The sequence below is a fragment of the Nipponia nippon genome, unplaced genomic scaffold (assembly GCF_047370975.1).
Source record: "Nipponia nippon isolate SJK-2023a ecotype South Korea unplaced genomic scaffold, ASM4737097v1 scaffold_4, whole genome shotgun sequence".
Lineage (NCBI taxonomy): Eukaryota > Metazoa > Chordata > Aves > Pelecaniformes > Threskiornithidae > Nipponia > Nipponia nippon.
The window spans coordinates 89,816,930-89,889,018 of record NW_028262358.1 but is presented as its reverse complement, the minus strand read 5'-3'; the positions used below and the strand labels follow the sequence as shown (position 1 = coordinate 89,889,018).

General features: G+C 39.1%; 1 protein-coding gene across 8 annotated transcripts; it reads left to right on the top strand.

Annotated features, from left to right (window-relative positions):
• Positions 1 to 19,015: 19,015 nt before the first annotated feature.
• Positions 19,016 to 65,094, top strand: TTK (TTK protein kinase). Of its 8 annotated transcripts, none has more exons than XM_087775375.1 (24): positions 19,016 to 19,132; positions 22,677 to 22,853; positions 28,316 to 28,460; positions 28,760 to 28,985; positions 33,552 to 33,658; positions 37,276 to 37,419; positions 42,080 to 42,188; positions 42,292 to 42,367; positions 42,451 to 42,548; positions 43,592 to 43,691; positions 44,442 to 44,532; positions 47,358 to 47,536; positions 47,661 to 47,797; positions 49,358 to 49,484; positions 50,556 to 50,648; positions 54,844 to 55,001; positions 55,092 to 55,243; positions 56,510 to 56,634; positions 56,956 to 57,036; positions 58,560 to 58,736; positions 59,470 to 59,560; positions 59,829 to 59,926; positions 61,133 to 61,256; positions 64,685 to 65,094. In XM_087775375.1, exons 3-23 carry the CDS (start codon positions 28,316 to 28,318, stop codon positions 61,220 to 61,222), a joined length of 2,604 nt encoding a protein of 867 aa, XP_087631501.1. In that variant the 5' UTR covers positions 19,016 to 19,132; positions 22,677 to 22,853; the 3' UTR covers positions 61,223 to 61,256; positions 64,685 to 65,094. The 8 variants fall into 8 exon arrangements, with proteins under 8 accessions (XP_087631501.1, XP_087631500.1, XP_087631496.1 ...); XM_087775374.1 differs by having other exon boundaries at positions 44,436 to 44,532; XM_087775370.1 differs by having other exon boundaries at positions 44,409 to 44,532; positions 64,689 to 65,094.
• The last annotated feature ends 6,995 nt before the right edge of the window (positions 65,095 to 72,089 follow it).

Genomic DNA, 72,089 nt, shown 5'->3' with positions numbered 1-72,089 from the left:
GTGGCTTGGTGGATGAGGGGAGAGCAGTGGATATTGTTTATCTTTACTTTAGTAAGGCTTTCAACACCATCTTGCGTAATATCCTCATTGACCAACCGATGAAGTGAGGTGGATTGAAAGTGATCTGAACTACTGGGCTCAGAGAGTTGTAATCAGTGGCATGAAATCCAGCTGAGGCCAATCACTAATGGTACCCCGGGGGTTGATACTGTGGTCAATACTGTTTAACATCTTCATTAATGATCTGGCTGATGGGACAGAGTGTACTCTCAGCAAGTCTGCAGACAGTGCAAAACTGGGAGGAGTGACTGATACACCAGACAGTTTTGCTGCCATTCAGAGGGACCTTGACAGGCTAGAGAAATGGGCCACTAGGAATCTCTTGAAATTCAACAAAGGGAAATGCAGAGTCCTGCCCTGGGAAGGAATAACCCCATGTACCAGTACACACTGAGGACCAACCAGCTGGAAAGCACCTTTACAGGAAAGGACCTGGGAGGCCTGGTGGACAAGCTGACCATGAGCCAGCAAAGTGCCCTTGCAACCAAGGCCAACAGCATCCTGGGCTGCATGAGGAGAAGCATTGCCTGCAGGTCAAGGAAGGTGATTCTTATCCTCTACTCAGTCCTATGGTGAGACACAGCTGGAGTGCTGGGTCCAGTTCTGGGCTCCCAGTACAAGAGAGATATGGACATACTGGAGCAAGTCCAGAGAAGGGACACAAAGACGATTAAGGGATTGGAGCATCCCTGATGCAAGCAGAGGCTAAGAGAGCTGGAATTGCTTAGCCTTGAGAAGAGAAAGCTCAGGTTCCTGGCAGGAGCCGCGGCCTGTGGAGACGAGCCCACACAGGAGCAGGTTTTCTGGCAGGAACTGTGGCCTGTGGGGGACCCACACTGGAGCAGTCCGTTCCTGAAGGACTGCACCCCGTGGGAAGGACCCACATTGGAGAAGTTGATGAAGGACTGAAGATTCAGCTCCTGATTGGCTTTGGCTTTCCTAATTCCATGCCTGCATGCTCAGGTCATGCCTCTATAGTTCTCCTGAGTCACCTGTCTTTGTTTCCATGTCTTACACACTTCCTTTTTGTGTTTGAGTTTTGTTAGGAGCTCCCTGCTCATGCATGCAGGCCTCCTGCCATCTTTGCTTGACTGCCTGCCTGTCAGGTTCTACCGTTCTTGAGCTTGTAGGAGGTGATCCTTGAATTTCAAACAGGTCTCCTGGACCCCTTTTCTTTCCAGGACTGTATACCATGGGATTTCTCCAAGCAGGTCTTTGCAGCCAAGACTGCCCTCGACCTTCATATGCCCAAACAGTTCTTCCTTGTTTGTAACTATCAGATCCAGTGAGCATCTCCCTTCGTTGGCTCTTGAATCACCTGTGCCAGGAAGCTGACATCAGTACACTCCAGAAACCTCCCAGATTGCTTGTGCCCTGCTATGTTGCTCCTCCAGCAGGTATTGTGGTGGTTCAAATCCCCCATGAGGATCAGGTCTTGTGAATGTGAAGCTTCTTCCAGTTGTCCAAAGCAGGCCTCATCTACTTCTTCTCACCGAGCAGCCTGTAGCAGACACCCACCCCAATGTCACCCATGTTGGTCTGCCCTTTAGCCAACCCATGAGCTCCCAGCTGTCCCCAGGCAGAGCTCCATGCATTCCCGCCGCTCTCTCACATAAAGGGCAACTCGCAACTCTCCCTCTGCTCTCCTGGCCTGCCCCTCCTGAAGACCCTGTATCCATCCACAGCAGCACCCCAGTCCTGTGAGCTACCCACCACATCTCTGTGATCCCAGCAACATCCCAGCCCTGCAACTGTACTTTTCATGCATTATGCAGAGAAGATTATAATGTCAGTGTGTAAATGTCTTGTTGCCATTTCTTTGTTTAATATTAATAGGCCTTTCATTCATATTTGATGGCTTTAAAAATGGCATGGGGATGGGAGAATGTGGTGAACTTCCATATAAAAATGGATGACCATCCTGTAGCTTCATTTACAGGTGGAGTCTTTGCAACTGTACTTTTAATCTTATTTTTAATTGAAGAAATTTGCCCATATGAATCACTTAGGAGACAAAAGATATTCGGTAAAGATTGCTTCAGCCATTCTTCTTGTCCTTCACCCTATTGAGGACAGCAGATTATTGTTGACATGTCAGTAAGACACTGCAGCTTCACAATAATGTTGTGAGGCATTAGCTACATTATTTATAAACTGCACACCTCGGTTATATTTAAAATTCACAGAGAACCAGATTTTAAAATAAAAATGTGAAAGATCCTCCCTATTTCAGACTTGCCTGACTTCCCAGTGGGAAGATGTGGGCAAACAAATGAAGTGATGCACTGTAACTGGGTTGTAAAGGGGGATACAAACAGTGCCAGGGCCAAGTGATTCTGCTGCTACTGCGTTCGTTAGTACAGCTCCAAGTTAGTGTGGGTGCCTCTCTACAGTGCAATAAAGCAGTGCTCCCTGGAGTCTCGTGAAACAAATATCTCATTAATCTAGTTCTTTTCTCTGTTCTTAGGTATGCCACTACTTCAGTAACTTTAAATACTTGCTTTTGGATTTTCTCCATATACTGCCATTTAATTTCTTGGCTTTGTTTTCCATTTTTTGTCCAGATCAAGCCAATAGATTGGCCACGTCAGGGCAGAAATCTTAAGAGACCCCTGTATTCTCTTGTTTTTTACATCTATGTCCCTGGCTTGGCAGTGAAAAAAATTGGCAAAATCTTAATCCTGCTTCCAAGTTGCAAAACTACTTATAGAATAGGCTTTCTGGTAGATTTGATGCATTAAGGAAGTTTTGTATTGCCAAAAAAAAGAGAAAATGGAATGGTTATCTCTTCAAACATCCAAGCACTCAAAGAAAATGATTTTTCTGCTTGCTGGCTTTTCCAGGGTATTCTGTAACACATTTTCTCAGAAAAGGTGGACTTTATATAAAAACTCAACCTGAAAATCTTTCTGTAGATAGTATTAGAAAGTATTTAATGTAAAGTCATCTGATCCTGCAATCTTTAATATGTAGCAGCATTCCCAAAATCACAGGTTAATATGCTATCTCTGTAAATAAACAGGGGAGGATTTTGCTTTGTGGAGGAGTCTTGAAATACATCTTCCTGTTTCAAGCTAGATACTGCAGGTTCCCTGAATTAAAATAATTACTATTCTCAAATGCAATTACTGTCCCTGACCCATAAGCAATCAAACATAGGAGAACAGCAAGTGGACAGACTGCCAGGCAGTAATCTAGGGATCTGAAGTCCCCACATCTCAGCTACTCATCGGTATCTAACTAGGTGCCTGCTCTCATCTTGTGGTAAAAGTGAGTTCACTGAGGGGTGATCTATTTGCCACATTCTTCAGAGATTAAACCAGACAGTAATGCATGGTAACATGGGCAATTAAGGGACAGCTGATGCATTCTAAATTCATACCCTACCTTAGCCCGCAGTAACTGGCTGATACGTTCATCTCCTCAATTTACCTTCCTGGTATTAATATGAGACCACACATGGTTTCTTCTCAGAAGACGTGTAAGATAAAGACTAGGGCAAAACCAGATGTGATCTTATTGGTTGCTCTGCCAGTTATCTGGCCAGCTAGTTTAAAACATTGTGGGATTTTTACACATGGGAATTCAGATTCCAATGAAACAGTCAATGTTGAGCGTAATGGTTTGGGACATGAGAAAATTTTGCTACATCTGTCTAATTTTGGGTGAGAACTCAGCAGATTTTTTTAAGGTGCTTTGTGGGTTTTGTGAAGAAATGCAATAAATCAGGCACTCAGCTGCCATGCACTTCAGAAAGACAGCAGGCACTTTTTTGGGGAAAAATGGGACTCAATATTTCATAGAACGCTCACAGAATAATATAAGCTATAAGGCACTGGATTTGTTCAACCATGAATGCTTGATTCTTTCAGTTTAATGTGGAGAAAAAAGTCTTCCTCCTTATCCACTTAGATTATGTTGGATTTGCATGCTACAGTGAATAATTCACTATTCCTGCTCTGATAAGTTTTTAAAATTTATCTTCTATTACCTTAAGTTATCATTTATTTTTGGACGGAATAACACTGGTGAATAAGACAACTTTTACTTGTAGTCTGTTTTTCTAAGGCATCTTATATTTTTGTATGAAAGAGCTGGTACTGAGGCATGAGACATGCCTGTATTGGTTAGTGGCTGGGTAAGTAGGAGTACCTGTAAGCACTCAGGATGTAAGCTTTATCTCTGTTCTCTTTACAGAAGACCATCTGCTGAAACCACTTTCAACCTCTGTAGGGTAGTTTTCCTTTACATCACTCATTGATAGGTCAGATTAATTGCTAATTCAAACATATCCCAGTCCCTCTGCGCACTCTTCCTCTGTGTTAGCTCAGTCCTTGATCTTTGCTGCTACCTTGTTTAACACTCAGGCCATCTTCAACGGGTTCAGTACTTTCTAAACATCCACTGGGATTTCAAATATTAATGGCTTAAAGTTTCCAACATAATTCTTCAAACAGTGTTAAGCTTGAAGGGTTCCTAACAGGTTTCTCTGTTTGCAAGACAGTCCTCACAGTGCTTTCTTGGTCGTACAGGGTCTTCCTTTTTGACAATCAAGATATTTCATTCGGTCATAAATAAATTCCCTTCTTGCTACTGCAAACAGGCACAAGCTTTTCAAACTAGTTTTCATGCAGAGTCTACATAAGCATACATTGGAGCATACCTTGGCTGCATCAGCGTAAGGAACTATTCACTGAGAATGAGGCTAAATGCCAATGTCCTACTAAGTGATTACTTAGTAATAATAAGTAATAATCAAGTTGTCCTAGTATATATGAACTGGCCGGCATAGGTAAGGTCAAAATGTCAACTTTACCTACTTGTGACTGTCCTTTAGTTCTGAAGGATTTAATATCAGCAGTTTTGAGATCATTTGCTCACTTAAAACAATGGTCTTAAGGTCCTCTAAGGTGTCATACTCTGAATTTCAACCTTCCCAGGGCATAAGGTAATAAACTGGACAACTGCAGTGGTTTCTCCCCTAGACAGCATCAGAAATGTTCACTGCCATGATGACTCCCCTTCCTTTGTTCTTGTATTTTCTCCCTCAGGACAAGTCCTCTCGTGATGCACTCTAAGTATCGAATAACTCGTTATTCTCATGTCTTTGCTTTTAAAAAGAAGTTTTGTTTTGTCTTACCTCTGGGTACCTATTTCACACACAGGGAAAACAAGTGTTACTGCAAGACTACAGCAAGTAGATCAGCCCTTCCAATGAACCTGGAGTTGTCTTGGCAAGTTTAGCCCTCTGGGTAGAGGACCCTGCTGACTCCACTGGCCTCTCCACATGTTCACCTACAAATGGGATGCACAGCAGCAGCATTGGCAAATACCACTATGTGGGCTGTAATCTGGCTAGTTCAGTTAACCACAGCATTGATAACAGTAACAGCAACAGTAGCCGGGGCTATACAATGAATACAGAATACATTGGTTACTGGCCCACACCGTGCTGCCATGTCTTCACTGCTATGTTACCTCTGCTTACTGGATTAAAGCTGACTTGCGCTTGTCTATTCATGCTGCTCACACACCCAATGGGTAGACAAAGCCCTCTAATCTCTTTTTATCAGTATTGTGTGTCTGGACATTTGCTAATTGCTAATTTCAACTCTCACACCTTTGATTAAATCACTCTTGGTGATAGGTTCCTTTGTGCCATTAAGCTATGGGTTCCTTTTTGAGTAACCTCCTTCCTTGAGAAACCTTGGGAGGGTCTGTTGCTGCAGTGAGGTAACACGAGTACAGTTTGCTACCCAAGCCATGGTTCCTTTCCTAATTTTCTGTTGCTTTCATACCCCATCAATTAAAGGAGTGTGCAGCTCGTCATGCAAGATCTGATTCCCAAGGAAGTAACCTGATTTTTCATTATCAACCGTCTTGCAAACCTGTCAGGACAGAATAGCAGTACTGGCTCTGTACAAAATCACGATCGTCTCTTAAGTTACAGTCAGATTCTTGCAGATCAAGCAAAACTTGCTAGTCTGTACTGTGCTATATATTATGGGTATTCCTTAAAAAATGTTATTTGGGTACCAGAAGCAACAGTGACAGCATGGAGAACCATGCAGGATAGAGCACGGCTTCTCAGCTCAACAGTTCTCAGCAGCGTATGGGAGCCCACGTTGCTCTCTATTGCTGCCCTTGGACTGCTTTCAATAACCAGGTTAGCTTATTTAAGATGAGCTAAAATTAAGAGCTCTAACGAGGGTGTCCTGAGGTGGATCTTTTGGCTCTCATGCTGCTATTTACAGCTGTGATAAAAATCAGTTACATATTTATTCCTAGTAGTAAGATCTTAAAATGCACCTCATGTTTGGCAGGCTTAGATCAATTTTTTCTTCTGCATATCTCCTGAGGCTCTGTTCTGGGCAATCTGCCTACTAACAGCTTCCACTAGCTTTGCTTCATTGTGTCATCTTGAATTGCATTTTCAGCTGGAAAAGTCAGTTCTTTTTGTGGGAAAACATCATCCGGTACCATTATTTTAGGTCTTTTTAATAATTTAGTATTGGGGACCAGACTTTTTCCTTCAGCTTCAATTTTAATTTCCTTCATGCTTTATGAAAACAGCATTTCAGTCAATTTTGTATCTATGGTAAAATTTCAGTTTGCTTCTCTTTTGCTGAAGTTTAAAATCTATTTTTCAATTCCAGCAATGGCAACAATCCCTGATATTTCCAATCTTACCATTCTTGACTGTTTACATGGTCTCATATTATTAAAAAAAAAAGGCTCGTTATTTCCATTTACTGAGAGGTATCCCAAAAATAGCCAAATAGAATCATAGAATGGCTTCGGCTGGAAGGGACCTTAAAGATCATCTAACTACAACCCCCCTGCCATGGGCAGGGACAAATAAACATTCAGTTCCCTTAAATACTTATTCTTCAGTTGACCAAAGTTTTCTTTTTTCATTAAAAAAGATATAGGAAAATAAGCCTTAATTTAAAATCTATCATCACAGTTTAAAAACTTGCAGATAAAATATTTACTCATTTTCTTGATACATTAAAAATCAAACCACAAACTTCAACTCAAGGGAACTACTGACTATTTTGAAGAAAATAAATTGAGAAAAATAATTTCACAGCAGAGAAAATGAAAGAAAACAGTTTCTACACTCTGTGCATTTTGTGGAGAGTGTTGATGGCATTATTTGGCTGTATTGGCAATTAAACAACAAGCTACGTAACTTCAGCTGAAGCAGTATCCACAAGCAGGTATTTTTCTGAGACTGTAACAAACAGTTTGTATCTCAGGTTCTATCTTCCTCTCTGGCAAGGTCTGATTAATCCCTGTTTCCTATATGATTAGAAATAACAGGGTCCACTTTCTCAACAATACTGATGAATAGTAATTACAATGTACCTCCAAAGAGTGCTCAAGACATTAACATCAAGATGATGCAACACAAAGCTGACCTATCTGTATGGTACTAGAATCTGTTGCTTCTGTGTGTAATTTTAATTATCAGTCCAACTGAATATTATAGCATGATGCATTGTTACTGCTTGTCCGGCTTCACAAATAAAATTCATTCAATTTTGTCCCCATGTCATTTTTTACCAACTGCCTGAATTTTTTATTATTTTTCCAAACTCTTTCCAATTTGTAAATAACTTTGTGATAACGTAATAACTTTGTGATAATGTGATAACTGGGAGCCTCAGTGATGCTTTTGATGCAGTCTGTCCAAAGCTGTTAAGAAAAAGAAGATAGGAAACTCTAAATCTGATCTCTCTGCTAATTCTGGCAACAAAGGTATTTGAATTCATGTCCCTGCCATCCTGGTTGAAATGACAGGCTTCCTTGTTAGCAGGTCATTAATTTGTTGTAGAGTTGTGGTTTGTGCATGCTCATGGTTCATCTACCACACCAAAATCTCCTGTTGAAATGAGCAGATGAATACCTAGTGTCGCTGGAGTCTTCCACTAATGCTAAGTGTGAGACAAACGTCAAGCATTGCATGTTGTTAACATTTGAGTTGTTTTCTCATTATGATCGGCAAAAACAGTGAGAACTTTCAAGGTAGAAATGAATTTCTCAATTTCCAGGGGTAAGAGATGATTTAGAGAGTAATTGGCCTGAATGTTTTGATCATACTGCTGAGAAAAGAGGTGAACCAGTTTGGGAGACTCCCTTCATCCCACTGCCTGAGGTTACTTTCCCTGTAGCAGAATGCAGCAAAAGAAATGCGTATTTGAGCTGCATCAATTCAGTCGAGCATCCTGCTTTTGCTGGGATTAAAGAAGTATGCTGCATTCTTTATTTGCATTATGGAAGTAGTGACCTCAACAAAAGAGGGAGAAAACAGGTAAGGGGTGAAAAGCAAGATTCATGAGAACTCTGTCAGAGTCCTTAATTGCTTAAAATGGCAATTGCTTTTGGGGGCAGTTATGACATACTTATGTCCTTGTGTAACATCATCTATACTTCCCTTGCAGCATTACTGATTGCCCACTTAGTCATTCTTTTTGAATGTTTGTGGGGTTTTTTTATATAATTTTGTTTTCTGTTCTGGTTCTATTTTGTATTCTCCTAAGGCTGTTACATGTTACTCACTTCTATTCCAATTCTTGCCATTCACTTATCAATTTCACTAATATTTTATTTACTTCTTGTTATGGTCATTAATAAAGGTGGGTCAGAAGTGCAATCTCTGTGGCATAATAATACATTGTCTGAATGCACTGATAATTCAGAGGGTGGAATATTAATGATTGGCTACTTAAATAAATGTTGAACCCTACTTCTTCTAGTCATGAGGGGACACTTCATTCCAGTACAAATATATTATTATTTATGCAATAATAACAATAACTGCATTTACATACTTATAATATACTTCCACATATACAATATACTTCCACATAAGGAACTGCAATGATTACAAATCCATTATTATCATCACTTTTCATAGATAAGGAAGAAGAAAAAAACCAAAGCCTTAAGCCTTAGCCAAAGGAAAAAAAGAAGAGTTTATGACCTTCAGAAGAAGGGACAAGCAAGGACTACAAGGATGCAGGGAGAAAATTAGAAGGGCCAAAGCCCAGCTAGAACTTAATCTGGCTACTGCCGTAAAAGACAATAAAAGACGTTTCTAGAAATAGCAACAAAAGGAGGGCTAAGGAGAATCTCCATCCTTTATTGGATGTGGAGGAAACATAGTGACAAGTAAAAGGCTGAGGTCCTTAATGCCTTCTTTGCCTGTCTTTAATAGTAAGACCAGTTGTTCTCCAGGTACCCAGCCCCCTGAGCTGGAAGACAGGGATGGGGAGCAGAATGAAGCCCCTATAATCCAAGGGGAAATGGTTAGCGACCTGCTACACCACATAGACATACACAAGTCTATGGGGCCAGATGGGACCCACCCAAGGGTACTGACAGAGCTGGCGGAAGTGCTCACCAAGCCACTTTCCATCATCTATCATCAGTAGTCCTGGCTAACCAGGGAGGTCCCAGTTGGGTTAGCAAATGTGATACCCATGTACAAGAAGGGCCAGAAGGAGGATCTGGGGAACTACAAGCCTGTCAGTCTGACCTCGGTGCCAGGGAAGGTTCTGGAGCAGATCATCCTGAGTGCCATCATGCAGCACATACGGGACAACCAGAGGATCAGACCCAGTCAGCATGGGTTTATGAAATACTGGTCTTGCTTGACTAACCTGATCTCCTTCTATGACAACGTGACCTGCTTAGTGGACAAGGGAAAGGCTGTGGATGTTGTCTACCTGGACTTTAGTAAAGCCTTTGACACCATTTCCTACAGCGTTCTCCTGGAGAAACTGGCTGCTCATGGCTTGGATGGGAGTACTCTTTGCTGGGTAAAAAACTGGCTGGATGGCCAGGCCCAAAGAGTGGTGGTGAATGGAGTTAAATCCAGTTGGCGGCCAGTCACAAGTGGTGTTCCCCGGGGCTCAGTATTCGGGTCAGTTCTGTTTAATATCTTTATCAATGATCTGGACGAGGGGATAGAGTGCGCCCTCACTAAGTTTGCAGATGACACCAAGTTGGGCAGGAGAGTAGATCTGCTGGAGGGTAACAAGGCCCTACAGAGGGATCTGGACAGGCTGGATTGATGGGCCAAGGTCAACTGTATGAGGTTCAACAAGGCTCAGTGCCAGGTCTTGCACTTGGGTCACAACAACCCCATGTAACGCTACAGGCTTGGGGAGGAGTGGCTGGAAAGCTGCCTGGCAGAAAAGGACCTGGGGATGTTGGTCGACAGCTGCCGGAATATGAGCCAGCAGTGTGCTCAGGTGGCCAAGAAGGCCAACAGCATCCTGGCTTATGTCAGAAATAGTGTGGCCAGTAGGACTGGGAGGTGATAATGCCCCTATACTTGGCACTGGTGAGGCCGCACCTCGAGTACTGTGTTCAGTTTTGGGCCCCTTACTACAAGAAAGACATTGAGGTGCTGGAGCGAGTCCAAAGAAGGGCAACGAAGCTGGTGAAGGGTCTAGAGGACAAGTCTTCTGAGGAGTGGCTGAGGGAACTGGGGTTGTTTAGCCTGGAGAAAAGGAGGCTGAGGGGAGACCTTATCGCTCTCTACAACTACCTGAAGGAGGTTGTAGTGAGGTGGGGGTCAGTCTCTTCTCCCAAGTAACAAGCGATAGGACAAGAGGAAATGGCCTCAAGTTGCACCAGAGGAGGTTTAGATTGGATATTAGGAAAAACTTTGTCACTGAAAGTGTTGTCAAGCATTGGAAGAGGCTGCCCAAGGAAGTGGTTGAGTCCCTGTCCCTGGCGGTATTTAAAGGACGGGTAGATGTGGTGTTTACGGACATGGTGGCCTTGGCAGTGTTAGGTTAACGATTGGCCTTGATGATCTTAAAGGTCTTTTCCAACCTAAATGGTTCTATGATTCTATAAATGTCAGTAAGATGGTAGAAGACTCATAAAGAAAACACAAGTCTTTTCCCTATTACCTTTTTGTCAGCTCAGTTTTTATAAAATTGTTGAAAACGGATGCTGGGAAAAGAAGTAGCTGGCAAGTAAGAGGTGGCATAGATATGGGGTTGCCAGCCGGTCGAGGGAGGTGATTGTCCCACTCTACTCTGCACTGGTGCGGCCTCATCTTGAGTGCTGTGTGCAGTTTTGGGCACCACAGTACAAAAAGGATACAAAGCTACTAGAGAGTGTCCAGAGGAGAGCCACAAAGATGGTGAAGGGTTTAGAGGAGAAGCTGTATGAGGAGTGGCTGACATCACTTGGTCTGTTCAGCCTGGAGAAGAGGAGACTCATCGCAGCCTACAGCTTCCTCATGAGGGAAGGAGGAGAGGCAGGCGCTGATCTCTTCTCCCTGACGACCAATGATAGGACCCGAGGGAATGGCAGGAGGATATGCCAGGGGAGGTTTAGGTTGGACATTAGGAAAAGATTCTTCACCCAAAGGGTAGTGGAGCACTGGAACAAGCTCCCCCGGGAGGTAGTCATGGCGCCAAACCTGACAACATTCAAGAAGCATTTGGACAACGCCCTCCAACATATGGTGTGATTTTTGGGGTTGTCCTATGCAGGGACAGGAGTTGGACTCGATGATCCTTGTGGGTCCCTTCCAACTCAGGATATTCTATATTCTATGAAAATTGTAGAAGCTGCATGTGAAATGAGTCTGATAAGAACTGACATCTTGGTTAAATATTTAGAAGTCACTTCATGTTCTTCTGGTTGAGTATCATTTAGATTACCCAAATCTAGATCTTGCCATCACTTTTTTCAGGACTGAATTCACAATTATATATGGTATCTTTTCTCGCTTTCACTGCTTGTGGTAAAGGAGTCATTGAAGGAGACTTTTAACAATTGCAGTGGTCTCAACAGCTATACAGTCTGTGGAGCAGCATGCCCAACATTTTATAGATCTCCCAACCTTCTAAAGACCCAGTTACATGGACTGGTGAATTAGCAGAAACAAATCTGTATCTTATTTTCTCTGCAGGGTCCTATGATCTGACAATAAACAAATGTGGATCAGTATTTATCTTTCTTTTTTTGACACTGAAACAAGAATTGTCTGATACCATAGCTGTATGTCATATTACAGCTATAATGGCGATTGCTGTTTAGATGTCTGTTACACCTCTTTTAAAAGGTATATGTTAAAATGACTGATGCAGATTATTGCGTTATGGCCACCTACTCTTTGAAATACTCTAACAATGCAGTGAACAATGGTAACATGTTGTAATAACTTTAGGCCTTGATCTAGCATTGTGAACAAGTGCATCTTTCGCTCATGCACATTCTTAAATTTGCTACTTTGAGCTGCCCAAGTAAAACTACTTTTACTTGCTTCTTTCTGATAGTCTACGTATTTTCTTCAAAACCTAACAATAGCAAAGTCTCAAGTCAGTCATTTATGAGGAAAGATGTCAAGAATAGATGTTGAGGAAAGTCAAGTCTCAGATTTTTTAAACTGGAAGGCATTCACAGGTGATGTCCCTCTGCCCACACCCCTTATTTTCATTAAAAAGTAAATTGCAGTCTCTCAGGACTTTTTAACGGAAAGGTGAAAATAGATTCAAGTTTCTCCATCCAAGCTTAAGCTAGTCACATAGAAATCACGTGCAGTCTAAGGGCTGTACAGAGGAATGCTATGCACAAACAATCATGTGCTGCTTCTCAGGCAGGTTTCAGAGGACCATTCTGGTTCAATTGTGTCTCTTCTGAACTGGGCCTGGTCCATGTTCAGCTGGACCAGAATGTGGGCAGAAAAGACTGTAGCTTGTAGCTATGTGACTAATTGTCCTTAACTGACCACTTCTGCCAAAGCTTTAATCACAGAAGTATTATCTACAGTTTTACAGGTCAAAACTCAGATTTCAAATTTCACTAAGGAACTGAGTAGCAGCCAGTGTAACAAGTTTGATAGATGTCCTGGTTTCAGCTGGGATAGAGTTAATTTTCTTCTTAGTAGCTGGTATAGTGCTGCGTTCTGGATTTAGTATGAGAATAATGATAACACACTGATGTTTTAGTTGTTGCTAAGTAGTGCTTACACTAGTCATGGACTGTTCAGCTTCCCATGCTCTGCCCGGTGCACAAGAAGCTGGGAGGGGGCACAGCCAGGACAGCTGACCCAGACTGGCCAAAGGGCGATGCCATACCATATGGCATCATGCTCAGTATATAAACTGAGGGAGTTGGTTGGGGGGCAGCGATCGCTGCTTGGGGATGTGCTGGGCATCAGTTGGTGGGTAGTGAGCAATTGTATAGTGTATCACTTGCTTTATATATTATTATTGTATTATTATATTATTATTATTACTACTACTATTTTATTTTACTTCAATTATTAAACTGTTCTTATCTCAACCCACGAATTTTCTCACTTTCACCCTTCCAATTCTCTCCCCCATCCCAACAGGGCGGGGGGAGTGAGCATGCGGCTGCGTGGTGCTTAGTTGCTGGCTGGGGTTAAACCACGACAATAGGTTTTATTGCAGTTAATATATATTACCTGACATTTTTAGAAATATTCAAGAATGCATTTATAAAATGTACTGCAGTAAACACGGCAACTGTACCATGCTTAGCTGCTATAAGATGGTCAATCAAAAGGAAATTTCTGACAGATACATATACAAAATATATTTTCTTCTGTTATTTTTACATGGACATACAACAGAACCTATGGATCCAGCATGACCTGAAGTTGTGAAACTGCACAACAGACTGTTCACATGATTTCTCAACTCTGTTCTTTTCTAATTATTTCCAGCCCATGTGAATCTGTAACTCTGTTTGGCCATATACAAAGTAAGCTGCTGAACAGCACCAGCTGGATCTGATGAAATCGGTATGTACAACGGGGTATTATCCTCCTACTGAAGGTACCACAACTCTCATATCATCACAGATTTCCTATGTGGCCTCGTACATACATTGTACTGGCCAGATAACAGAACAAAACACAGGAGAACTCCAGTTGAAAAGTCATCCACGGCAGATTAGTAATTATCCAGTATGCGGGTGAGCAATCACCTACTATTTGTTGTACTCAGTGCCAACCTGTAGAGGCTGAGACTATAATAGGTCTACAGTTATCACCATTTGAAGTGGGTATATATAATAATATACTTTTCCTCAACGATTACTGCAGCTATTGAGTGCTAAACAAATACTCAAATGAGAAGGTTCTTAATGTGCTGGAATTGACATTGGGACCTCTGGGGCTGATATCTAGATCTGTTTTGGGCATCCTGTATGACTTAAGGTATGCCATTCACTTTCCCGTGCCTTAGTTTTCCAATATAAGATGTGAATAATATTTCTCAGTCTTACATAGGTGCTGAAAACAAAATTCTCAGATATTGTCAATGTATTCTGATGAGATGATGATGCACAGAAAAGCATCTGAAAAGGAAAAGGAACTGACAGGATGAAAATGGGTATTTGAACCGTGCAGCAATTCATGAAGATACACAGGCTGCCCTGTTATTTCCAAGGGGAATAAGTTAAAATCTTTAATAATTAATATTTAATTGACTGTGAGTTATGCATTTAGACTAAGATAGCTGCAGACATACCCTCAACAATTTTACCTCAGAGGAAGTAAAATTAACCCTACCCTCCTGTTTTGATTTTTTTCAATAGTAGCCAAAAGCTTAATGCTAGCAGTTATTTCAAAGTGTAATAATGAACAATCAGACATTGCACCACCACATGAGTAAAGACATGTCCTTATTATAAAAGAAGTATAATTAACCCTATCTTCTCTATAGCTCTCTCTTGCACAACTGCTAGCTGTTTTTTGGCAAGTAGCAGAGGTTTGTATCAACTTTGTAAGCAACTCTTGTTTGATAGATTTTTAATATTATTTGAGACCAGTATTCCTTAAGCAGTAAAGGGAGAAAAAGAAGAACAAAGAAAGAAAAGCAGAAAGTTGGAGAACAAGACACATATAGATTTATATAAGTGGTAAGAAGATTCATCAGAAATTATTTCTCTGATTCCCTGGCAAGCAGATGCTGTGAAGAAACAAATCTGAAGGAAAGAAAATTCGGAAGGTGAGATCTATACTTCCCAAGTGATAAAGAATGCTCATCAATTCTTGAACACCAAGGATACATCTCTCCCAAGTCTTGTGGATTCACGGAGTTCAAGGTGGAAAGGATCATTGGATTATTCAGCCTGATCTCTTCTTAGCACAGTTCAGAAATTTTCATGTAGTAGCCCTACTATTGGTCAGAGTAAATTATGCTTAAACATAACATATTTTACTACAAGCTTTATCTTAACGGCCAAAAGCAGGAAAATGTATGCATTTCTTTCCGGAGTTTATCACCTCTTTTCCCATTTCTCAGCTCTTTTTCACCAACCTTGTGCCTCCCTTTCTCTGTCCCAGTCTCCTCCCAAATACAGGACCTGCCTCTAATTCCTTTTTCTCCGTTAGTCCCAGTTCTGATAAATTGATATTCAAATCTGGTATGTCCAGTACCATTACCTAAGTGATCTCATATTTATGATGTGGTTACGTAGGTGCTTTTGGTGTTGTAAGATTGTACTCCACAAAAGATGCCCCTTCCAAAATATTCCCCTTCAAATACCTGGGAAGTCTGGCTGTTCCTCACGCAACTCCCCCAATAACCACATGTGAGATCCAGCCACCTATCACAGCATGATCTGTAGCTTTCATCAGCTTATCACAAAGTTATTAATGCTCAGCAATTTCTCATGTCACGTTCACTAGATTTCCACATCCCCGCAGCTGGGTTAACCTCAGGCCAGGACCTAGTCAACAGCCCAGTCATTTGCCTGCAGCCTCAACACCACCTTTGTATCAAGTTTATCGGCAGCCATTTTATATTAACCTCTGTATCACCGATACAATACTCAAAATCCATCATGGTTAGAGCCAATCTGTGAGGTACCCTTCTGAAATGAACAGCTCGAACATTTCTTAGTGATACTTCCTTTTTGGGATCTGTTGATTAGCCAGTTTATAAATCAGTATTTTCTTTGTGTGTGTATATATCTGTGCATTTTACAGCAAAAAATCGTATCTATCAGACAACACAAAGAAGCCCAGGTACAATGGTTCTCATTATTTTTGTGATCGAATGCAATCATTCGAAAAAAAAGTTGGTTCCTTAGAAAAAAAGTTTCCAAGTCCAGTCAAAAAGCATGCACCAGATCTGTAAATGAAGAAACGCCATGGGACAAGATCCACTGATACTTTAACTATCGTTCTCTCTTTCTCTTCATCAAAAAACTAAAAAAAAATACACACAAGTCTCAAAGTCGTCAGTAGTGACAAACAATTAGTATGTCATGGAAACATAACAGCTAGAAAGAGTGGGAATACTAGGTGTCTGGTGATTACTCTTACTGCTGAAAATCTTAATAGTTTGTTAATTACCCACTTACTATTTTTAGAAAAACTTCCCAGTCGTTGAGGTGACTCCGCCATCTAGAGCGTTTGTTTGCTTCTTCTTGTGGACATCCGTAGGTTGTAGCAATGCATCAGCAGTCAGGAACAGTCCGGATACTCTCAGTAAATGGAGTCCATGAAATATTCCGCAGAGCTTTCTCCAAATGCACTTTCCGCCGAATCAGCTACACTGAATCTCTGTCATTGGTTGTAACCAATGAGCTACCACCTCTTTTCTTTTAGATCAACCCTTTGTATCAGAGGCATTAAACCTCAAATACCAACTTGAGAGGATGGGTTAGTGGCTGCCAAATTTTCAACTCGAAGAGGAAGGCCTTTCTCTTATATCCATTTACAGAAAACACCACAGTGTGGTATAAAGATTTTATCAACACTTGAAAAATCCTTCATGACTCACCTGTGCCTTTGCTACACTTGGGTTTGCAATACCATCATCCAAACCGGTACAAAATCTTACCATATGATCAGGTATTTAAAATAATAAACAGGATTCTCCTGATGGTAACTCATTACAAAAGATTGACCTCTCTTTCCTTCTGTTTGTCATCCAATCTTGTCCTTGTTTTTTGTGATTCACATGTCACTTTTGTCATTCAAACTGGAATCACCTTTAGGTGGAGACTTCAGTTGGTATACTTCTTAAATTCCCTATAGATCTATGACTTTATAATGAATAACAAGCATAAGCAAGTAGATGAAGGTTCTACCAACAATCCAAACACCACACATATTTTATATTTTGTTGAAGAATACTAAATGAAGGCTCCTTTATTTTTTGTAAGCGTATTACAGCCTTTCTTTCTCTGACCCTTTTCTCTCTTTGCTGCTTCTTTCAGAGGTCTACCCTGCTTTCTTCCTCCCGTTCATTTTGGTTTTGCTAGGATTCTACAGGGTATCCCGATTTGTCACAGCTACAGAAATCAAATGACAACCCCTTACAGCCCTATTCACTCACTACAACAATCCAACTCTCATCTCCTTTGACCCAATCAAAACTCCTCCTAATAAAATAATCTATGACTATGTACCTCAAGCGAAGACAGATGCAGAGCAGATCTACGCAACTTGTGCTGTATCTTTAATTTTTCACTAGATCTGGATTCTAGTGGAGCACGAGAGCTCCAACACAACAACAAAATCATCAAAACCATCAAAAATGTGTATATGCAAGGAGGAGCAAGGCAATATAGAAAAAAATATAATCTCACTTAATCTTAGACACCTAAAAGTTAGAATTGCTTTATACTTAGCAGAGAAAAAATGAGACCTCCCTCCATAGGATGACCCATTACATTCTAAAATAGGTGTTTGAACTGAATTTTTCTCTTGAAATGCCTCTTTTCCTTGACTGTAGACCGAGTTTGTATCACTAGATTAGACAAGATACTTAAATTCTAGATGAATAAAGATGAGTAAGATAAATTGCAATGATAGGCCACTTTAGGTATATTATTAAGATATCATGCATGATGTCTATGGAAAGCTAGTGATTAGTAACTTATCAAATTAATAAGGCATGTATATACACATCTCACTGTTTTTTACAGCATGTTAACAATCTTGAAAATATTATAAGCAACAGAAGAACCATACCTGCTATACAGAACACTAATTAATACGTACAGCCAGAATGTAAATTGAGAGAGGCTGAACTGTTCTTAGTGCGTTTGCATTACTATAATCCAACTCCAAGAAGAAAGGGACCGCTTGGAGAAAGAGCTGCCTTTAGCAGCCGTAGGCACACTGCAGATATGGGACCCTCTTTATGAAGAATCTGTCTGAGAAAAATGGTAGAGGTAAGATGCAATCTTAAGGAGCTGGTCCCACAGTTCTGTTACGGCTAAATGAAGCTTCAAAAAAAAATAAACCAGTTAGCCCTTGAAGTGGAAAATATTTTCAGCTTTATTTTAAGTAAGTTTGCATTATCTTGTTTGCGTGCTCCGCACTTTGTCATCAAGAACTGAATCCGGGCAGCCCACACTTCCCTTTCCCTCTTTGCGGGAACCGGGAGTAACGCCTGGAGCCATGCCAGCGCCCCGGGCGGAGAGGAGCCTACTTCGACCGCCCCTGGCCAGCGCTCGGGCGGGAGCCTTCCCGCACCGCTCCCCAGAGCCCGTGAGGGAAGAGAGGCGCACGGCGGGCCGCCGGCAACAACCCGCCACCGCCGCTGAGGGAAGTCCTTCCCGCCCTCCCCTCACTCCAGCTTCTCCCTGCAGGGCAGCGCGGCGGACCCTTCCTCTCCGCTCTAGGGGGAAGGGGGTACCGGAGGGTGGCAGCCCCAGCGCCCCCTCAGCGGCCGGAATGGTCAACGGCCCCACCGCCGGCCCCACCGCCCGCCCCTCCGCAGCGCGCCTGCGCACAAGCGCCCGCCCGCTCCGGGGTAGCGGGGCGCGGCGCGAGCACCTAGGACCCCCACGAGGCGCTGGGGGCGGGAAGGAGCCGTGACTGTTATGGACCGCGCGGCCGCCGCCACGGCTCCCCTCCAATAGGCAGGCGGGCTCCGCTGTTTTTCCTTCCCCCGGCCAATCAGCGCTCGCTTCCTCCCCTGCCCCATCAGCCGTTCTGGCCAATGGGAGGCGGGCTCTTTGGGCGTCAGTGATATTCAAACCGAGAGCGGCGCGGGCGCCGGGCTGGAGCCTCCTCCCGGCGCTGAAGCAGAAGCCCGCGGCGGGGGTGAGTGCGGCCGGGCGGGGGATGGCGGGGTGCGCGTCTAGCGGTGGAGCCGCTGAGCGGCGGCGGAGCCCGCGCTCCCTGGGCTGTGTGTGGCGGCGGCGGCGGCGGCGCCCGCGGGGCTCGCATCGCATCGCCTCGCCTCGCCTCGCCTCCTGCCGGCCCCGCCCTCCGCTCCCCGCCGCGGCCCGGCGCAGGCCTGCGGGAAGCGGGGGTGTGTGAGGCGGGCTCCTCGGCTGCCCCGGCCCGGCGGGGTGGGCTCCGGCGGGGCGCTGGGCGGAGAACGGGGCCTGCGGCTCCGCTGGGCCGCCGTCCCCGCCGGTGAGAAAACCCGGTGTCTCTCGCCTCATCTGCCGCACCACCTTCTCTCCCTGCCTTCCTCTTCTGCGATTTTGTTTTTTAACCTGAATTTGATGAGGCATCTCGAGAGTGGTGGGGTGTTGTTTGTTTGTTTTTCTTCTTGTTTAAGTTTTGCACATTATGAAACTAAAGGGAAAAGAAATTCTGGCTGCAGACTTGGCAACATGTAGTAAGATGTAATTGGGTGAGGATATCAATCCATCGTGCAAGTTATCTTCAGTTAGGCTGAGGAGTAGTACTTTCTAGAAATAGACACAAAGCAGACCTGTGCTTGCTACTAATTTACACAAATTGTTTTGGAAATGGGAAGGTGTATGTGGGCAAGGAGAGGGAAAAGGAGAGAAAGGTCTTGGAACGTGTTATCCATTCATCTCTCGCTAGTGCAGGTAATAAAGCAATAGCTATTCCTGAAATGATACCCTGAATTAAAACTACTCTCTGTTATGTCCCTTGTCCCTGCTTGGCTACATCCTTAAGCCTTCAGAACTTCCAGTTGTGTCTCAGTGGGTTTGTGTGCTGCTCTGTTCTTCCCTGCCTCTTGGTAACTTTTACATGCCCTACAGCATCTAGTTTGTTTATGCTACAGTAGCTCACCTGCTTCTCTGCTGTTGAGCCTTTTTCTGATTAGCCCTGTTTTGTATCTTTAAGTCTTTTTTTGTAGCTAACACTAGAATTTCTATTTTTTTCTATTTATATTCATAGTTAATGTTGCTAACTGTTTAAAATTATATTTGTTTGGTTTTTTTAATGTTGAGTGTTTTTGTTTCCCTTTAAGGAAATTCTGATTTAGGCTTTAGGACTTGTAAACAAAATCAAACAAAGATTATGCACACATATAGTTTCTTTAAAGCCTGGGTAGTGGCTTCAAAGACACCATGTTTCCATGTATTTTGGGAAATAGTGGCTGTGTAAAGGAGAGACTTGTACTAGTGGCTGCATTAGGGAGCAGGTTAGAAGTGAGTTAACAAATCTGTCTAGTTGGACAGCTCATTAATAATTGTTTAACCCAGTCTTGTAATCAGGATGTCATATGGGACATGAAGGGAGTTGAAGTTGGAGAGTATTTGGAGGACTTTGCCACTCATCTGAATTCAGGTTTTGGTGACTGCTTTTGGAACAATTTAGCTTGATGCTTTCTAGCAACAGCATTTTTTTAACATCTGTCTGGAGCAAGCAAAAGTTGCAGGATTTCTTTCACGTTCCTACCATTGCAATTTACTCTTTAGACTTTAACCTAAAAGCTTGTATTGTTTAGCAAGCAGATCTGCTTTCTGCTTTCCCATGGGTTTTAAACTCATGGGACATGGTTTAGTGGTGGATGTGGCAGTGTTAGGTTAATGGTTGGACTTGATGATCTTAAAGGTCCTTTCCAACCTAAATGATTCCATGAAAGCTGGTATCTGTTCCTTCAAAGGAGTAACAAAGACTAGTTTCTGCTGTAATACCTACAGAATGATAATTGATAACTGGATGAATGAAAGAGAATGCCATGTGTTTCTGAAGATGGTTGTGTGTTACTGCATGTTTCCATTCTTATTTGCCTTGAACCGCGGTGGCAAGATCTCGGAGGCAGGAACTTCTAAGCACTTAAATGTCTGTGTAATAGATCCAATGTTCAGGAAGGGTCTTTGGTAGTACTGTAGCGTATTTTGGCAATGTTGATGTAACTGCACTTGGAGATAGTTCTACTTCCTGTAACTGACAGCATTTGCTGTACTATCAGCAAGCATGTGTATCTTTGCTTAAATGGTGAGTGCTATTAAATAATGAATGGAATACATCTGCAGAATAATGCAAATACTGCAGAAGATGAAGGCTACAGTTAGTTTTCCCCTCTTGTTGGTGTGTGATCTTCCTGCATAGGAAAGGAAGGCACCAGAAGACATATGCATGGATGAAGTTCCTGATTTAGAGGTGGCATTTTTACCTCTTCTACACACAGTAGAGGACTTAACTCAAAGTTCTTCAACGTATAGTCTTTTGACACTAGTAGACACTTGAATCAGACCATAGGAACAGATCTAAACACATATTTAATGTAACAGTTGTAGCCACAATGGTCTGGGGGTATAAGGAAAGTATAATAATAATACAATAATATATAATAATAATACATAATAAATATAATAATGGGATAATATAAATATATTTTACTAGGCTGATCAATTCACTTGGAGGTAAAAAGCCAGGCAAGCTCCTGGGTGCTTGCTTAAATTTTTTGCTGCGATCTACACCTCCTTTGATAAACAGTTGCAATATTTCAGCAGATTCCAGGGATAGGAAGAAGGTACCTTTTTGGTCAATAATTAAAAAGTATTTTCATACTTTCTTAAAGTTTGCATTTGAGGAAAAACTGCATCTGGCTCTATTCAGAAACTGAACAAATAATGTAACGTAGCAAGACTGGATGCTATTATTTCTCTTTAGTATCAATAAATATTTTTGGGTGTAGTACACGTGAAACCCTATGGATAACTGGTACTGCCACTTCATGCATTTACAACATATACTGCTCTTTTAGTTTCTGTCCCTTGGCTGCTTATTTAGTGGGTCTGTATGAGGGGTTGAAGTTACTTTACTATGCCTTTTTTTAAAGGTTGTTCCATTATCTTCTTGATCTCTGCATACATGTTCTCCTTGTTCTTTGCTTCCCTGTCTCTAACCTCCTCTCTTGTATGACTTTTCTAGATCTCAAATGTGTTGCCATGTAGCCATTGCAATTAGAAGCTCAGTTCCTATTGAATGCATATATAAGAGCATGTTGCTATTTTAGATCTTTGCTGTCTTGTCAGATTTTGAACATGCTGCACACAGAGAATTAAATGGCAAATGCTTTCTTTAAAAGTAATCATGCAGCAGATTAAGCCAAAATGAGACTCTGAATATTACTTACTTTGGCATGAGTAGAAAGATTAGTTGCAAATCATGGCAATACACAGGTGATTATGCCCTCAGTGTATTTTTTATCTGTAAATGTTATAACAAGCTGACATATTTGGAAGTGCTTGCCCTTAGTGCAAAAGCAATCTTTGAGCTTTTTTGTACTGGTTTATTACTAACTAGGAATAGTTTTATTGATTTAATGAAAACTATATTTCTGGGATGTCATGAAGATGAGACAAACTTACAGGGTATACTGATACTCATTTACTTTTCAATGCCTAACCATTCAATTTTTGATACGTAGGAACTTCTTCAGGATGGAGAGCTACGTTTCTTGCCTTTGCTGGATTCTTGGGATCATCTGAGATAGTCTGACCCTCATCCACATTATCTTTTTGACAAGGCATATCCTTTCTTCAGGAGAGGTTTTCTCCATATAGTACACGTTGAACCTTGAACAGTTGAGCGACACATCAGCAATGTAAGTTTGACATCTATTGATGAGAGTTAAGACCAAATTTATGCAAAAAAATGATTTTTTTTTTTTTTTTGGTCTGCTACATTTGGCAGGCTATCAGTGTAAAAAGAATAATGAACCTTTTACATTGGTGAGGAAAATATAAATATTGTGTTTAAAAAAAAAAATGCATCTGGGAATTGTTAGCAATTACAGTTGTAATGAGAGATCGCAGTATTCCTAAACCTGAGGTAAATGTCTTTTGATCTTCTTGGTGCTTCAAGTTTTGGAGAAGCTGACTTCATCCATACTTTGAGGGAATGGGTACAGTTCAAGGACAGATCTTTAAGGATATCCTTATATCCCATAAAGAGGAGATGTAGAGTATTGAGTTCCTGTAGCCCCCTCTACTGTATTTATCGAAGGTAAAACTGCAATATGTACCAAAATCTTCCTTATGAAGAGATGGATGGTTTTTTTTTTCCCCTGTGAAGTTAATAAGTATCATCTTTAGAATGGCACGTGAATGGTCTTTGCTACAGTAATCACCTTTGTAATTTTTAGCAACATAATCTCCAAAAGATGGGATAGTTTACAGAGCCAGTCTCACAACAGCCTAAGATTTTTCCCAATGCGCTTTAGGGAGAAACCAATATTAAAGGAAGTTCCAAATGAGCACTGAAATTAGAATTTATTCAATGGACTTCTTTTTTTAATAAAAATGGAGGGTTCTTTCTTATTTAGTCTTGGCTCAATGAAAGAAAAATTGTTTTTCAGATAACGCTGATTTAGCGTGCTGTCTCTAGCTTTCATGGTTTTTCTTCTGTATAGGTCTTACAGCCCTGTTTGGGGTATGCTTGCTTCTCCTTTTCTTAGACAGCTGGAAATATTTCATTTTGTAAATGAAAGAAGGAACCAGTTTCAGAACTTAGTGCTTTTGCTTTTCTGCAAAGATATTATGAAGTCATGTGTAGAATGTCTCACCAGACTCCAACAGTTGTTAAAGTGATGCTGAGACCTTTTGATAGTGGTAATGTACATGGTGCTTTTGCCAGACTAAATCTTGGTGTTTACACAAAAAACCCTGTGTTTTGAACCTACTAAAACAACATCTCTATATAGACAAGAGCAGACTTAATATTCTTGGTGGGACATTTCTAATACAGGAAGAACATGAAATGTGCCTGCTTCTGCTGTATAAGCAAGCTCGTAAACATGAAAATCTTTCTGATTTATGGTCTCTGCTTCATGAAAGCCGAGAGTCTGCCGCTTTCAAAGAAGCGCAAACTTGTGACAACTAGTACTCTAAAAATTAATTGTGAGGCTTCTTGAAAGTGGTGCCAGATTTAGTTTTTAGATAGTGGGATTAGAGGTGGATGAACTTACTTTATCCCATTCAATTACATCTCTTTCAATAATTAATCTAAAATAGATCTAATCTCTCTGGGCCTTCCAGCAACTTTTTATTGACTTGTTATACCTGAGTACAAAAGGATCAAAGACCAACAATTCACTATAAAAATAAACTTAGTCTTTTTTTGAACCTATTTAATCTGTCCAGACTCCGTTACCTTCCCTGTTTCTGGGCCCAACTTTACAATAATCGGGAAGTCAAATCCCCTTGATATGCACTTAATTCACCAGAGTTTTTAATATTAAAATTTTCCTGTTCATTAGATGCATGGAGCATTGATCACAGCTTTTCCCATGTTAATCTATGTTTCAGGAAAATGTAAAAGATTTTTGTTGTAGGCGAGAAAAGAATTGCCTCGATTCTTAGATTGCCTAGATTCTTCTCTCAGCTAGATCCATGTATTATATTTCAGTTGATAATAAACTGATATAGCATTGAGGATTTGGCATGAGTTCCTTAAAAAAAAGTCTTTAAACCTGTAAATCCATGTGCTTTTAGAAACTTACAAATAGATGTCACTTGTCTTTGGCAATACCCCTTTGAACACAACAGCATGTGCATTCTTTTTCCCTTACCCGCTGTGACAACTAATTGCTGTAGTCTGTGGCAAGGAGCTTAGATTAACATTGCATGCTAAACTTTTAGACAGAATAAATGAAGGTTGGTAACGGGATCGTAGCTTGTGTTGACTTCATGGAGATATACATGCAGAACACTTCTGGTTTTAGGTCTTTCTCCTTTTTGTGAATTGCCTATAGTAACTCCTGTGGAGGAACAGGGGCTGTGAAGAGGAAGAGAAGACTAATTTTGTCAGAGATAAAGCCTGTGAGGGTGTCTCTTTCTGTGAGGCTTTATGTCCTGGAGCTGTTAGAATTTGAGCCCCTGGCTTTTGTTGTAGTCTGAACTTTGGCTACTAGATGTGTATTGGGCACATACCACTTGTTAAAGCAGTAGGGGAATCTGGAGGAAGGGGATCATCAGGATGGGATAAGCTTGTGCTAAACGGAGAGGATATAGAAGTCTGTTTGCTCTTGGTGTACAGATTTGGCTACATAATTTAGGAAGTAACTACAGCTCTGTGATAGATTGCCAGATGTGCACATACAGTAAGGAATATGGAAACTTGTGTTAATGGGTTTTAGAATATTAATTGATTATTGTGATGCGAAGGGGGTGTGAGCTGGGAAGGTGGATGAAGAGTGAAAGTATCAAATAAGAGGAAAAAATGCCATTTTTCTCACAAGCGCTTGCCTGTTCTAGGTCTGTTGAAATTGCTGAATGTGTTTATTAGCTCTGCTGGAAAAACCTCCAAGCTTTCTGTGTATCCCCAACAGACATTTTACTATAGCAGTGGTTTTCACCATTTATTGATTGGTGAAGCTCTTAAGTCTTCTAATGAAGTGTTGGACAGTTATAATTTCACTATAGTTTAATTTGCTGTCTTTGCTAGTCTGTGTTGATCTGAAAGTTAGACCCTTACAGTCAACAGATCAGTTTTGAGTACCATTGTGTGGAGACTTGAGGGTGAGGGGCATAATGCTTCTTACATTTATTTAGACATGTTAACCAACTGAAAACCTAGATTTAAATTAACAGCTTAATAAATGATTGCAAACACTTACGTATAGCATTTAACAGCTAAGCTACTGTTATGAAAGATTAAAAAAAGTCTTTCAAGTTTCCCAAAATACCAAGTTCAGTGATACTCACTTTTACCTTAACTTTGTTTTTACATTTTTCCCTACATTCGTTTGTTCTTCTCTTTCAGTGCACTCTAACAAACCTGTGTGCACTCTACCTTGATTTGTACTTAGGTAGGATCTTGTAAGCTTTTACCTAGTTAGCTTGTTTTTTAGGAAGAATCCTAGCTCTGCTGGACCTCCCTTTTCACCCAGAATATCTTTTTTTATGTGTCTATTAAACTTGCAAGGCTGTGCCTGATCTTTTCCTTGTGGTGAGCAGATCCCTCGGTCCTCTTACTGTCACACACTGTGCAAAATAATGCTGTAGATGCATAGTGTATCTTTTTTTATGTTTGGTATATATTTGTTTTCTTACTGATACTGTTTATTTCTCCTGAACTCTTTTCAGGCAGAGATGCATAGTTCATCCCTGTCTCATCACAGCCTTAATTCCGCTAAGGCTTACCCAGAATTATTCATTGTTTGGTTTAGTTTATGTGTAAAAGCAGTGGTAATTTTGAAATATTTCTCTGTCTTCACTGCTAACTGTGAGAGCAGAGGTTTGGAGTTAGATATTTATCTATGACTTTGCCCACTTCTAGCCAATTTTTTTGATGCTTCTCCAAGACAATGTTGATTGGAATGAAGCTTTATAATTTAGTTTTCACATTGAATTATAGTGAATGAATTTGCAAGGTGTTAGAGTCAAATGTAGGCATACAGAGACAGGTTTGTATAGCATACCTCTGAGTAAAGAAAACTCTTTTTTGTTAGTAAGCTGCCACCCACATCAGTGATGATATCATATCCTTTGAAAAAATAATATGGCTTGTTCTTTGGAAATACGTACAAGGGTTTGCCCTTCCTGAACAGAGAGAATATAGAAAGGTTAAACATACATAGTTCTGTCTTACAAAAGTAAATATTAGGAACATTATTAAGCCTCAAATTACTCCAGTTATGTGGAGATAATTCTTAGTAGCTGACAAAGTACACGAATTTGCTTTAGAGTTCTCCCAGCCTGCACATAGGCTGTGAAACTCTGTGTAGGTATGTCTTTGGTGTTTCCTGTGTGAACTTTCCTCATCTTATTAGTGTCTCCTGGCTAGCCCTCCCCTCCCTTCCCTCCGTCATCAGTTTTTAGTTTGTGTTTGATTGTATTCCTTAATAAAGCAGACATTCCAGCCAGGAATTAATATAAAAGTTGAATATTATGCATTACAAGCAATGTAGTATAGTAATTTGTAACATATCCCTTACTGGTTCACCTGTATTCAGTGGCTTGTGTAATCTCTCAGAATGAGTCCTTTCAGATAGACATCTAGGTGGTAAAATTTTGCAATGGCAAAACTGTGAGCATTAGGACAAGGAACTATTTAAAATGTTTGATTTAGAGTCCCAGTAGTGTAAATAAGTGCACCACATTTCAATTAAGTGCTACTTTAGAGAAGGATAATGTTAAAATTGAGGCATAACAAGAACAGACTGATATTTTTCAGAGCACATCTCACTGTCCAACTATACATGTATTATGTTAAATAAAAAAATGACTGTTACAGAGGGGAAGTAATGCTAAAAGATGGGTTGTAAGTATCTCTTATGTCTGAAACTTTTATTATTTCCACTGTAAGTTATAGCTGTGATCGGAAATATTATTGTTAAAACTTCAAGTTTATAGTATCAAGTTTTCTTTCCATATGAAAAATGTTCATGTTTAAGGGAGGTGTATGTGTGGGGTGACACATCTAAGGTAGTCTAACCCAGCCTTAGAGGTGTCATCAAATGAAAGTCTCTCCTTCCTGCCTTTCCTTTCTCTTGTCCATATGGTGACACAGTTGAGAGTGCAGGAAAAACATCAAGCAAAAAGATAAAAGCTTTCCCCCTTTCTTTATGTAGTTTTCTGTTGGTATTTGTCCCTGAGCCAGGTCACCATGAAGTCTGACAAATGCTTGTTCCATTGCTGTTTATTCAAGAGAAGTGGCAGGAGTTTATGGTTAGGAGGACTGCCTCTTAGCCATCTTAATCTATGGATTCAGGATGTGATTTAATACGATAGACTCATAGCTATTCAGGCAACATATCCCACCCCCATTTTATTTGAACACTGGATATACCTTATTGAAAGGGCTACTGTGAAGCACGGACTCTTATGTGGGCAGATCAGTTAAGTACCAATTCCTTTTGCTCATCTACGTTGGCTTCTGCTAAGAAGTTTACTTGTATAACCACATTGACAAAGGCTTAATAGAGTATTTGTGTTACATAATGTGGTTGAGTCTCAATTAATCTGCAAAATATACACGAGAGGCTTTCCTGTGGTAATTCCAATTAAGGTGAGCTGCAACAGGGTTCTTCAGTAACTTCACTGGTTTTAAACATTGTGTCTGCAGATGGAGGAGGAGGACCTAAGTGAAAGAGGATTGCCACAAATTGCTTCAATCATGAATAGAGTTAGAGACTTGAAAAACAAATACAGAAATGAAGACAATATCACAGATGAACTTAACTGTACTAAAATCTCAGCTGATACAACAGGTATGTGTTTTTGTTACTCTGTTGTCACTTACACAACTGATCTTAATGGCTCTTTCACTCTTAGTCTAGGTTAACCGAGAGGATTTAAGGTTTAGCATTTCTTCAGTATCAATGACCACAAAATACATTTCATCTCTCCTTGTTTCTTTAGTTAACTGTGTTGCTCTAATCTTGTGTAAAACAAACAAACAAAACCCCAAAACAACTCACTAGTCTTATGTGAAAGCTTATAAAAAGTGTTTTCTTCTGTTCATATTTTCTGGAGTTTTAATCAATCTCCTGTGTTATTTTTCTGTCAGATAACTCTGGAACTGTTAATCAAATAATGATGACAACAAATAATCCGGAAGATTGGCTGTGTTTTTTGCTTAGGCTAGAGAAAAAGGGTATTCCTCAGATGGATGTTAGCCTACTGAATAGACTCATTGGTCGCTACAGTCAAGCAGTGACTGCATTACCTGCAGAAAAGCATAGTCAAGATGAGAGCTATGCTCGCATCCTTGTGAGATTTGCTGAATTGAAAGCGTAAGTATAAATTTTCAATTTTCGATATAAGAACTCATCATTTAGAATTCTGAATTTGAATGATGATAAAAATAGTTCGTTTTCAGTAGTAGTTTCTGCAACGAATTATCATTTTGAGTAGGGATGTTTTCATATTGACTCCTTGAAACTCTGAGCAGCTTTGGCTAGTCAGCTTATCTGTTGTCTGCACAATGCTTGCATTTTTTTGTATGTGCTAATAAACATGATTGTTCAGAGCTATTTGATTCAGAGATGTTAACACATTTTTTTTTTCTGGGTTCTAAGGTACATGGGAAAATAGCATGAGACCCTTTTTTTTTTTTCTTCAGCTTTATATTTGATCTCGGAAGAAGCTGTATGGGTGAAATCTGATATAACTTTGGGTAACTATATTCTGTGTATTAAACTGTGTATGTTGTAAGTTAGGATTAATTTCCCTGTGGACTTCTATAACTGATTTGGCTGTGACAATTTGCTATTATCTAATCCACGTAGTCAAACCATAGTGGTGTATCCTTGTCTAGTCTGCTTTCTCCCTTGCTAGGAAAGATGCATCCCAGCTACATTAAGTAGCTGCCTTAGGGTAGGAAGAATGTCTCAGAACATCATTCTATACTTATGAAATTAGTTTTGATTGTGGCCATTTATTGCTTTCTTCAATCCAAATTTGAACAGTGTGGTTGTTCAGATGTTTTCAGACATACATTGGGACAGGGTTATAATTTAATTTTTTCATAAGGAGTTCTTTTGTCACTTGAAATACTGTGACAGCGAATATTTCGATGAAGAGCTATGTTTTAACATTGCAGCAATCCTTAACAATTAGAGTTGAGCAGATGATCCTCCAGTGCATATAGCTAGTCTCTTTCTGTTTCTTGTATGTCCTCCCATTTGGCTTTTTGGCAGGTGGCTTGATCTTGTGTTATGATATGGTCTACTTCTTTGTCTGTACTGTCATTTGCATGGATATTGCTGCATCAGTGTTTATTAAAAGTATACAATGGAAGTAATCTGTTGAATCTATTGTTGAGAAACAAGCAGGAGTTAATAATGACCTGCTGTGAGTCCTTAGTGTCTTGGAGAGGTAAGGTGTTTTTGTGTAAGAGGAGTAAAGCATATCCTCCAGAAAGACCTCTTGTCTTTAAAGATACTGAGTGGCAGCATTCTTGTTCAAAGTTTTAGCTGCTTTCCCTCAGAACAGACATTGTGTAACATGGGCTTCCAGCTCACTTTCCAGAATTTGTTTTCTAGAATGGTGATTGGATGCTGTTATCAAGTCACATCTGTTATCTTGTTACGTGCAGTAGGAGTTGAAGTTCAGAAAGATTATTTCCTACATCCCTAATAACTTTAAAACTCTTGGACCTCTTTCCATTTGATCTTTAAAACATGGTTTTAAAGGTGAATACTTCTTAAATGGATACTAGAACTGTGCTCGGTATTGTGTGTATTGTATTGCAGAAAGCAAAACTGAAGGCACTGTCAGTAGCCTGTTAATGCTAGAATGCAGGAATATTATTAACAGTTGTAACTGCAGTGTCCCACTGAAATGTCTTCAGTTGCTTCACTGCTACAGCCTTCAGGGACCCTCTTGGGAGAGTAGTCTATCTTGTTTCACTACTGAAATGCACTCTCTATAGCTGTACTAAAATACCTTCTGCGTTGGTAACCAGCATTACTGTAGAATCTACCTAGCTCACTGGGTAGTTCAGATCTGCTCTTTTCGTCTTCTACTTTGTATCTTAATTGGCAAATACCATCAGTCATATGTTTCCTGACTTGATGATGAAAATTATTTTTAAAAGAAGATGAACAACCCACTCCCAAACCCCTCTTAAAAACGTACCCACCAAAATCTGACATAGTATCAATCCCAATGGAATTTTGCTGTATCTTCCTAAATGGTCCCCCATTTGAAAATTACTTTGAGAGATTAGCCAGTTCTTAATAATGTATTATAAACTAATGTTTTCTTATGCATTTGTGGTGTATAATATAAAGTCAGTTATTTATGTGAAACTACATTTATGAACTACACACGTAACCTCACCAGAACATGAAATTGCTTTTGACTGATCAGATCTAAAAAACAACAATAATGTTGCTTGTTTGTAGTCTTTGGAGATTAAGGTTAAATTAATCCATGAGTGGTTATTTGGATCTTTTGTTTGGATCTTTTGTTTGGCATGTTCACTTATTGCTTGTAATTTTCTTGGTGTTTGAGATTTCCTTGGTGCTTCAGACTTACCTTCTCTGCTCCTGGCTGTCAGTCTAGTACTATCTATTTGTCTCTGCTCAGTTTCAGCTTCTGTTAAAGAAAATCATGTAATCTCAGGACTTCCTAGAGTGCTTCTGATTTATTTTTTTAGCTATTGCAAATAAAGTAACACTGATACATAGGTGCTCTGGTGGTACTGCCTTTGGTGAGAGAAGAAAGGTGCTCTACAGTGGAGTTCTGTTTGCTGTTCTTCCAAATGTTCCACTTAACAGGAAAAGCAAGTGAGAGCATCACAGACTTCGGAAGCGGTGACAACAGCTTGAGATTTTCATGTCTATTGGCATCAACACTTTTTTCTTCTGATCAAAGCTGGATTATTCATTGTTGGCACTGGACCTGTCTTCTCATGGTATCTTCTCTAGCTGGAGCCTGACTATTCCAAAACTTTTTGACCTGTTATGGTACTGAGGTTGTTTGAAGAACCCTTGAACATACTCTGAACCAGGCAAAAGTGAACAGCCAGCTGCATCTGTGATTGATTATCTGTATCGCACATTAACTATGCCAGGCCTGGTCTCATGTAATGCTTCTGGCTGTAGCACAGTGCCACCAAGTGTGTGGCACTTGATGCCTGTTGCTAACATTAGGTCTTGTTCTGCATATTGCTATCCAAGTCATTGCTGCTTTCTACAGGAACTTAAATTTTAACATGCTTTTTGAAAGTGAATGTAATTCACATGTTACAGCTTAGTGTTTGTTACTCTGACTTTGCCTGCAGATGAGTTATTCTTGCCTGTCCTATGGCTTTGGATGATCAGAGCTGAGTTTATTAAACTTACTGGAGTCCAGTAACATGCCTAAACTATGATAGAGATTTTTTTTCATTCTTAATTCCACAGAATTCTACTGGAAATATGTTTTCTTTGGCTTTCCGTGTTGTATTTTTCTGTGTTTATTTTTCAAGTCATTGTCATAAATTTTTCATCATCCCCACTTGTAAGTACTGTCTTTGTTTACCTGTTGAACCAGGGTGGAATTTTGGAAGAAATCCCTTTATTTCTCTTGATCGCAGATTTTGCGAATAAAAACTCTTTTTTTATTTTTTCTTACACACACATATATATATATTAAAAAAGGGTGAGGGACTCCATTGGAACATAATGTTTATTTTGTAGTGATATAGATTCGGGCCTTTTATATCTTGACAAGTGTTTACTTAAGCTGTAGATTCCCTGGAACACTTAAATGTTGGCGTACTGTGTGCAAGTATCTCAGGTGTCCTACTTAGCAATCTATGGCTGAATGTAAAACTAGGATTAAAATTCTGTAAAAGTAAAGCAACTATTAAATGTGAAGTATCTTGTCTGGACTTTGTGGCACAATCTCTACGGTTCTGAAATACACTGTTTGCCATTGCTACTTCTGGTGTGTCTGCAGAAAACAGACTTAAATCCACCTTGTGCTATGAAATTTAGCTGATAAGACTGTGTTGCCTAGGACTATGGGGAAAACGGAATTAATTCCATGCATCTTGTAAGGAGTTGATGTTCCCATAGAATCCTTGAATAGAGGTAGCTATTGGATAAATGCTCTTGTGTCCTGGTTTTGTATAGGTATGGTATTACAGATGTACCAACAGAAAGAACTTCTTCAGTGACCTACATCTCTGCTAAGGGAATCTGACAATTTTGGTACAGTTGCAGACACTCTTCAGTGTAGAAAAGCTCATAACCTCTAGCAAAATTTTGGAGTTCAGTATTGCTTTAATCTAATAGATTAGAAACTTTGTGACCATATTGCTGTAGAATATAACTAATAACTAATAATGTATATAATATTTCTTCTGACTTGATTAATACAATACATTTTTCCACACTTGGTGTTTCTAAAGCAATCTCCTCCCTGTCCCCCTGCCTTGCAGCCTCCTTCATGTAGAAGTGGATGCATTTAGAATAATGGAGATTTTTCTCTGGATAGTGTCAGCATGTAGCCTGGAAGGGCTACAGATGGGTGCTCTGTACAGGTTGGTGGGTGTTCTGAGGGAAAATATCTACATATTTTGAGGAATAATATCAGCAGTGACAAAGAATGAGTCCTTAATCTTTCTCTTCAGGTTTGAGCACATTCTGGTTTTTGGAAAGAGTCAGAATGATATCTTTCAATTATTAGCTTTTTAGGACTCTTTGCTTATTTGTACTTCACTAATGGCTCTCAGGAAGAGGAAAACCTTTAGCTATAGATGGATTGCTTTTCCAGAATTATCTAAAGCCATCAGCCAGCACATGGCACTTCATCCTTGTTACTCAGGCTCTTCACCTTGTGTAACTATTGATATGCTGTCTTTACAGTCTTCAAGATCCGGAGGAGGCACGGGACCAATTTCATCTGGCCAGACTGAACTGCAAGAAATTTGCTTTTGTGCACGTGGCTTTTGCGCAGTTTGAACTGTCACAAGGTGCGTAGAAAAACTTGTTTGCCCTTCTGTGTTGTTGTAGGTTTTGTTGTTCTAAACTTCTGCTCTGTTACATAATTTGCAAGGAAACTGATAGGTGTTAAATCAGACAAAACATCTGGTTTTTCTTCTTTTTGATTGAAATTTAACAAGAACATGTGTGTTCATTTTTAATGAAAATATGTGCACAGTTCTTAATAGGTTTTTTCCTTTTTAGAAATAACTTTCAAACAAGATGAAAATTGGCAGTCATTTCTGTTTGGTTTTGTTTTTTAAACTTAGATCTTACAGTGGGAGGTATGAGTAAGGCTTTGGCTGCATTGAAAAATGATGCTCAAATTTGGGTGGTAATTTCCCTTTAGATACTTCCAGCTTGCTTGTGGAAGAAATTCTGGCTCCTTCCAGCAAACTAACTTCCAGCAAAGCAACTGTAGATTCTTTGTTTGTGGTTTTTTTTTTTTATTAAACCAAAATATGCTCTAAACATGTAATTAGGTCCAATTAAATTTTTTCCTCTGCCACTCATGTTCTTAGGTAGCTAGCAATTGTTTTTTAACTTTCGTAGCAGCTCATAGGATGCTGTGTTTTAGATCTGTGACTACAACAGTGTTGATAACACACCAGTGTTTTAGCAGTTGCTGAGCAGTGCTTGCACAGTGTCAAGGACTTCTGTTTCTTGGCCTCTCCTCTGCCCAAAGCCTGGGGGTGGGCAAGAGGTTGGCAGGGGATGCAGCTGGGACAGCTGACCCAAATTGGCCAGAGGGATATTCCATGCCATAAAGCATCATGCTCAGCAACAAGAAACCTTGGGGGTAGTCTTTCCACAGTAGCAGTTGCTCGGAGACTGGCTGGGCATTGGTCTGCAGGTAGGAGGTGATGAATGATTGCCTTCAAATCACTTGGGTGGTTTTTTTTTTCTTGTTTTCTTTCACTTATTAAACTCTTTGAGTTTTTTCTTGCCTTTTTTCTTGCCTTTTCTCTTCCAGTTCTCTAGACTATGTAAGTTATACTCTAATATATCTAGAACAATAGGCCCTCAATACTTTGGGCCAGTAGCCCAGAAAGTTCACCTTGGCTTATGTCACTTCTTCCCTATTGTGTGTAGGGGAGGTGGCCCTGGTACTTGGTAGCAGGGTTGTGCTGCCTACCCGAAAATGTTTAGTGAGCACTGTATGCTTATTAAAAAAGATAATAAACCAGTAATACTTCAATAATAACGATATTGTCAAAGAAGTGTAATAAAGACAATCTATTGTGTAATTTAAATAAAGCATAGAAATGTTACTAGTGATTACCAATGACTAAATTAATCCTTCTATCACAATCACTTGTGAATTTAATTACCCTGTAGCTATGGGATGTGTTAATGCAATGATTTCTTTTACTTTGACAGCAAATAGTCAACCTGAAATGAAATTCTAATCCCTAAGGGATAAGCCATTTAAGATTGGCTTTGTTTTATCTCCAGTGTGCTCTCTGATTTGTATCTGTTACCCTTGAGCTGGTCTAATTGACATTTGGTAATGTGTATGGAGCTATAGTGTGGAGCTATAAGCTGGGTGCTTCAAAGAGGATTAATGTAACATGTGAGTTGTATATTGTTACTTTAAAAGTGCTGTTACTCTTTCACTGAGTGTGTCCAGCTTAGGTCAGAGGGAGAGGAGGAGGGTAGTGCTTTGTCACCTCCTCATCCCAGTCGTTTCAGCAGTTCTTTGGCCCACCTGTCAATTGCTTCTGGATTAATCTGTATTTCCCTTTGTATTAAGAAGAAAAAGTTAATTATACTTTTCACTTCCCTGTCTTAAGCAAAATTGTGAGCTAAAGCTCAAGTCAAAATTCTGAAATTATGGTTGGCAAATTGATATTTATTTCCTTATAAACTGAATATTCATGACCTGAAAATGGAGTGACACAATAAAGGTGGCATTCTGTTTTGTTTTTATTTAAATGCTGAATATATCTTCATTTAAATAGGTCAGATGAGGAGCTGTCTCTTCCTTACGTTTGGGGTGCCTTGGGTAGTGTGCTTGAAGCAGGATTTGCTGTGAATTGCTTGGAACTCACGACTGTAAATAAAACTCTGCTTTGGGCTATATAAAATGTTATGCCTAGGTGGGTCATTGAGGCTTTTGTATGTAATGAAGTGGACTGATTGGAAACTCACAGATACTTCTGGCTTTACTTTTGTGCCTTGGTCCCTCATCTGTTAAGGGGGATGGAGCAGTTCATTTTTCACATAGGTGTTTTGCTATCATGTTATTTCTTATTCAATGAGGCAATTAATACTAGGAGGAATTACTTTTAATTTTGAGTAGCAGGTCTTGTTGAAGCAATGTGTGGTTACTAAATATAGCCGGAGGTAGAATGCTGGTTAAGGATTCTTAAAAAGAAATACTAAGCCTATCCACTTGCTAAGGATTTGGGAGACAAATAGTATTTGATTATATGGTTAAAAAACAAGTCATGACAACTATGCACAAAATAGATTAAAATGAAATCATAGCCAATCTTGTTTTGGTGTTTCCTTGCTTCAGTGTCCAACATCACCATTTACTATTCTTAGAATAGGTTACTTAAGCATAAGTTCCTCATGTATACACCCCACCCCACCCAGTCTGAACTGCCGGTGACGCTGACATCTAACTTCAGTTATCAGTGGAGTTTTGAGTGCTGGAGACGACATGGAGCCCTGAAAAATGCTATTATATAGTATAAGAAATACGTAATTAGATATGTATGTGGCACCTATAAGAACAAAGTGGTTTCCATTTTGCTGCTTTGGAACTGAAGAAGGGCATTTGGGACTTAAAGGGCATCAACAGCTGTAACAAGACATGGCATCATTTTGCCCTGATGCTCTCTAAACCAAGAAAAAGACTTTTGGTTGCAGTACACTTCTTTCCTTATTTGACTCTTATGGTTTTTTTAATAGCTGTATGTGTACACGCCTATATATGTAAATTGATTGATTTCGATATGTTTTGTTAAAACATGCCCTCTTTCCCCCCAGTTCTCTTCAATCTCTGTTTATGGCATTTAGTAATGTGTAAAACTGTAATGAAACAATATCCTTCCTTTTCACTCGTCTTTTCTTAACTGTAGTGCTTTCTGGAGTAGTGATGTTTGATTTAACAACAGCTGGTTTTAACGTTGATTTCTACTAAGAGCATTAAAGGTGTTTTATAATGCATATGTAATAAAGTTTGTATCTGGTCAGATCGAAATGGAAGTCCATAAAGGTTGTCTTTCCTTGCTGATACTACAGAAAAAAATGGATTTTAGAATTTGTGTTGTATTTCCTTACAGTTCCCATAACACTAAACAAATACTGAGAATGCAGTTCTGTGAGTTTGTAAAGTGTATTTTGTGACTTGGGGTTCTACTTCATGTGAAAAATTGACTTACGTGATTCACTTGTAACTAGTTCCAGGCAGTATCTTTAAAGTGGATATCTAAGGGGGGAGGTGCCTAATGAACAATGGCTTCAGAGAATGATGCAAAGTGAATATAAGACAGCATGGATGTAATTGCATCTTTAAAAAAAGACCATGTTGCCCCAGTGTAATTGTTTTCTGTTTTCTGTTTCCTTGATTTCTAACTCTGTGTTCCTTACTATTTAGGAAACATGAAGAAGTGTAAGCAGCTCCTTCAGAAAGCTGTGGAGTGCTCTGCTGTTCCACTAGAAATGTTGGAAACTGCTCTACGAAACTTTCATGCACAAAAAAGGCAGTTGCTTTCAGATGAAGAGAAGGAGAACTTAGCAGGTAATTGTAATTTCTTAGAATGTTCGTTGAGTTTATGCATGTTGTGATTCTAGACTGAAAAATACCTTTCTAATGTTTGTCCCTTTTAGATACAAACTCATAATCTGCTATTGTCTAATAAACAATAAATATTTACCTATATTATCAGTCTTATTCCTTCAATATTCAGTTCCATCTTCAATGCAGCAAATATAGTTTGCAGGAGCCATAGGATGGCAGATTCTCTAATTCTGCAGAGTTCCTCTGACTGTCATTAGGTATTTGCGCTTTGTAATAGAGACTTAGAGCTGAAAGTGTGAAATAAGAGCTACTGGTGGTAGAGAAGAATTAGAACTGAAACATACAGACTAAACTGTACAGATAGCTTACTTTGAGGTGTATCTTGTGACAGGCTGGTGAAGTTCTGGCAGTCGTATCAGTGAAGTCAAATCTAGGAAAAATAATCCATTTCAACTTTATATTTATTTTACAAATGGACAAAACTCATGTTATTTATCAGTACAAAACTGAAGTGCTTGGCTGTATCATAAAACATAACTGATACTGGATGCTGGGTATATAACTTCAGTAAGGGAACAGTTAACCTCATGAAGTTTTCAAGCGATAAATTTGTTTGGAGTGGAACTGAGTGAAAAACACGGTTCAACTTAAATATTGAAGTGCATGTAACTAACTCTTCCAAGAGTGGTGTCTAACGCTTCCATGTTTTTGCTTTGTGTAAGGACGGAATTAGTGCAAAATAGGTCTGATTTCATTTCTTTAGGGATATGCTTTCAGGAATGTGGTTTGAGATTTGGCTGGCTCCTGTTGAATCAACCTTTGTGTGAAACACTAGTTGGGGGGAAAAGACCCAAACATTTGGCAACACTTGCAATAATATTCAGTTATGGTATTGATTTTTTTAATAAACTTTTTATTTTTTGTCCTATTCTGTTTACCATTAATCGGATGTAGACATTGTAAGTGCCACAGCTGATGTACTGTGCCACAGGAGAATATCCTGTGGAATATCCGTCATGGATTGTACAATTTCTGTCTATTATTGGCTTTACTTGCTGCAAAGCTAAGGGAATACCTATGAGAGAATACATGGCAAAAACCTGTCTGCCATTTAGGAAGCAGTGAGCTTTGGGGGAAGAGTAGGCTCATTCATTATTTCATTTATATGAACTTGTAGCATTAGGTATTTGAAAAATGCGAAGTATTAATTCAGCTATTTGAAGATAGAAGTTTAAAAGGCAAGTAACACTAGACTTGAAATATCTCAAACTCAGGCCTAAATCACTGAACTTGGCTTTAAGTGCATTTGTGTGGTCCTTCTGGAGCAATAGAGACTGTTTTAATGTATAGGCATTTAAGTCTTGTCTCTTTCATGTGTCCATTTAAAGAGTTGCTTTTGAAAGCTTTTTATTCAAAAACAGGAATGCTGTATATGTAAATGCATTTCTTCACAGCTTCAAAAGATTGTTCAGAAAGCTTTTGACAAGAGTTATATGCAGTTGTAGTGTAGTGATGCAAATACAAAAACTGTGCAGCAAGTCTAGAAGCCTTTGGTTTAATTCCTTTTTCCCCTTTTTCATTCATGCATAGCAATCCAAAGTATTTGACATACCAGGTGCAATCAAACATGTTTAGTTGGGAAGAAATAATTTAGTACTTAAATATAGGTCATAGAATCGTTTTAGAATCATTTAGGTCGGGAAAGACTGTTAAGATCATAAAGTCCAATTGTAGTCATGGGTAGTATGAGGCAGATAGGCTGTCTCAGACTGTGAAGGAATAAAAGTATCATAGATCAGCAACTGAATGTGACCGTCAGTGGTAAGCTTGGGCAAAAAAAATCTTTCTGTGTATACGGAAAAAAGGAAAACGTGTGGGATGTGTGTGTGAGGTGGTGATGGTTCTGGATTAGTAAACTGCTAATTCAAAACTGTGTTCAATGTCAGTGTTATGTAAACAAAACCTCAGAACTACATTATACATTGGGGCATGTGTCTTATTTTATTTAACTGAGTAGTTTGGTCTATTGGCATAAGTAGCTTATAAAAAATTAAGGACTAGAAATAGCTAATACTGCAGTGTTCACCTGCCAGAAGTCTGGCTTCTGCTGGTGGAAGGTAGAAGGGGTACATGGGAGGATTCAAAATAAAAATCAAGTTTATTTTAATGAACTGATCCAGAATTTTACAATGTTAAGAGAAATGGTATATAAAAAAGTCCTTAAATTGTGATTTCTTGAGAGGCTGTGGATAGCCATGAATTCTTCTGTATATTGGTCAAGTGAATAATTTCCTATACTGATGGAAAACAAAGCCGATGTGATGTAGGAGATCATATTATATAGTGTCTTAGTTGTCTTTTTTCTTTTAAATACATGTTCCTTGGTGTCTGATTGTCTTTTAAAAAAGTATATCTTGTATAGTGGAAGAGATCTTTCTATCTGAATAATCAGATATTAATTTCAATTTTAGAAAGGGTTTGTAAGGAAAATAACTGAATTTAAGAGGTTAGTGTGTATCTGAAGGCTCTTAAAATAGCTGGTACTCCACAATGCTCCCTAAATGAACAGCTACCTTTACAATATAGAAAAGCTACCTTTCCTATATTGTAACACATGAACACAATGTGTTCATGAGCAGTTACTAAAGCATTGATGTATTTGCATTAGTGTATTCTGACTTCTCATGGTAATTTTTTCATCTCTGAGAAATGACCTTGCCTTCACCTCTAGGCAAAAATAGTTTGGATGATGACCATGTTGTTCTGAGCTGTTCATTTGTGGTTTTGAGGTTCTAGAATGACTTTTCAAATAACTTGATTTCTGGTTCTGCTTACTGTACTTTTTATATCTGAAATATATACTTTATTTTCACAAAGCTCATTAAGAATGTGACTAGGAGTTGACATTTCATTTTAAGACTAATGTACAACTTCATATAACTCTTGCCTGATCTTCAATAACTGAGCAAGATTCTCTCCTGGATTAAGGTGGGGCTGGTGAATGAGGTGTTTGCTATTGCCTGCCTTGATCTTCCCTGACCTGGCAGTAGCGTACAGTTTATAAGAGCACTCTCAAATTTGCTATCAGTGAAATCAATTGGTTTAATTTAACCCAACTAATTGCTTAGTCTAATTCAGTTGAATTTACCTGATATGAATTAGGGATTACTCTCGTAAGTGCCGAGTTGGCAGGGCAGTGAGGTGGAGGGACCAGCAAAAGGTCTGAGCTAGTAAATTCTTCAGCTGGTTAGTAGAGTTGGCTCTAGAAGGGAATGTGGCTGTGGCCTAACCGTTAGGAGGTTTGGAGGTAACTTTGAAATTTCTTTCAGCCTAGGATTTGTCAGTATGAAAACCACGTTTAGTAACTGAAATTGGGAAGCTTCTTAGTGTTTCAGTGACTAAAACTGTCTGTATTTAAAGTGCCCCACTTTCTAAGAGGGGGAAGGAGAATCTGAGGGAGAAAAACAAGTGCTTAGTTGATGATGGATAATCCTGGTGTCCTGATTCCTGTCTTCTACCTCTGACACAGTAGGTAGTTCTAGGGATTTAGTATGCAGCCTTCCAGAAATTGTACTGAAAAACCTGAAGGAGAAGGTATGCATGTGAAAGATTTACTTATTTATGTTGCGATTGCTACTTTTTTATAATTTTTGCTAGAACTGAAAAGGCTGCATGCTTTTGCAATTGCAGGCACCCATTAAATGCTTTAAATCCAGATGGATCTACAGAAACATAACTGAGGTAGCACAGAAATGTTGTATAAAAATGAAAAACCACAAAAATGAAGTCGGAGCCCCAAATCAAGTGTTCAACAGGAGCAGAACAGGAGAGGTCAGGGATATTATCAATACCTTGGGTCTCTGCAGTGGTAGGGAGTTTGTAAGAATTGTCTGTTGTACCTTTGACAGTTGTACCTTTGAGATACTACCTCTGAAACAAGCTGGGTTTTGACACTTAATTTAGGATTTATTATAGTTATTTAGGTGTGGGTGTCCTAATCACGTGTGCTGATAAATAACTGGAATAAACAACAAAAGAATCTAAATGTAAGCAGTTTTAAATCTCCTGAGGAGTCCTTGTGGAGCAAGCTTTGGAAGCATGCTTCGGATGATGCTGTTTTGGAGTGGAGGTTTATTCTCAGCACGTAGATTTGGAAAATCATCTTTCTCTGAAAGCACGGGTTTCTTCCTCCCTCCCCCAAGATACTATTTAAACTGGTGGTTTTAGTGCTTGTATTCTTCCTTCTGCATATAGGGTAAGATTAACAGTGAGGTTTTTCAATTAGAAGTTAAATTGTTAGTCTTTGGACATCTTGAATCTTTCTTTTATGTGTTTAAACATAGTTTACAACTTCAGCTGTGTAGAAAACAAGTAGCTTATATATTTAACAATTGTTACAGGCCATTTTGTGCTTATCCTGGAAAGCTCCTTCTGGTTGTAAGTCTGTGTTTGGGTTTTTTCTTTTTTCATCTGAATTATCATATCTCACATAATTATATAGAATATCTGTTTAGATCAGTAGAAAATAGTGATATATGTCATTGATACTAGATTACTGCAAATATATGTATTCTTAAATTTCACTTATGAAAGAACATTTCTTTTGAAACAAATATAATCGGCAGTATTATCTGAATAATTCTAACTAATTTACCTACAGTATCAAGTACACAAGAGTCTGGACTTCAGAGCATAGTTGGAAATCACAGAAGCATAAAAAAGAATGATTCTAGTGAAAATTCTTCTACTGTTACCAGACTTTCGCTTGGGTAATGGCTTGATTTCTTATTTAATTTTTTTAAAACATCATTTAAACCAAAACCAAACATGTTGTGTTTTGTTTTCTTTTTTTTTTTTTCTCCTTGCCTTCAGGGAGGAAAAGTCACAGGAACTTGATGCTCTAGTTAATTACCACAATCCATTAAGACCACTAAACAAATCTAACCAGGTAGAACATGTAACATTTTGCTTCGAAATCTTTAAACTCTTCATTCTGCTTTACACATCTGATAACTTTCAATTTGCTTTTAGGCCTGCTCCTTTGGGAGGGTTCCTGTTAAACTAGTAACTGATGCTGGTGATGATGTGAAGATGACAGATGTCCCACTTACAGCTAGTGTTATGAAGAGGTATGGTTATTGGCTTTACAGCACAACAGATTTTAACACTCCTTTTCAACAGTGTTTTTACTGGATAGTGGAAATGTCAGATGTTAAGAATATTAAAATTGATCTAAAGATTATTGACAAATAGTCATTATAATTGCAATAGGTATTGCAATAACCTATTTCCTATCTTACTACTCAGATTCTTTGTATGAGAGTATGCAAAGATAAATTTCTTGTTCTGGCTAATCAATAGGCTCAAAAGAAATGGAGACTAAGGCAAAAATAAATTTTGTTCAAAAGAAATTTACATTTGTATGTTCCAGTTTCTAAAATTAGATATAAGGCAGTCTTGCAATTTCCAAAAGATTTTTAAATCCTCACTTTTAACATAATCCATATGATAACCAATATATTAAGAAAGTGGTTATGCTCATTTTATTGTGAATTACTGCTCAGCAGTGGAAGAATCTGCCAACTAAAATAGCATTTTGCTATGTTACCTGACTGTAGCGTAGCATGAAACAAAACAGAGGAGAAAGCTTTGCTCCCTTCTCCCCAATCAAGTCTGTTATGCTAACTTTCTTCCTCTCTTGTTGCTTTATGATTAAGTTCATGCAGAAATGGGAACTTTGGGAAGAAATCTGTAACCAAAGAGTAAAAACTGCATACTTAGCCTCTCAGAAGTTAGTTAAAGCCCAATATTCTGAATCTGTGAAAGTAGTGGGATAAGGTATTTCACATAATAGTATTGTTCTGTAACTATTTCAAAATTTACTTTGGAACACACCATTGGGTTTTAGGATCCTAGGTGTAGCTTATTACTGTTTTCTATGGAAGACAACCAATTAAGTTGTGTCTCCATTTCATAGGATGGTGGTGGCATTGTTACAGATTTTTTTTTTTTATTGTTTCCTACTTGTCTGTCAGAGTGGACGTGCTTTTCTGTATATTTGAAACTTCTATCCAAAAGTCTTCACACAACTGTCTTTTTCATTTGGTTCACAAAAGGCAATCACTGCATTATATGTTGGCATGTGATGTAATTAACAATGTTATTTCAACAGGCAAATATCCGGCTCCAAATGTATAGGCTTCATTGCACCTTTTCTACCATCAGAACCAAAATCTACTGGGGGTGATTCATATGACCTGGCAGACTTGCAGGTAACTTAAATCTTTTAAAAACAGATATAAGGAACTCTACCTGGCTATCCTATGGTATCAGAAAGGAAAATAATATTTCTTTCTTAAAAAAAGTGTTAAGGTAGGATTTCTTTATGTTAAGTAATCAGTTGTGAATAGAAATGTTCATTGTGGCTTTTAAATTTTAAAATTGTTATGCATAATCAGGTATTAAGAGCTTTCTCTGAACAATACAGCTGATGGGAGAAATAGGGGGTGTTAAAAATCTGTCATATGATTTATGAAGAGGGGATAAACATTTCATCTTGACTACAGGAGCTCTTTCAGCTGTAGTGATGAGTTTTATCATGGGAAGTACACTATTCAATGAAGTCCATTTAACTGAGTTCATCAAGTGCTCTATGGAACTGTCAATTATGGCTTTTGATAGACATTAACTTTGAGCTATGCCTTGCATTTTCGTGTCCTGTGTCCCTAGCCTGTAAAAGAAAATTCAAGAACAGAAAGCATTTAGGTCTTTCTTATAGAAACGGTATGATGGAAATTCAGAGTGTTGATGGATTTTAAAAACAGTATCAGTAATACTTGTCTGTATACCCTGCATTGTTCTCTGAAGCATATTTGCTTTGTGGTCTGTCGGTCATTTAATTACCATAAGGAAATGTCTTTTGGACACTATGCTAGGGATCTGCTTTGATTCTTTTTATGATGCTTTTTGAGTTTTTTTGTTTGTTTTAGTCCTTGCAAGAAAAAAATTCTTTACAGTTGCAGATGTTGGATGAGAACAGCTTAGAAACAGCTACCAATTCAACTGTAACTCTCAAACCCAAAATGGATACAAGTCTTGCAATGAAAAGAGAAGGTAACTATTAATATGTGATGTTTTAGTAGTTTGAAATGGAATAAGTATTGAAAATTTACTGTTCTTTATTTAAAAAAAAAATGCATTGCTAAATAAAATATTCTTCAAAAAGTGAAAAAGTTGGTCTGCTTGGAATTGAGGAACATTTAACTAAAATTTGGCTTTTGAATGGTACCTGTGAAAGTAGTAAAAAAACCCACAGTCAAACAGAAAACTGCACCAAAGACGAAAACCCACAAAAATCCCCACTGCAACACTGTCCAAAAGCGTAGAGTGCCGGGCTTGAAGTAAAATGCCAATGTATAGTGCGAATTCATTATGTCCTTAGCTCTTACAATACACATAACATAAATAGGTATTGACATAGCAACAGTGCAAGGCTTCAGATTAAGACTTGCCAGCCTGAGTGTAGAAAAATGTTGCCAGAGTATCAGATAATAGTGCTAGTTTATACGAGGAAAAAAAAAGGTGGATGTTGGCTGAGGGAAATTCAGACTAAGGATTATAATGTTCTTGAGGGGTAGTCTGTTCAGATTTTTTTGAGACAGACTCAAATTATAGTAGGTTGCTTCTCCTGTGACTTTCCTTGTATATGCTCCTAGCTTACCCTATAGATGCCATAGCTCTAATTTCTTTTGTTGAAGTTTAATCTGAGATTGTTTTGGCTGAAGGAAGCTTAAAAAGGTGAGACCATGACACTTCTCACTTGGAAAAAAAGTGCAAAGCTCCCGCAATTCTCTCTGAATGCAGAACCTCTGTGTCATCCGTTGCTTTCAGCACTCTGCTTTCTATCCAGTTTACCCATTAGTACATGAAACTCTAGGTAGCTTTTTCTGCTGCTGTTTACATATCAGAGACTATTTATCCTGTTAGGGTTGTTCATGTATCTGAATTATTTGTTTCTGCTTTGGTCAGGCTTCTCTTGTCTTTTTCTTGGTTTCGTCTGTTAAGTACCTATTGTCTTTGGTCAGCTTCACTGCCTCATGGACATTTACTTCTAAAATGTCTTAAATTTATGACACTTTAGGCCTTTCTTAACTTGTTGTAATATAGTGTTTTCCTCACCTGAGTTTTACCACAGCATATGTACGCATCTTAATTTTGGGCAAAGTATAAAATAAATAAGCTTTTTTAATGTCATAGTTATTTTCTTATGAGATTTCCCAAAAGTATGAAAACTTTGTCAAAAGGCAAATTGTTGTTTGCCCCTTTTTTCCTACGTCCTGCAAAAAAAAAATTTTTTTTCACTGTTCTTTCCGTATACTCAGTGTAATCCAATTGTATGAACTTGTACTGCAGGGATCATGTGAATGACACCTGTACTAAATAAATGTGTACTCTTCAGAGACTTAATAAATTTCAGTGTCAATCAAATGCACTGTTACTCTTTTGATTACTGTAAATGCTCTTGCTTTAAACATGGTGTTTCAGCATTAACTGTATTGTTCCTTGTGCTCCTTGATTTTTCTGTAAAGATAGCACATGATGATGCTTCTGTCTAATTTTTAGAAATTCTATTTTTAAGGAATCTTAAGTTTTTCTATCATTTGAATGGCTGAGATTCTTATTGCATTATTAACATACTTTTGGGGAATGATTTTTAACTTATTTTAGAAACAGACATTTTTGGTGTATTCCAGAAATAACCTAAGCTCTAATTAACTATTTATCTAATACATGGAGTTTGACTATCATATGAAGTCACCTCATGACATAGAAATAGGGGTGATGTGAGACCACCTTACATTGTGGTCTTTCTGGGAAATGTTATAAACAACTCAGATTTATAGCAAGTATTTCAGGGCTGGTAAAATTTAGAAGGTTACTACTGACGACTTCACACCAACACAGTGGAATATGGGATACCCGTACTAATCTTTTACTTGCCACTTCTGTATTTCATCAGAAATCTAGTTGGCTTTCTGATTGCTGATCCTGCTGAAGAAATTAAGTGAAAATGTCTAATAATATTGCAAGAGTTGGATTTAGGATTATATACATACCTATCTATTGTAAGAAAAATATTTAATTTGAAAAATGGTGATTTTTCAACTTCAGTGTCCCCTCAACCCCCCAGCAAAACCTTTCCCATTGACTTGCATTGGGATCAGTTTGGGTTTCAGGTCATACTTTCACTGTTTGTGCCTGCCAGAGTAGACGCTGGTTGTAGTAGCTCAGTCCTTCAGTAGCTGAATTGCGCTCAACTTCTGCTTAGCATGGGATACTGCTTTCTAGTCATTTGAAAACAAAACTGAATGAGCACGTGAAGGAACACTCTTAGGCTGTGTTATTTGCAGCATGCCCTGCAATCTTCCACCAATTCAATGTCCTATTACCTCTGCAAAAGGAACTATGAGATGGAGCATGCCTTGTCCCTTTATGCCTCTGGCTTCAGTCATTACATTAATAGGCTGCCTATTATCACAGACAATAGACTTCTAATTTGAAATGTTGCAATAAGCTTATCTTAAATGCTTTATAAACCTGCTCAGTGTCCCAGTTATGTTGTAGTACAAATGATGAATATGATCTTTTTGTGTGTTGAAGGAAATAGTTGTATCTCTACTACTGTTACAGTAGTATCCTCAAATTTTGAAGAAAGTTGTCATGTTACTACACTGAACTGAATACGAATCCTGAAGATTACATTAATGCCTTTTAATGCCTGATTCCAGTAAGTCAACCGTGTTGATTTGTTGATTTATTGTGATATAGAAAGCGAGGTAAAATTCTTCTAGAAACTGTGAGATAAATCTGCCAGAAACTGTGTCAAATACTAAATATCAAGTCGTCTTAATACTCTGATTTTTTTTTTTTTTTTCCAGAAAAAGTCCAGCATCAGAAGCTGAAGATACCAGAGCCAAGGAGTCTGGAAAGTCAGCAGCAACAATCTAGTTCTGGTGAAAGCTATAGAAAGCAGTTGGATCAGATTAAACTGAACTGTGTCAACTCCAGAAAAAAATGGCCAATTCAAGAAGCGACACAGAAAAGCTGCTATAGAGAGGTAAAGTAACAGGAATATGTAGCGGTTTTCTTCCTGCAGCAGCTTTCACATGTCAAAAAAGTGATTTTTGTGTTCTTAATTGTGGTTTCTTGTGTGCAATAGTATCTTGCTTTGCCCTCTGTAGGGAAAACAATCGAGCCTTGAACAATCTGGTCATCCTGTTTCAAGAGGTCTATCACCACCAGATGCTGTTTCTAAGAAAAGTGATCCATTGCATGTTTGTGGAACACCAAGCACCACATATAATGACTATATGGACTGGTAAGCCACTTCTTTGAGCTGTACCTCATGAACAGTAGTCGATCTCTTGAAAGACTTTCAGCAGTTTTTAACAGGGTTTCTTAAGCTTTTCTGTTCAGATAGCAAACAAGATTTCCGAGTGCTTTCAACACTTATTGTCAAGTGCCTGACTTGAAGTTTCAGATTGCATTTAGGGAACTTTTTCTTCCCTGTCAGCTTTTCAGCATTTGGAAGTACACCATCAAATCAATAAGTCCTTATTACAGCACTTACCTCTTTCTCTGATCCCTGCTACACGACACTTTCGGATGCCTTGTTTTTTGTGGCTGACAGGCTTTTTAGATCGATAAGTGTGGTTTCCATGATGCAAGTGCCTGTGGGTTTTTTAAAAAAAAAAAAAGCGTAAGGAATCGAGAGGCTTGCAGAACCAAGCACTCAAGTTAGGAAATGCTAGCATTTGTTTATCCATGCAATCTTAAATTAGGCATAAACCCCAGTGCATATGTTGATAAGTCTTTCTAATTATATGATTACTTACTATTTTGATAAGTCTTTAGGATGAATCATATAGGTCAAGGCTGTATGATAAGTAAGCACTGTCCCTGTTGGTAAGGCCTATGTCTGTGTAGCTGTAGAATTTAGAATATATGTAGTGAATGAAGCACATAATCTCATGATGGAACTTGATAAAAGTGGTCCTTGAATAGATTCTGTTCTTGCTTCTTTCAAACATGGATAACATGGAAATTTTTAAAAAATTAAATTCTCATTACACACAGTATGTATGGCACAGTAAATACGCAGAATTGTTGAGTGCTTTTTGTGTTCAGTGAGAACCATGTTTTTGACTGGTTTTGACTGTTTTTTTCAAACTTTTGTCATTTTATTTTCTACAAAAAAGTCCTAGGTATATAAATTCTTTTCCAGTTCTGATCTTAACATCAATTTCTGTAAATACTGGGAGGGGGGGAAAGTATATTTGGTAATATAACTAAATATATGGTAGACACATCAAGGGAACAAATCAAAAACCACAAGATTTCTTGCAATCTTTAGTTTTCTTAAATACGTGATCTTTCCATTCATATACAGTCTAGCTAAAGCTCCCAAAAAAACCTCTCATGATTGACTTGAAGTTGTTTGTCTCAATACCCCACTTAAAAAGGAAAAAAAGTCTCTCTTCACTAAAAAGGTCTTGAATAAAGAACAATAAGCTAAAGAAAACTAACTGTGGCTCAGACTATGTTGCTGTCTTATGGTCAGCTCTTCTAGTTATATGGTGCTTTCATTTTTCCAGTTTGTGGGGAGTGCCAGCTAGTATCTGAAGATGGGGATTTAATTAGTTACTTATGAAATCTTACTTAAAACAGTATGTTATAGTTTAATTGTACTTCTAAAGGACTTCTAAGACAAGAAGTTGAAGTGATCTTAATGCTGATTATTGAATGTAGCAGAGGCTTGGGCTTTTGCTAGACAATGGGGTTTAACTTGCAAGAAGGACTGAGGATTTCAACTTTGTTGTTAGCTGTATTTTTTTTAAAGATTATTCTAAATGCCGATATTGTTCATAACTTCCTTCAGTTTCAGAACGCCAGTTGTAAAGAACAACTTTCTACCAGGAAGTCAAATTTCTACTCCCTACAGCCAGCTCCCATATTTCGTACCACATACTCCAGCAACTCCATTTCAAAATCAAGTTGGCTTGCAGGTAACAATTTTAGGGTGTTTTCTGCCATCTTTCAGTACATATTTTCATTGAAGACTCCTTTAGGTTGAATATATATATTTTTAATCTACAGTTGCTGTTCATCTTTCTGGATGAGTAATGCAAAATAGTCTGTATTGCTTATTCTCAAAATAACTGTTCATTCATATGTATGTCTGAGTTTAGGTAAAATAAGTCACCTCTTGAAAAATCAGTTCAGTTGTGTCAAAATCCTGAAGCCTTTATGTCTGAAATCTAAGCTTTTTCAGATCCTGCTTCATGACAGAGGCAAGAACTAGAGTCACTATTTTTGTTTTGCTATGCTTCTGTAGTGGTACTACGCACTACAGCGGAGTACCCAGAAAGAGAAGCAGTGTGTGTTAGAAACCATAAGAGTCTGAGGGAGGTAAAAGAATGAAGCATTACATTCCTTCTCCATTTTGTTAGATTTCACAAATTTTGATGCGTTTGTAGTGGCCTGAAATCATGTAAAAATGGATTACCTTAGATGGGTTGCACATTCAGCTAGGAATCTTCCCAGTTGTAGATAGAATTGGGGGATAGGTTTAGGCTTCCTACAAGAGGATTAATATTTAAAATTTGTGGCTGTTCTACAGCTTGGTACGGGCAATACAGGCTGTTGCAGCTTCACAGCACTGAAGCCTGCTAGCTAGTAGTTAGCTTCAAATCAGGTGATTTGAGTACAGCTCTTAGTTGCATGCTGTGACTGGAAGTCTCTTAGTCTAGTTTCCAACATTATCTGTAAAGAGAGAGGTGTCTCTAATGAGCTGAGAAGCCTTATTAGAGAACACCCTGTTCTTGATTTCCAATGTGAAGAGCATTGGTATCTTTTGTAAGAGTTCAAGGATGTGACATGCCAAGTGATGATCATTATACAGATACTTTTGTTATGGGGATCTTTAGCTTTCAAGAAAAACATATTTGAAGTTTAGCTTTACTGTACTTTATCTTGTTCAGAAAGACCGAGACAACTTAAAGCATATTAACTTAATAAAAAGTAGAGGTCTACCACGTTCTGCTGTTATTTTCTTAACTTTTTCTGTATGTACACAGGTTCCAGCTTCTATACCTTCACATGAATGTCTTGCCATCAAAGGAAGAGTTTATACAATATTAAAGCAAATAGGTAGTGGAGGCTCAAGTAAGGTAAGATGCTCTTTTGTCCTTTGAGAGAGTCACTCATTTACACAGTAGGAGTTGTATTGTAAACATACATGGTGAAGTCATCTAATACGGAGTGCCGAGTACTAACATGTACAAACTGTGAAGAAAAGTGACAGTGTGAGAAGAGCGACCCAAAGAATCAAGAAATTTGTTGTTTTAATGCTACGTTTAGACTTCATCCCTCATGGATGCAGAAGAAACATAGTGCACAGATTAGATTTGGTACGATGCTGTTTTATCTGCGTCTTCAGATAGCCAGCAATAATAACTGAATTAATGTCTTATTATGAAAATGATGCTTCAATTATTACAGGATGTTAAACACACTAGTGTTCATTTTTGTGGACAAATAAAGTAAAAACATTAGGTAGATAAAGGCCGGGGTGCTGAAGTAAAGAATAAACAGTGAACAGAAACTCTGAACAGATGTGGTCGGAACACTGAGCAGAAGTTAAAGAAATAGGAAAAAGTGATCGCCTAACTCTCACGGGCATCTAAAAATATCACTTAAATCAGTAAACAATGGTGGGAGCCCACTTCCTTTTGGTTTCTGCATGAAGGCCTGAAGGTAGATTGTGTATGCTCTTGAAGATAACAATTTCTATGGTGGAATAAGTATTAAAATTCCTAATAAAATCAGCTGTTCTGTTATAAAGAGGTATGCTGCAGTATTGCTGTACGTCTTAATGTGAGAGGCTATTGTTTAGGGCAGTGTGATTACATTGTTGGGAAACACATGGCTTGTAAGGTTGGTTGAATGTTCCTGAAGTGGACAGACCATCCCTTACTACTGAAGTCTTCTGTAATTTGTGTGGGAAGTGGAGTGTAAGTATGACTGAAGTGGTGAGTGAGCTGCTTTTTATAAGGAAAAATGGGGTCATAGGAGCTTGAGAAACAGCTTTGGCAAAATTTCTTGTTCAGAAGATAAAGAATTATAACAAAACCAACATAAGCAGTTTTGCATGAGTTAAATTTCTCTTCTGTCTGCTTTCTTCTGTCTCCCACACCTCTGCTTCACCTGTATGCTTCTGTCTGTGAAGACTGTTACTAGTCACAGGGACAGCCTAAGAGTTTGTGTAAGGGAAACTTGATACATGCACACACTAATTAATTAATCAATCCTTAGTAACATTCTATGTAGTACTTAGTCAGCAGCACATGGAAAGTGAAATGGTTACTTTTAGTTAATGAGGCATGCAGTGAAATATAAATTGATACTTAAATGATAGCATTTCTATGTAAAACTATTTTTTTAAAGTATCCTTTTCACTTGCCAAAAATTGCCCGGAAAGCTTAGTTAGAGCTGGTTTTAGAACTGAGTGTCTCTAATCTTATGCTTAAGTTCAATCCATTAAATCCCCTGGTGTTTTGTTTTAAATGCATGGACTTCCCTGAACAGGCCTTAAATGCCTGAGATGGTACTTAAGATTGACTTTGTTTTGTAGCTTTTCAATTTTTTAAATTAAAAATATTTGATAGTTGTGAAACTATAGATTTCATCAGTAGCTTAATTGAATGGAATGTGCTCAAGCTCTCATGTTGCAATTACCATGCTCACTTAAAATAGGCTTCTTCTTCCGCAAAACTGAGGGGTGCAGAGGTGTCATCTTAAAAAGTGACAAGTACTGTCAACAGCATGTATGCTTCATTGGTTTTCAGGTATCTTACAATCCAGTAAATAGTCACAGAAAATAGGAATAGAACTTTGTTCAAAAATCTGTGTATGTCTAGATTTCAAATATTTAAACACACTTATTTAATAATATTTATTTAGACTTGGCTTATATTTATGACCCTTTGTGCCTACTTTTTATTTTGGTTTCATGTTTGCATATGCAGGAGCTGACAGAACCAAAGTGGTACTGAGCAATCAAGCTGTGTGTTTTCTAATGATAGAAGAAACAGTCCGGGTGTGTCATAAGAGATGGGAAATTGGTTTTAAATGTTGCATATCTTACACAATTATGTTAATCCAGAGAGTAATAAAATGAAAAGAATAACAGAATAGAATAAGATATTTCAGTTGGAAGGGACCTACAATGATCATCTGCCTGACCAATTCAAGGGCTGACCAAAAGTTAAAGCATGTTAAGGGCGTTGTCCAAATGCCTCTTAAACACTGACAGGCTTGGGACATCGACCACCTCTCTAGGAACCCTGTGCCAGGGTTTGACCACCCTCTCGGTAAAGAAACACTTCCTAATGTTCGGTCTAAACCTCCCCTGGCACAGCTCTGAACCATTCCCACGCGTCCTATCCCTGGATACCAGGGAGAAGAGCTCAGCACCTCCCTCTCCACGTCCCCTCCTCAGGAAGCTGTAGAGAGCAATGAGGTTGCCCCTCAGCCTCCTTTTCTCCAAACTGGACAAGCCCAAAGGCCTTGGCTGCTCCTCGCAGGACATTCCTCCCTTTCACCAGCTTTTCACATCCTTCTTAAAATGTGGGGCCCAGAACTGCACACAGTACTTATGGTAAGGCTGCACCAACGCTAAATACAGTGGGACAATCACCTCCTTTGACTGGCTGGTTACGCTGTGTTTGATGCACCCCAGGATGCGGTCTGCCCTCTTGGCTGCCAGGGCACACTGCTGACTTGTATTGAGCCTGCTGTTAACCAGCATCCTCAGATCCCCTTCTGCAGGGCTGCTCTCCAGCCACTCCTCTCCCAATTTATACTTGTGCCTGGTGTTACTCTGTCCCAGGTGCAGAATCCAGCATTTGTTCTTGTTAAATTTCATGCCATTGATGATTGTCCAATGCTGCAATCTATCTAGATCCCTCTGCAAGGCATCTTGTCCCTCAAGAGAGTCAATAGCACCTCCCAGTTTGGTATCATCAGCAAACTTGCTTATGGTGCATTCAACTCCTGCATCCAGATCATTGATAATATACTGAACAGGACTGGCTCTAGAACTGAACCCTGAGGAACACCACTGGTGACCGGTCACCAGCCAGTTGTAGCCCCATTCACTACAACCCTCGGAGCTCTGCCCTTCAGCCAGTTCTTCATCCAGTGTACTGTGAACCTGGTCATCCCACAGTTGGACAACTTGTCCAGAAGGATGCTGTGAGGGACAGTATCAAAAGACTTACTAAAATCCAGGAAAAACTACATCCACTGTCTTCCCTTCATCCACTAGACAGGTGACCTTATAGAAAGATATCAATTGGTTAAATAGGACTTTCCCTTTGTGAACCCATGTTGACTGTGCCTGATGATTGCATTATTCTTTAAATGCCTTTCAATAGTACCTAGTATGATATTCTCCTCCGTAATTTTTCCAGGAACTGAGGTTTGACTAACAGGTCTGTAGTTTCCTGGGTCTTCCCTCATGTCCTTCTTGTAAATTAGAATAACATTGGCTAGCTTCCAGTCAGCAGGGACCTCCAGGAAGAAAAACCTCCTGTGTTGACAGCATACAATCGTAGAATGAGGTAGGATGGAAGGGGCCTCTGCATGTCCCTTGGTCCAATGGTCTGCTTAAAGCAAGGCCAAAACAGAGCAGGTTCCTCATGGTCTCTTGCAGTCGAGTTTTGAGTATCATTAAGGATGGAGATTTCATAGCCTCTCTGGACAGCCTGTCCCCCTGTTTGACTACATGATGATGAAAAAAGTTACCTGATATCTAATTGGAATTTTCCTTGTTGTTAGTTATGCCTGTTGCCTCTCATACTTCAATGGTTCAAGAGGAGTCGTCTTCATACCTTCCCTTTAAGTAGCTGAAGACAGCAATAAGATTCCCTGTAGCCTTTTCATCTTAAGACTGAACAGACTCAGTGCTCTTAGCCTCTTCTCATGTGCCATGTGGTCTAACCTCCAAATCATCTTGGTGTGATGAAATGGGTGTGCAGTGGCAGGTCAAACCCTTATATCTGTGGGAGGTGTTATTTTGCCTTCTTTATTTTAGGAACAGTTCAGACTTGTGATCAAACACATCTAGTGAAATATAATGTGGTACCAAGATGGTTTCTGATAGAGGGTTGTTTCTGTTGTAACTGGTGGCTTCGTTCTTGATTTTTCTTCATGCTGACTTGTGTGAGCTTTGTAAATTTCATGTTGCTTCTTCCTTTTGAAAAGGTACCCCTTTTCTTTGAAATTCTGGCTGTGGTGAGGTGAAGGACCATAGTAAATCAAAATTAGGATTGCATGAAGTTATTAACTGATATTGTTTTGCAGGTGTTTCAAGTACTGAATGAGAAGAAGCAGCTGTTTGCTGTCAAATATGTGAATCTAGAGGAAGCTGATCAACAGACTGTTGAGAGCTATAAGAATGAAATTGCTCATTTGAGTAAACTGCAGCAACATAGTGATAAGATCATCCGCCTTTATGGCTAGTGAGTAAACATGAATTTTATTACACCAGTATCTTTTGATATAAAGAAGTTGCCTTGAATTTTAACATAAGTATATTTATTTATTTTTAGTGAAATTACTGATCAGCATATCTACATGGTAATGGAGTGTGGAAATATTGATCTCAATAGCTGGCTCAAAAAGAAAAAAAACATTGATCCACTGGAACGAAAGAGCTATTGGAAAAATATGCTGGAAGCTGTTCACACAATCCATGAATATGGTACTCTTAAATAATTCTAGGTATTTGTATAGGTTATATGGCAGAAGTAACATGAATGTGTTTAAATTTTGGAGGTGGTACTGCTCTTAGTTTTGGTGTCAGCCTAGTGATCTTCAAAGACAGGTATTTACTGTATGGTGAAAAAAGTTTCAGTGAAATAAAAGACGAGTAAATCTTGATGCAGAGGTAGACTTACTTTTCTAACTCAAAGGGATCTCCAAGGATCACGGTTGTATAATGCTTTCTATTTCCTTGCAACAGCCAGAAAATAATCTTTTCTGTATTAGACTATGGTGTATACTCCCAATACTTCTTGTTCTCCATTAGACTCAAATTTCAGCTCCTTATCCTCTCTAAAGAAACTTTGACATTAATAGGCAGCTTTTACACAGCTCTCTGGTCTTTGCTTTGACATAGTGTTTCAGCTTTTTCCTTATAGTTCTTCAGGCCTTCCTTTCATCTTTACCTACGTAATTGAAGTGCATGCATCTGTATTCTGTTTGGCTGTATAATGCAAAGGGGAGAGCAGATTTGGATCCTTCTCCTATTTAAGAAAAAAAAAAGTGGAGACCTGTACATATAGCAGAGAGCATTACCTCTTCACAGCACAAGAACACTAGAATCTTCAATAATATAAAGACAGCAAAATCTACTAAAACACAGGCTACATACTACGTGAAGTGTCTTTGAAACAATTTTACAAAATATAAAGATGGATTGGTTGGTTTAATGGGTAATAACTGAAATTCATAATAAATCATGTCAGTAGGGTTTGTGAGAGGTCAGTCATGTAATCCTTCACGAATGGTACCTTTGAGGTCAGGAGGCAGAAAACATCAGATTAAGCAATATAATTCTTTAAATACCTGCTTAGCTAATTCTTTAAGAGAAAGCCACAGGAGTGGACAGGCCATTGAAATGATCCAGAACAACAGTTCAGTATGGAAGTGTGCACATACAGCTAGAGGGCTTATCCCTAACTGAGAGAAACTATGCAACTCAAGTATCTTGGAGCTATTTTGGGGTGCCTGCAGATTTGAATAAGTAATAATTCAAACGATAAACTCATGCAAGTCTTGACTGTTTAAAAAGAAATGGAAATACTTTTATGAAATCTGCAAAGAATAATTTGGTTTTGGCCAGGTAAAGCTGATCTGCACCTTCTCTCTGTGCAAGGGTTATGCGAATTAAGCAATAAACACCCCATACTTCGGTAGTAGCTTGGATTGACTAAACCTGGATTGACTTTAAACTCTTATTTTGCAGGCATTATTCACAGTGATCTGAAACCAGCAAACTTTCTGATAGTTGATGGAATGTTAAAACTAATTGACTTTGGCATTGCAAACCAAATGCAACCAGATGTGACAAGCATCATTAAAGATTCTCAGGTAAAATACTTCTGGAAAATGGATGTACGCTTTTCTGTAAAGTACTACAGTACTTGCTGATTATGTTGATTAATGTAATAACTTCAGTGAATACTGAAATTTTATGCTGAATGGTTTTATATGTATATAAACAAATAACATTATAACATATATATGAACATATATACACATAAACATTATAATAATGGCCTTCGGCCTTAATAAAAACAAATTTTCAAGACGCTTTTCAGTGCTTTGAGATAAAAATCTAACTCTTTATCAAGTGAGTTAAATCAAGTGCATGCTTCACTTAAAGGAATACTTTTACATTTTTATGGCTAGGTTGGCACGATGAATTATATGCCACCCGAAGCAATAAAAGATATGTCTTCCTATGGAGAAAACGGGAAATCTCGATCTAAGGTAACATGATCTTTTTTTTCTCCTATTCCCTTCATGTTAAGAAGAAAGGAATTCAGGCATATATCGTAAGACTTAGTTTTCTCAATCTTCCACTGAAACTAGAACACAAGGAAATCCATTGTGCCATGATGATGGTGGGCAGAGATTGAAGGTTAAGTTTATTCCTCTCAATTACCTAAAAGCATTTTGCAGATGGTGTTTAGAAAAATGTAAGTGCTGAATTAATGAATAAAATTGAAAGCAAAACTGATGCACAGGCTTGGGCGTATCTTTTTTTCTGAAGGGAATAAAATTTGCTTTCTGGTATAAACCATTGTTAGTGTGTTTGCTTAAACAACAAGATATGATGATGCTTGTATCATTATAGCATTTTTTAACTCATTTAAGTGAGAGGCAGGTTTTGCAAGAAATGAGTGATACCTAATAAGGTATTTTAAAAGATGATATAATAAACTCTAGTATTCTAGGGAACACATGGATGAATTCTGTGTATCCTATTGATTTTTCTATGCTACAGAGTACCATGTATTGTAGAGCTTTTTATAATTTCACTGGGGCAACGGAATGTGAATGATGAGGAAAGTGCTGAAGGAAAGCAATTTCACATTGGCAGTCAAACTTCAGTTAAGGGGTTCATAGCTTTGTGGAAAGGTATTAAAAAAATAATCCATAATCATATGTGCGTGCATATACACGCTCAAAGATTGTGACTTTTTAACAGTTGAATGGAAGTATTAAAATGTAGTGAAACACAATCTTGTCTTTCTAAACACAGAATAGCATGTTTTATAGATGGATTTCTTTTGTTAAGGCTGACACGTTTTACCTTTAGAAGTTTTACCTTTACATTTTTAAAAATTGTATGCAAAGTACAGACTTGTTCTGGAGCTCAGCTCATCTAAGCAAAAATCTAACCATTGTGCTGGGAGTCAGGCTGTCTGTGTGCCTCTTTCCCCACCTCCCTCCTCTCCCCCACTCCTCCAACTGTATATGCTTTTCTTAGTGCTTTAATTTCAACAGGAGAAGCGGAAACTCCTGAAAGGAACAGCCCAGGTGTGGTGTTTGAAATCTAGATCTGATTCCTTTAAACCCAGAGGAGCTGAAACTATGGCTTCCCACTTTGGGGACATAGCTGTGATGTCTCACTGGTTTCTGGATTGAATTAATTTAGTATGCTTTTATTTGTATTTACTTATAAATGTGAAATTAGAATCCTGCTGTTCAACTTGTTAAGGACTACTTTTAATTTTATTTTAAGTTAGTTATTTAAATAAGTTGATTTTCAAAGATAACTAATAAAAATAACTTTCTTATGGAGTATTACTGAATGAAGCCACATCACTGTCTTAGTAAATAATGGCATGCTGTCTTGGTGATTTTTGTGTGATAGTTACTAAGATCTGTTATTCAATGCAAAATAGATATCCTGTTAAGTGAAATAACTGTGCAATTATATGATAAATTGACTGAAGGTACAGTTCCTTAAGTGAGGAGTAATCTTAATTTTTTTGTTTTTATATTAGATAAGTCCCAAAAGTGATGTGTGGTCATTGGGATGCATTTTGTACTGCATGACATATGGAAGGACTCCATTTCAACATATAACAAATCCAATTAATAAACTGCATGCTATCGTTGATCCTAGCTATGAAATAGAATTTCCAGATATTGCTGAGAAGGATCTTCAAGACGTGCTAAAGGTAACTGTACCTTAAGATTAATTTTGATTCAAGTAATGGCAACTTCTTTATTTAAAGGATACTTTCTTAAACTGAATGAGTTGTGCTTGAGAAACCTTTTTCACAAATAAATGCTCACTACTACTTGTAGTAACAGGCCTTATTCCAAAAGAAGACTTAATGAAGCTAGAGCTACTTCATATAGCTTCCATAGTAAAAGTCTGTTTTCAGCTCAGTAGCAAATAAAAAAGTAAATACGTAAAGTAGTCTGGCTTAACCCCTTCGGCTGAACAACCCAAAGTAAATACAGCAGCTTTTGTACTTGCCATCCCTTTCCCTCACCCTGCATATTTGCCTGCTTTTAAAACTTGGCTTATGCTTTTATTCGAACCCTAATTGTGTTGCTCAGCAGGTAACAAACTGAAATCCAGAAACGCTTATCCCCTTAATTTTCAAATCTCAGTGTTATTTTGTGTCATGCAGAATAAAAGGACGTTGTGGGTTTTGGTCTTCACCTCTTCTGACATTGTTGCTTGAGTAAAACAGGATACCAAACTTTACTCTGAAGATAATTGCTAATGAAGGCAATTAGGTTAATCTGTTATTGTATTTTGAGTTGAGTCTTTCTGAGTATGTAGTTTGGCAGTAAGAAGTTCTGATGTGCATCTACAGGGTCTTTTAAATATCCTCACTGTTAATTCTTAGGAAAATTCTTAGTTTATAGGCAAAGCATTCTTCTTTTTTTCATTTGCAGCGCTGTTTAATAAGAAATCCTAAACAAAGAATATCTGTTTCGGAGCTGCTGATACATCCCTATGTTCAAATTCAAAGTCATTGTCAAACAGGTAAATTTATTTTAAAATAGATTTCTATTAAATAGTATTTATAATTCTGTTTAAGAAAACAAAATGCTTTACTCTTAGATGTACTTTCCACTTGCTGGCGTAACAATCTATTTTGTTTTGTGCCTATGTATGTTTCAGAAAAGACTTCCATATTTTAATTCTTAAACTCTTCATTTCAAAACTGACTTTTTGTATACCTCTTACAAACTGCACTGGTAATTTGTATGTAGTTGTATACAGCTTTAGCATGATTATAAATGAATTGCAGGTGTTCCAAATGCAAAAGGAACAACAGAGGAAATGAAACGTATCCTTGGTCAGCTTGTTGGCTTGAATTCTCCTAACTCTATTTCTAGAGCTGCTAGGGTAAGTAAATTTTCTTTTCTATTTTGTATGGTAGTACATGTTCGTGCAAACAAAGGTTAGAATGTTTGGTAGTGAAAGCTGAAAGGGTACATATATCAAAGCTTTAACCACAGCTGGAAAAACATTACACATTGTAGTGTGTTTGTTTGCAAGCATGCAGAATCTCTCCACAGCCTTCTGAATGAGAAGTGTTGAAAGGATGATGGTAATCTTGATTTTAGCTTTTTGTTTCCTTTCCACCTCCCAGTATTATTATTTATTTCGAAATTCCCCACTGCCACCGCATCTCCTCTCTAAAACAGTCCTTACTGTGCTGCTTTGCTTTTAAGCTGCCCAAAAACTGTGGCAGGTCTTCTAATTTAAGAACCATCATTATGGAGAAATGATCTAAATTGATCTGTCAAGTGTGCAAGCTTTTGGACTGCAACTGTTCTTACTTCCTGGAAGTCGCTGAACTGTTAATGCATCGCTATGTGTAAATTAGTCCTGGTACGCTGAGGTATTACGATTCTGGCCTCTCTGTTTACTGCCTGAAAGAGAAGCTTGGTAACTCTTCACCAACTTCTTTCCACCTGTCTCTCAGAAGCGGTGGTCGTGGTCAAATATGTAATAAGTTGAGATGGAATGCAAAGCTCCTTTCATGGGGAGGAGAGCAAATTCAGTATGCATAAAGTAAATCTAAAGAAGTTTGTTTACACTTACAGTGCTAGTCATACCTGATTTTTTTTTTTAAATATGGGGGTGAACAAGAGATTATCCTTTTAACGATATTGTTAATGTAGCTATGTTTGTGGCCACTGATTTTCCTATCTCATATAAAGCTTGCTCACCCTGAGTACGCAAATACCTCTCTTCCGTGCTGGTGTTTCCATAGCAGAGACAATTAATGTAGTAAACTTGATTTTAAAGCTTGGTAATTAGCTTGTTCTCTGCCAACTTGTGAAGCTCTGTACCTTTGTTCGTGCTGCTAAGTCAGTGTATGTGTTTTCTTTTAGGCACTACATTGCACTACAACTGGTACAACTATGCTGTCTTAAGTGTAGCTTTATTTTCTGAATTGAGAGAGAAATTTTAGTATGGAGTTTGGAATATTTCAGTATGTGATGACTTATTTCAAGTGGTAATGTTTGTTGTAAAGATACAGTTTGAATTCTTGTGCGATACAACTGTGTTCACCTGAATACCTATGTTTTTATTAACTTTCAGACTTTATACGAACAGTGCAACAGTGGTAAAAGTCTTGATGTATCAGCATTTGCAAAACCTGCGAGTCAAAAATCATGGACAACAAAATGATGTACTACTGTTCGGGATGCAACAGAGATGTCTGGTCTGTTCAAAAAATATTTTGTGCTGCTAGCTTTTAAAAAGGACACTCAGCATAAAGTTCACATTTTTAAATGTTCTTTATGTCTTCTGATAATGCTTGCAGATCATTAAAAAGAATTTAATTGAATGCTTTTCACTGTGGGCTGTTTCACTCTTTGCATGCCACTTGGATTGAATCATGAAAATTGCTAGTTGGCGATTATGGTCTTCGTTACTTACAAAGAACTACAGTGTTTGGAGTGCAAAAACTTGTATGAGAATCTTCAAGCTCTTCTATCCCCCTGAAGCTAAAACAAAAAAAGTTCCTAAAATGCCAATTGGTGTACGCGAAAAACATGCAAATATCTCTTGAAATATCTCCTATGACATGAACAGAGTATTGTGCTGTTCTGTCCTTTGCCAACAAATACCTCTTGTGTCCAGTTTTGATCATAACTAAGGCAATAAGGACTATGTTCATATAAGCGATTAGTTACAATGCTGGTAGATACATGTAAATGTCACCCAGTTCCTGAGCTTTTCCTGTGGTTAAGTGACATGGTGGAAGCATCAGTATTGTTCTGAAGAGTTAATGAATAAAATGTTTGGTTTTTTTTTTTGTTCTATTAAAAATGCTACTATAAATGCAACATGCTTCGCAAATTTCAAAATAATAGAAAACCCATCAAGATTCATGATGGTCAGAAATAACTGATATGGATTTTTAAAAGCATTTTTACTAAGCACTCTTTAAAATGCACTGAATGCAGCAGGACTGTTTTTTACATGATTGTTGGTGATCAAGTTTTGTTTTAACTGAGTTACATTTCTGGTGCAAGTGTATGAATAGTAAATTTACTTAAATCATTGAAAGACATGAAAATAATATCTAATAGTTTTTAAATTGGAAAAAAAAAAATTCTTGCCTTCAATTTCATGACAGCAGCCATGCTGTCCTTGGATACCTGCTAAAATGTGGAGCTTGTCAGCTCTCTATCTTGATCGAGCATTTTGAATTTGGCTGTTTTGCCTTTCCTTCATAATAGCCCTGCATATAAAGATCCCAACTTCATTATTTCTTTGTTTACCTCCATGAATTAAGAGTATGCCATATTCCTTAATCATTGATGGAAAAAGTTGAAGGTCAGCACTAGGGAAGCTTTCCTTGACAATTTCTGCATGGTAGATTACTGAGTTCATGTTTTATTAGCTTCAGAAGAGTATTGAAATATTTTAAAGCCTTTGTGATAGCTTTTGTATTTTGTGTTTAAGTTTGGATAACTCGTATTGGCAAAAGATGTAATGTAATGCTTCACAAAGGACTAAGTTGAGGGAGGTTTGTCTTTCATCGTAAGCATATATTTAAATGTTCACTTTTCTCTCCCTCTTGAGTATTTTTTTTTCTTCAGATTGCCTGGATTCACAGGACTTAGTTGTCGTCTTTTTGATCTTGGAACGTTAGGTCTCACTGATATCTTGCTACCAGTTGATTTCTGTAGTTTTCATTTCCATGACTCTTGAGAGATTTAGGGGATCAAAAAAATCTGAGTGGCATGGTGCTACTGGTTACCTGTTAACCTGAACCCGTAGCAGTACTGTGAAATCTCCATAAAGCCTCTGAAGAAGGGAGGTAGTCTAGTTTAAACTAAACTGCCAGGTTTTACTACCTGACAGAAGTATGATTTATGCATCCAAGTACTAGAGTGCAAATTGAGTGCCTGGAAATTCTTTCTGCCTCTGTGGTGGAAGTGCAGGTTCATAGCACTTCTGTCGTCTGTATGCCATCCGGCAGGTCGGCTGTCTGGGGGGGACAAACTGGTCACTCTTGCTGCTGGAGGCTTACTAAAGCCAACACATCCTGCTGCCTTGGGAAGACGCAGCTGGAGTCCAGAGAACTCTTACAAATTACTTTGAGCATCACAAAATACTGGGTAGTTGTTTGATGTTCTGAGGATGTGGATATTGTTCTTGAGAACTTCGTTTGACCCTATAAAAGGGGAATTCCCACTGCCTTTGCCACATGTATTAGCAGAGCTGAGATACCTTTATCTTCTCTTTGTCTATGTAATCTTATCTTACACCTACAGGAACAGGCATATTGTACTGCATGCTCTATTCTACTTTCCCTGAGTGTTTATGAGCGATTGCTCTTTACTGACAACTTCAGTTAAAGAAAATGTGTTACCTTTTACCCTTGGAAGACGCAGCTGTTTCTGCAGTGATCTGGATGCAGAGTGGCAGCTGTACTTTGCGTGATTCTTCAGCTCACAACATAACCTTTCTCCATGCTTGCACACTGAGCAGTAGTAGCTTTATTGGTATCACTCATAGCACTGTCATAATGTCTTGATCTGAAGTTAATAGCAAAGAAAAGAGATAGTGAGTTGTAAAATACCTATCTCGACAGCAATATTGGTGGAAAGACCTTATTTCAATGTGTTCTCGCTATCTTGCTTGCCGTTGATTTATCAGCTTTTTGATGACTTTATAGCCCTATGAGAACTGAAGAATGAGAGAGAAGAATAGCACATACTTTGATCTCAAATGATACATGAAGCTCAGAAGTATTGTATCTTTTTCCCAAACTTTAGTAGCTTTGATTTTTAAATGAGGTTTTCAGAGCTTGCTAATATAATAAAAGCACCCCTTGATAGCTGGGAAACTTTGTTCTTCATTCTCTCATATTCAAAGCAGCAAAACAATTCTTCAAATAATTAATTTAGACAAAAAGTTCTTTAATGAAGAATACTACTTCTGTAATTTTATCAGGCCTCTGCTTAATGTCGGTTTCAAAGCTCTAAGCCCTCACCACCTTCGTATGCCAGTTAGGACCATCCTGCTGTGACAGAGCAAGTGCTTGTAAAAGAGCATTAATTATTCTGGGGTGTGGTGTTCCAGTGTCTGTTCAACACCTGCCCTCCTTTGTTTCAGGTTAGCAGTGATTCTCTGGATTACACCGGGAGAGTGGTTAGGAGTGGGAACCACTCCCGATAGCAGCCCTTCTCCCCTCAGCCTGGTCTGGGAGGGCTGGAGCAGGGGGCAGCAAATGTGTGCTCACCCCAGCGATGGGGCACACGCAGGGACAGCACATCTCCCTTGTAAGGGAAAACTTGGAATGATAAACTTAACTTTGTTATTAAACCAATTGTTATGACATGAAACAGATTGTGGAGTCTCAGTTAGTCATCTGCGGGGACTGGGGGGGAGCTATCCCATATTTCCAGGGGAAAAAAGTTAGACTTGTTCCCTGTAATGGTCCTGTTCTTTTGGATTTTTTTTTTTTTTTTAATCCCAGACTTTAGTACTCCTGTGGAAGTTCAGTGGTATTTCAAGCATAATGAGTACGCGTGCTAATTGTACTCTGCTTGCCTGTTATATAAATGTTAAAGTTATAAAAGCTCGAAGATACTGAAGAAAAAATGTTAATGTTCTGCACCTTTCATATTCTAGACAGTTTGGGAGACCACTTATGGCGTGGGAACTGAAACGCTGTCTCTGGCTTTCTCTGGAGAGGGGGAAAAGAAGTATCAGCCTCTTCAGAGGAAAACCTGTGAAGAAAATCTTTGCAGAAACATCTTTTCACGAAGAGTTATGATTGAAATGTCTCCCAACTACTTGTCTAGATTACAGATCTTGAAATATTTCTGCATAATTCTTCTAATGTTATAATTGTTAACTTTCACTGTTCTGCTTCTCTAGTTAGTGTTGAATATGCAGAGAGGCAGTACTGCATGCCTTATTTTTTCATGTTGTAGTGTGTGGTTTATCAGTCCTTTCTCTTATTCCGTGACTGCTAAAGAACCCACAGGAAATATAGCTGGCATGAGAGGGAGCTTATGAAAGAGGACGCGGGCCAATGAGAGGCTGTGGGTTGTTATCAGTCATCCTTTTTAAATAAAAATTTTCCATTGCAAATGGGTAGTTGATTTATACTCTTTCCCTGCCTCAATGACATGCTACAAGATGTCTGCCTACCTTGGCAGCTGCCACTTACCAGCCTTCAGTCTGTTCCTATTGGTTTTTTGCTTTACAGACAACCATCTTCTTTTCCAGATTCTGCTGGGATCTTAAAAGTGTGTGAAGTACACATGCATGAGTAAGCATGAGTAGCTTTAAAGGACAGAAAATACCAGTCTTAAATGTTGGGTAACAGAGGTTGCTGCCTGAAGCTTTCTCAAGATTACCAAATGCCCATCGTGTGTTACTGTCACCCTCAAGGCCAGGGCTCAGGGCATTGTGTGCATATATAACGGGGAGAGAAGATGGCTGACTAAACCAGACTCTGTCTGTTTGTAATCACTGCTACTGGATGCATGTACAGTATAATGCTCTATCAGCTAATATTGGGATACCACAACTACGTGAAGAATAGCAAGGTAAATGAAAACACTTCAGCACATTCCCTTTAGTAATTCTTGTTCGAAAAATGGCTTTGGAAACTTACAGCCTTTAAATCTAATAGTGTAGTCCAAAAAACCTTTACTCAGGAGCTAACGCTAGAAAAGCCTAACCACAGAAGGGTGACTTCCTTTTCTGTTTATGGATGGGGATAGCATTGCTCAGCCTGAACAGCTGAGTTGGAATTCAAAGACTAAATGGAGCTTAAGCTTTGAAGGCTCTGTTCTTACAGTCTGTCTCGGTGTGCCAACATCCAGAATTGAGTCCTTGGCAAATGTAAGAAAAGGAGGCTGTTCTCTTGCATAACTCCCTGCTCTCAGGACACTTGTCCAAGGAGCAAGACAAGTCTACCCCCATGGCCCTGGAGGAGTTGGATTCCTGCTTCTCACCTGACTTTGTTGAAGGCACTCTAAGCTCCCGCTGGTGAATGCGTAGCTGGGTGGGAAGGGAATGGTTAAATCCCTGACAGCAGAGAGTGCAGAGCAGGGTGTGAGTTAGTCTGAAGGTAAGTGGTCAAATTGTCACTCTATTTTGGTCCCTCCTATGGGTTTCTGCTTTAAGCACCTGATAGTGGTTTCATGCTAAACAGTTAATTAATTCTGGGAGTGGTGATAAGTAACAAAAATTAAACAGTTGAAGTAAACTTAACTTCTAGTCCACCTCTGAAGCCTAGCTTACTACCGAGTGCCTCAGCAAGGATCACAGGCTAATCCTTGCAGCTGCCGGTTATGACAAGAGCTGAAGACTACTTGCTGCTTCCTTCCCATTGTCTATGTTCTCCTGTTGCCTTGCTGCTCCCACAGTTTGCGTGAGTTCTCAGCAGCAAGGATAAAACAAATACTACTTTTTATCACATTTCTATCTTAGACATTCTCAGGGCTAAGACATATACTGTTTTAGCTAATAACTGCTATCAGCTTATAACTGCTAATATAAAGGTATTCCTTTATATATCGCATATAGGCGATAAAGGTGTTTTTTTGTATGTCTCATATAGGCATACATCACCTCCCAACTCGGTTATCCGTGCCCACCTGCCAAGAGCACAAAGCCTGTCTTGTCTGTTGTGAGCTTGCAGAGTATGCCCTTGTTTGCTCACTGCTCCACATAAAGTGAATAAGAGAGAAATCTTTCTGCAAGAGAAAGGCTATAAAGAACGGAGCAGGCACTGTAGTGTGATTACTTGGAGGATATAGAGGTGTTACACCTGTATGGAAACAGAAGGGAGTCTTTGTACAACCTGCCCCTACACTTTCATGGGAGTTGCTGAAATGAAACCTGAGATAAAAATCTGACTTCTCACCTCAATTCCTCCCCTTGGCAGGTGGAACATCCACAGCTAAACAGTGATGCAATTCCAAGATGCCAGCTCTAATCAGATGAATTGCTAAAATCCAGACACCTTTTGCAATGAGAGAGATGACTAACTTAATGAGGAATAGTGGTGCCACTGTTTTGAACCCTTAATAAACACAAGGAAAAGGTCAACGATTAAACAGCATCAGCCCATTGGTCTTGACTCTTACAGTATTGTAAAGATCTCTGGCTTGTCTCTGTACCCACTTAATGTGTGTGTTAGATGGTAAGTGCAAGGAAACTTTGAATACCTGCTTGTTACCTGCTTTGTCTAATGATCTCCGTCTCAAGTTTTTTTCCCTATTTTACATAGCTGTTGAAAACCAATTAAAAATAAATTAAGTAACTATATTTAAGGAAATATGAATTAGATTCTTGGCATTGATACTTGCTTCTTGTGTGGTCTTGGATAAAATATTTCTGTGAGTCTTTGCTCTTTACATTCCTTGTCTGCTTACAGTTTGGCAGAAAGCTGTTTCGTGCTGCGAGTCCGTACAATGCTTGTGGCGTTGGGTGACTGGTGGGGGGGGGGTAGAGCTCTTGATGCTGCTATTGCAGAGTGGCATCGTACTTTGAGATATTCTTAGCAGGGGTGAAATTTGTCATCCACGTGGCGTTTGGATGTTCATACAGCGGGGGTCTGGTTTACCGGACGCTCAGTTCGGTGCAGCAGAAGGCAGCGTCGTCCCCTCCAGGGTGGCCGAGGAGCGCTGGGTGCCGCGGTGGCTGTCGTGCGGTGGAGGGGCTCCTGAGCTGCCTGCTGCGAAGCACTGACCAAGGCCTGCAGCCTATGTGCTTCACTTTGCTGACAAATGTGCTAGCTACTGTGCTGTAATGCAAAACAAAACTTCTGTGGCTGCCTCTGTTACGTGTGATTTGGACACATCTAAGTGGCCTGGGCCTTCCAAGGAACTTGGCTGCTGAGGCAGGGTTTCCAAATTCACGACGGTTTAGGTAAAAGGCAGTCAGGTGCTCTTTTCCGACAAGCCAGCGCTGCCTGCTGGCATGGGCAGAGGTGGCACTGTAGTGCTTCAGCGAGTTTTACAGGTGAAAGTACCCACAGACAACAAGGTACCTCAGTAATAAAACAAGCAGGAATTTTGAGTCTTGAGGAGGACCTGACTCAAAGGTGAGTGTCTACCTAAATCTCCTTCAGTCTGATCTTGGGCCTTAGCAGAGGTCCAGCACTGCAAAGGTAAAGACAAGACATTTCCTAACTGCAGCGATGTGTGCTAGGCAATGCAAATACAAATGATTGGTTTTAGGGAGAGCAGAAGATTTGAATAAATCCTGGCTTTCAGCACATTGTTCGCCTTGAGTTAGAGAATGCTCCTGTTGCTGCTCTTGCTTCTCATCTTCTCTGGGAGGAAACGACGGTGACAGAAAAGCAAAGTAAGTTACCTGTGTCGGTGTTCAGAGCAGAGGAACTTGGAAGTTTTCATGTCAGAGCCTTGCTTTGTAAGAGATTAGTCCAAGGAACTATTTGAAATCGATGTGCCAGCAGCAGCTTTTTAGGGCAGTTGATAAAATGAGCCCTAACAGCTTTCCAGGCCCAGGCGGTGTTGACTGAAGGAGTCTAAAGGAGTTTGCAATAGCTGTGCTAGACATTGTACTCTCTGATTTTTAAATTAGTCTTAGGAACACAGAAATGGAAGGTAGTAAATGGTCTTCAAGAATGTTGGAGTTTGTAAATTAGACTATCAAGTATGACTTCCATAATTAATAAATCGAAGGGAGAAAACACATCAAAGAGTGGAATGAGGGGATACATGAATGAATATAAACTATCAGAAGAGAATCTTTTGCAGGGAAATAATACTTGCAAATCTATTTGGTTCTTTCCAATGAGTCCATGAGCATGATACTCATATATGGCATTTGGATTTTCCAAAAGCTACTAATGCAAGGTCCTTCAACAGCTCTTAAGAGAAGCTAATATGCCAAGGAGAAAAATCTCAAGGGTAAATGGGTGGAAGAAAGCTATTGAATAAGTAGTCAGCCATGCCCACCTCAGGGAAATTACCAGTAAGGTGGGTCAAGGAGCTGTGGTAATGCACATTCGTAAGCAATCTTGGGGTTAAATAGCAGATTGATTGTTGACAGAGGAGTATTCAGAAAAATAAAACTTAGAGCTTCCTGGGGGAAAACCGGTAGAAGAATCTCACATTATTGATGAAATTGTAGAGGAAAGCCTACATTGACAGAACACAAAGGAATTCACATGAGAGGACAATATCCTAGTATGCATATAACACAAGAGGCTTCAGAGTGGTATTTGGGGAAGGTTCTTCTGCATTATACACAGTTCTCTAAAAATGTCTGCCCAACCCTTGTACTGAAGGAGCCAGTTAGAATATTAATTATTGGGAAAGGAAGAGAACAAAACAAAATATTGATACGCTGCTGTATAAATGTTTGGTTTCAATGCTGTCTACAGTCCTCGAAAAGGATCTAGTAGAACTAGAGAATATGGCGAGAACCAGTGAAGGCATCCAAGGAGATGGAACAACCTCCATACAAGACTGCAAGCTGTATGACTCATGTAGGAAACTGGCAGGGTGCTGGAGGGGAGAAATCAGCATTGCGTAGGGCTGGGAGTTGATGAAATGATCAGTCAGAATTTTCAAACAGATGAAGATACTGGAGTTTAGTATGCAAAATGTAATTATGTTCGAAATGAGGCTAGTGGGGGATATTGTGGAAGCCAAAGGTATAAGCATGTTCAAAAAGAGATCAGATACATTCAAGGAAATTAGGATGATCCTTGGCACTGAATATAAGAGGTGTGGACGTAATCTCTGGCTTGGGAATTCCCTTTAAGTCTCTGATCCCAAGCGCCTGGGACGTTTTGCCAGAGATGGAATCACTTACCTTACCAAAAGGGTTCATGTTGGAAAAGGATATCAGACCACACCGCCTCTTGCTCTGATCCACTGTGGCAACAGTTAGATTCCTTAATTGGAGCCCTATGGTTGGGTTTCTTTGGGTACTAGATACTTGATTTCAATCTCCGCGCCTGTCAACAAGACAATTTTCGCAAGCAGCATTCAAATGTATTTGATTAGATACATCAGTGTCAACTGAAAAGCAATCGTTTTAGCAGGCATTTTGTGTACCGGCAATGGCTTGACCATATCTGTACCACGTTATCTGGCATCCCACCTTTGCCTTCTGCCTGAGCCACTGCCGCAAGTAACCACACAGGTTTTGTAACTTCGCTGTAACTTCCCTGCTGAGATCATACGCCGTGCCTCAGAAGGGCACCTGGAAGCCAGGATCGTGGACTTTTGCCTGGATGCATGCTGGGAGCAGGGCTACATGAAAGCAAGCAGCAGAGTAGTCAACTACAGCACTTTGTGGTAGGAGCAGGGTTCAGGTCCGCTTGTTAGAGGTTTGGTCTTCAGGTTTGGTCTTATAGGTTCACTTTTAGGTCCTGTGTACGCGCTATAACTTTCTCAACTCAGCTGGTAACCACATACTGACATAGTTGGCACTAGGTCCCACTTTGCACGTAGCCTGCTGATAACGCTGGCAGCAGTTCCTGCTGGCGGCTTAGGTCGGTGCAGGTGGCGATGCTCCAGTCACCACTTCTGGCACACTGGTGGGTTTTTTTTCTACACGGGCAGGTCTAAAACCAGTCCTGCAAAACTTGTTTAACTAGCCCTTCCTTCGCACAGTTCCCCGTGTGCTCAGCCTTCCCACAGCACCTTGCCTCACACTTTGCTTTATGCATGTACTTATTCCCTGGTTTAGGGCAATAGCTGGAAGGTTTCCAGTGGTGGTTTCATGGGGAAACCATGAAAGGAGTTCACAGTGTTCCTTTCAAATTCTTCTGGGTTTCACTTTTGACAGGTGCCCAGCATCATTTGGGTAGATTCCTGCCATAGTTCCTAGCCTAAGGCCTCCCTGTCCTGGAGTTTAGGTCCTTTCAGGACCTGGAGTAAGCCTGCTGGAAAATAAGGAGCCCCAGAGCATTTGCTGTTCACTTCATGGTCTGTCATTATATCAGGGCATTAAATCTTGCCCCTTTGGCCACTGGTCAAGGATAGTTTTGAGTTCAGGGAGGTTCAGGTTCTTGGAAGACTAGTGAAAAATAAACTTTCCTGGATATTGGACGTCCTGCTTTTGACTACGCCTGGAAACCTGTATGTTCCCAGAAGGGATGTGCATAAAGACTGGTTGTGGAATGAGTTAATCCATAAACATTGCTAATGCATGAGTTGTGCATCCAAAGCTAATGCATCCAAGCACATTTTCCATAACAGCTTATTCATTTACCTGCTTACAGTAAACAGGAGTCATTGCAAGTGGGGACTTGCTCATTCTTATTAACCAAAACATCATCTCTTTCTCTCTTAATTTTGCAATTATACTAATAACTTGAAGTCTATATTGAGATAAGGTATCACAGAGGTTAATTGATTTTCGTCTTGAGCATCTCTTAGAACATCATAGCCTAATAGTGAAGAATTTCCTTTCCCTAAGACAGGCCAAGCATAAAAGAAAGATGAAGATATTAACACAGGACTAGATGAAGCATCCGCTTCCCTCTGCAGCAAAAGCGTACTGTAGTTCCTGATGTGAACGAATCCAATTAAAAAAAAAAAAAAGCCCAGCAAGAAACAGGGAGGTACTGCATCTCCACTGTTCTGCCTTGTGAGCTGTCAAGAGCCTCTCTGGGAGGGTGAGAAACTGCCTGGTGCCCTCCTGCTTTCTCCCAGCCTTCCTTCTCCTTGGCTAAGTAAGTCAGGCTTTTCTGCAGAGCGTGTTCCTGGCCCACCTACTAACCCGTCTTTACCCTTTTGCACATCCTGGTTAGCCACATTCAGAGCCGATGAGCTGAAAATGAAACTATATCAGAAGTCTTAACCGGGTGCCTTTTAGAGGGAAATATTAACACTACTTGGTCTTTCCAGGGAACGCTTTTCCAAGTACGATCCCTAGGCTGCATCCTTTTTGTTGGCTTAAGCAGTTGTGATTGATAACCAATAAAAAGTTACTAATACAGAACTTTTCCCTGTCCCCTTCACCTCCGACTGCGAAGCTGACGGCATGCAGGTGGAACGCTTTGGCCTTTGTTCTAGGTGCTTGACCTGTTCTT

Bases quoted from the DNA above. Each gene is read 5' to 3' on its own strand.
- TTK (XM_087775370.1), top strand. From the start codon at position 28,316: ATGGAGGAGGAGGACCTAAGTGAAAGAGGATTGCCACAAATTGCTTCA. The intron at 47,537-47,660 runs GTAAAGTAACAG...TGCCCTCTGTAG, and splicing joins AGAAAAGCTGCTATAGAGAG to GGAAAACAATCGAGCCTTGA. The intron at 56,635-56,955 runs GTAAAATACTTC...TTTTATGGCTAG, and splicing joins GCATCATTAAAGATTCTCAG to GTTGGCACGATGAATTATAT.